Source organism: Nicotiana tomentosiformis, chromosome 10, assembly GCF_000390325.3.
Source record: "Nicotiana tomentosiformis chromosome 10, ASM39032v3, whole genome shotgun sequence".
Classification (NCBI taxonomy): domain Eukaryota; kingdom Viridiplantae; phylum Streptophyta; class Magnoliopsida; order Solanales; family Solanaceae; genus Nicotiana; species Nicotiana tomentosiformis.
Window position 1 is genome coordinate 52,552,312 of NC_090821.1, and position 72,089 is coordinate 52,624,400.

The 72,089-nt window shown below is 37.9% G+C and overlaps 3 protein-coding genes and 2 pseudogenes across 4 annotated transcripts; all 5 read left to right on the plus strand.

Annotated features, from left to right (window-relative positions):
- The first annotated feature begins 17,879 nt into the window (after positions 1-17,879).
- On the plus strand, positions 17,880-20,204 carry LOC138900167 (uncharacterized). Its single transcript, XM_070186882.1, has 3 exons — positions 17,880-17,978; positions 18,027-18,593; positions 18,642-20,204. The coding sequence occupies exons 1-3, from the start codon at positions 17,880-17,882 to the stop codon at positions 20,202-20,204; spliced, it is 2,229 nt and encodes a 742-aa protein (XP_070042983.1).
- Positions 20,205-35,211: 15,007 nt separating this feature from the next.
- LOC104102851 (glutathione S-transferase U17-like) lies at positions 35,212-37,311 on the plus strand. The gene is made up of 2 exons (XM_009610694.4): positions 35,212-35,608; positions 36,755-37,311. Exons 1-2 carry the CDS (start codon positions 35,291-35,293, stop codon positions 37,127-37,129), a joined length of 693 nt encoding a protein of 230 aa, XP_009608989.1. The 5' UTR covers positions 35,212-35,290; the 3' UTR covers positions 37,130-37,311.
- Positions 37,312-37,456: 145 nt separating this feature from the next.
- LOC104102861 (glutathione S-transferase U17-like) lies at positions 37,457-39,434 on the plus strand (annotated as a pseudogene).
- Positions 39,435-43,740: 4,306 nt separating this feature from the next.
- On the plus strand, positions 43,741-45,112 carry LOC104102872 (glutathione S-transferase U17-like; annotated as a pseudogene).
- Positions 45,113-45,190: 78 nt separating this feature from the next.
- LOC117277286 (glutathione S-transferase U17-like) lies at positions 45,191-53,314 on the plus strand. Of its 2 annotated transcripts, XM_070187709.1 has the most exons (3): positions 45,626-45,764; positions 46,163-48,813; positions 52,788-53,314. In XM_070187709.1, exons 2-3 carry the CDS (start codon positions 48,607-48,609, stop codon positions 53,160-53,162), a joined length of 582 nt encoding a protein of 193 aa, XP_070043810.1. In that variant the 5' UTR covers positions 45,626-45,764; positions 46,163-48,606; the 3' UTR covers positions 53,163-53,314. The 2 variants fall into 2 exon arrangements, with proteins under 2 accessions (XP_070043811.1, XP_070043810.1); XM_070187710.1 differs by lacking the exon at positions 46,163-48,813 and having other exon boundaries at positions 45,191-45,764.
- The last annotated feature ends 18,775 nt before the right edge of the window (positions 53,315-72,089 follow it).

Consider the following 72,089-nt stretch of genomic DNA (forward strand, 5'->3'; position numbering starts at 1 on the left):
ATAATCTTTTTTAAAATCTTGCAAATAATTGTATCTAATTCTTCAAGTTTTCGTTATTTGCCAGGAGAACTTTTCCGATTCATTAGATTTCGTTGTGGAAGATGCTTCTGTCTTTTATATTAATGTTATAATAATTATAAATGTTGGAGCAGTAGATTGCATTTGCTTTCCATGTTTGTTGGAGGTTTAACCTTTTGTGGAAAAAGGAATCTCGTGAATAATAGAAAATAAAAATGTTAATTTTAAATTTGGAAAAGTATACAAGGTCTTTATGAAAGGTGTTTTAATTTAGTTTGAAGTAGATTATATTGCTCATTCTTGGCCTCACAGTAATTTTAAACTTAGGAAATAGGAACAAATCATGAATGCGTAAGAATGCTTTAGGCGCGCTCCTAATTAATCAAATCATCGTGATTATGTATACTTTCGCGTGGCATAATTGTGATTTCTAAAATTAAAACTGAAGTATGTGTTCGCGCAACTTTGGCCAAAATAATCTTAATATAATAAAATGCTATTAATTGTGTACACGTACGCATGACATGATTTTGGCACAATAAAAAATGGATTCATACACGCGATTCGTTTCAAAGATAATTCTATATTTTAATAATTAAAAGCGGATAGATAAAACATAAAAACTAATAAATCACAGTTTATCCAAAATTAATAAGCCAAATGTAGTCAATAAAGCGATTGTGCTAGAACCACAGGACTCGGGGAATGCCTTACACCTTCTCCCCGGTCAACAGAATTTTTTACCCGGACTTTATTTTTGTAGACCAATAATAATAGAGTTAAACCTTCATTTGACTAGGGATTCAAATAAAAGGTGACTTGGAACACCCAAAACTAAATTCTAAGTGGCGACTTTGTAAATAAAATAATCCTCACTCAAGTTTGTCACTTTAATTGGAAAAACTCTTTAACCCTCCACAATTCATCCACAATTCATAACATTATCTTTTGGGGTATAAAAGGTGTGTGACAAGAGGCAAATAACTCTTTGTTAGGACAAACATGGCGAGTGGATCCAGAATCAATCCATTATTCCTTGGGATTTCCTACCAAGCTGCATTCAGATAGCATGGTACATAAGTCCTCAATTTTATCATTCTTTTCAACCATGTTTTCTTGACTCTTCTTCTTGTCCTTCTTCGGTGCACGGCATTCCACAACCTTATGTCCAACATTTCCACAGTTGTGGCAATATTTGCTCCCATTATTGTTAAGTTACCACGGCACTTCTTCTCAACAACCTTGTTGTCCTCTTCAATCCGTAGACAATCAATAAGGTCTTCAAGCGTCATCTCATTGTGCTTATATTTCAAGTAATTCTTAAAGTCCTTCCATAGTGGAGGCAACTTTTCAATAAATGCCTCAACTTGAAACGCTTCATTTATGACCATACCTTCAATCGTAAATTGATAATTATTAAAATAATTAATTTCTTGAATAAAAATATTGACTCGATTTATACCTTTCGCCAGGAGGTCATGAACAATCACTTACAGTTCTTAAATTGCTTTATGATAGATTTACCGTCAACCATTTTGAAATCTAGAAATTTGGCGGCCACAAACTTCTTAAGTCCAGCATCTTCAATCTTGTACCTATTTTCAAGAGCATTCCACAACTCTCGTGATGTTTTCATGACGCTATAAACATTGTACAAGCCGTTTTCCAAGCAACTTAAAATATAATTTTTGCATAAGAAATCAGAATGCTTCCATGCCTCCGTGACCACAAATCGCTCATTTTTAGGAGTTTCTTCTCCGAGAATGGGAATGTCCTCGCTGATAAAGCGTTGTAAACTGAGTGTGGTCAGGTAGAAGAACATTTTATACTGCCAACGCTTAAACTACGTAATGATCTGATTCATGCGGCGACATGATACGTAGGCAACCGACAAAAGGTTCGATCAAAATATTTTTCAACGATTCTAAGATGAGGGATCAAAATGAGGTGTGAGGGAAAAAAAAAATGGTGATAATGTTATGAGCGTGGCATATTACGTGTGATTCATATCTATAAAATGCCTAACCCTAACACGTTTGTTGTCTCTTATATAGTAAGCTTAAGGTGGTTGGTTTGTGGTGAAACTGGCAACACATCATTACTTCATCAGATCAAAGGGAACGGTAGTAATGGATAACATCGATGAAATCAAGTTGCTCAGTGACAATCCCCAGGGTCCGTCAGTTGAGCAAGAATCGGAGGAAATAAGAAAATTGAGACAATAACTGTCTGATGTATATAAAGCTTGGGTTTCCGGTCAGCCTCCACCCCAGGGTCCCTCGGAGGGAACTTCCACCGTACTCCGGGCTACTTAACCACCGCTACATGCAGTGAGCGATCACATTCTACCACCAGGGTATGTGCCAAACTATAGCCTACATGTTGCCCCTGGTACCTCTAATATACGACCTCCAGTCGCACCGGTGAGGAACACCCCTCTCGCCGTGTCTGGCGCACTAGTATATACAATCCTGCCACTACCTCCTGTGACGAGGTCAAATAACGAGCCACTACCTCAGGCTTATGATGGCCAATACAACTCTCCAAATATGGCTTTCAGGTTCTCGACTCCATACAATCAGACTCCTCAGTACGAGTCACCAGTGGAAAATGAAAAGCCTGCCAAGACAGGTAAGCCAGATGAGATGACAAGGAAAATGAAAAGTCTTGAACAAAACATAAATAACATACAAGGACTAGGTGGTCACAAAAGTGTTTCGTTCAGTAATCTATACATGTTCCCTCACATCCATTTGTCACCAGGGTTCAAGACCCCAAAATTTGAGAAGTATGATGGACACGATGACCCTATCGCCCACTTGAAAAGGTATTGCAGCCAGCTGAGGGGTGCAGGTGGAAAAGAAGAATTGTTGATGGCTTATTTTAGGGAAAGTCTTGTGGGGGTAGCCTCTGAATAGTTCATTGACCAAGATATCTCTCACTGGCATGTCTGGGATGACATGGCCCAGGCTTTCGTCAAACAATTCCAGTATAACATTGATATTGCACCAGATCGCAATTCCCTGTCCAATATGAAAAAAAAGCTGACGGAAAGCTTTAGGGATTATGCCATCAAGTAGAGGGAGCAAGCGGCTAGAGTTAAGCCACCCATGGATAATCATGAATTGATTACTATTTTTCTAGAGGCTCAAGAGCCTGATTATTTCCAGAATATGATGTCTGCTATGGGTAGACCATTCGCTGAGGCTATCAAAATTGGGGAGATGGTCGAAAATGGTTTGAAAACGGGCTAAATCTTGAGTCAAGCTGCTTTTAAAGCTGCATCACAGGCCGTTCAGAATAGTTCGTGGGGGTTTGATGAACAGAAACGGGAGAGAAGATAGAGCCATGATGGCTTCCAGCTCGAAGGGGGCCTGCATGGCATTCAACCAATCATATATGCTTCCTGAGGTCCAACAACACTATTATCCCCATCAAGATGCTTCTAATGTCGTGGCACTGCATCCTTATGCGGTGATGAACACGCAATCTTACACGCGGCCACAACATTATACACAAAACCGAGCTCCACCTCCCAGAAATGCTTGTTCCTACCAAGCTCCATATAATCCCCAACCAAATGTTCCCCAATACAATCCTCGCCCAAGAGAGCCCCTCAGAAGGAATCAGTTCACTCCTATTGGTGAATCATACTCTAGCTTGTTCCAAAAGTTAGTAGGCTAGGTATGCTGCTGCCAGTGACCCCGAAAAGGCCAAACCTCGACTCCCCCTCGCACCGAGCTGATGCTAGATGTGAATACCACTCCGGAGTAGTGGGACATGATACTGAAGATTGTTGGACTCTTAAAAGAGCAGTGGAAGACCTCATCGAGGTCAAGGAAATAGTTCTTCAGGACGAGGAGGCTCATGATGTGACAAACAATCCCATGCCTGCTCATAACACTGGACCAGTAGTCGGAATGATTTGTGAAAATGAGGAATTTGATCCAGCACTGAAGGCCATTGCAGCCATTGCCGAGACACAAGAAAAGCTAAAAAACGATCGACAAACCTGAAAGTTCCCTATCAGACGAGAGTCTCAGTAGCCGGTCTTGTTATCCTTTCCATGTTCGGATTATTTTAGGGTGTGATCCGGATGTTTAATTTTGTTGTCTTACTTTCTGATGTAAACCCATTAATCTTTAAAATTTTAAAATAATAATAATAAAAAAAATCAAATGAAATTAATATTTCATTGTGTGAGAATGCCTCTTTTCTTAATATTATCACTTTTCTTATTCTCTTTTTTCAGTTCTGTTAAATGCGGATTTTGATGACATGACATACCTGTGGACTTCAGGCCTAAATCCTAAAATGCTGTCAGACATTGAAATAATGAATCAAAAATCAAAATGCAATGAAGATAATTTTAAGGGGAAAAAATAAAGAATAGAAAATGTCAAAAGGTCCATACATTATAATGAGAGTACTGAAGAGAGTGTTGTACTTGGTAAACATCGAAGGAAATATCCCTCAAACAATGTCAACGCAGGTGTAGTCAAAAGGTACTATGTTTGATCCTCTATATAACATTAATGTTCTAAGGTTGGGATGAAGAAGGCTTTCTTTCTCACTATCCAAGTACTATCAACCTTTTGCAAACCCTTTGAGCCGGTTCCCTTTTCTTTGATTACCCTCTTTGGAACTTGGAAGTTATTATTGAAAAAAATGAATGAAAATGTAAAAAGAAAAAAAAGATAAAACAAAACAAAATAGAAGAAAAATAAAAAAAATAAAAAAAGTAGTTACCTTGAACTACGTTCGACTTGATTCCGAAAGGATACGTAGGCAGCCTCTCTCTGGGGTTCAGTCACACCAAAACAAAAATCCAAATTCCCCCAAAAGTGAAACTAGGGCAGATATTATAATGGTTCGGCGATGGTTTCGTCTGAAAGGTTCCAAAGTTGTAATTCAATCCAAATTCTTTTTACCCCAAATCCTGTTCAAGTCCTTCCGATCAATCTACAAAGAGGTTCAAAATGTGAGGATACAGTTACTTGGATCTGATGCAATCAAATGAGAAATAAAATGAGAGGGTCTTATTGGTGAAAACCCTCATGGGCACCGTAAGGCGATGGTAAGCAGAGAAATTAAAATGAGAGAGTCTTGTTAGTGAAAACTCGCAAAGAGCACTATAAGGCGATGATGAGAAGAGAGAGGTCAACTGGTGAAAACCCACAAAGGGCGCCACTGATCGAAAAAATGATCCTCACAACTATTGGCATCGACACAATCCTGGGCAAGGTTTCTCGATTTCGAGACAAAGGTTGTGATGAATTTCTAAGAGTCGGACGGTTTACATAGATCAGGCATCCAGTCCAAAAGACATGTCATGTTCATTGAAGTCTGCATGTACTTCAGATAAGTCCTTTCCTTTCCCCGAAAGGGATACCTCTTGTCTATATTCGTTATTTATTTCATTGTTTGTTGTTCTTTGAATCCCTTTCGGTCTAACTATGTTCCAAAAATTAAGGCAAAGAAGGGATAGCAAGACTAATTTACAGGGCTCTTGTTTGATACAAGCTAATATGCAAAAAAGGCATCCAGACTCGGCAGGGGCATCAAGTCGACCCCGACTGGTCATGGCGGCTGATGCTTAAAAATCAAAAACTCTTGTAAGGAGGAAATCAAATTTCAAAGTGCCTACAAGGCAAAATGAAGTTGAATAGGTTAAATCCCAAGTGGCTAACCGTTTTGGAAAAGTTTGAAAAGCCAAAGGTTCCCCAATACTCTGAAATTGAAAGTTTTGGAGGAAAGAAGTCGAAAGTGAAATGCCACAAAGGCAAAAATAAAGTTGAAAAGGTTAAGTCCCACGCGACCAACCGTCATGTAAAAGTTTGAAAAGTCAAAGGCTCTCCGGGGCCAGAAATACAAGTGGTATTCACGAAACATCTAGTGGCAGGTTAAAATCATCATCAAAAGAAAATGGGCACAAAGCCAAGCTGCCAAAGACATCAAGGCCACAAACCGACCACCACTTTTTAAAACTCACAATTTTTTTTTGTTTGCAGCAGGAACAAAGCAGTGCAGAATGGCGATTCCTAAAGAACGAATGTCACCAAAGGTGAATTTCGCAAAATCTCTATTTTCTTTTATTTTCAGCATGCATCACTATTACAGATTATTTTCGTAGCTTAACCCAGGTAGAACCTTTTTGCCTAGGGGGATTCAGCTCATAGTTCCGGGTAGAAGTACTCTTCGCCCAGGCTGTTTTTCGTAGTTTAACCCAGGTAGAACCTTTTCGCCTAGGGCGATCCATCACATAGTTTCGGGTAGAAGTACTCTTCGCCCAGGCTATTTTTCGTAGCTTAACCGAGGTAGAACCTTTTCGCCTAGGGGGATCCAGCTCATAGTTTCCGGATAGAAGTACTCTTCGCCCAGGCTGATTTTTATAGCTTAACCCAGGTAGAACCTTTTTGCCTATGGGGATCCAGCTCATAGTTTCCTGGTAGAAGTACTCTTCGCTCAGGTTGTTTTACGTAGCTTAACCCAGGTAGAACCTTTTCGCCTAGAGGGGTCCAGCTCATAGTTCCAGGTAGAATTACTCTTCGCTCAGGTTGTTTCGTAGCTTAATCCAAGTAGAACCTTTTCTCCTAGGGGGATCCAGCTCAAAGTTCCGGGTAGAAGTACTCTTTGCCCAGGCTATTTTTCATAGATTAACCCAGGTAGAACCTTTTTGCCTAGGGGGATCCAGCTCATAGTTTCCGGGTAGAAGTACTCTTCGCCCAGGCTGTTTTTTATAGCTTAACCCAGGTAGAACCTTTTCTCCTAGGGAGATCCAACTCATAGTTTCCGGGTAGAAGTACTCTTCGCTCAGATTGTTTTATATAGCTTAACCCAGGTAGAACTTTTTCGCCTAGAGAGATCCAGCTCATAGTTCCGGGTAGAAGTACTCTTCGCTCAGGTTGTTTTATGTAGCTTAACCCAGGTAGAACTTTTTCGCCTAGAGAGATCCAGCTCATAGTTCCGGGTAGAAGTACTCTTCGCTCAGGTTGTTTTGTAGCTTAATCCAGGTAGAACCTTTTCTCCTAGGGGGATCCAGCTCATAGTTTCCGAGTAAAAGTACTCTTCGCTCAGGTTGTTTTACATAGCTTAACCCAGGTAGAACCTTTTTGCCTAGGGGGATCCAGCTCATAAATTCGGTTAGAAGTACTCTTCGCTCAAGTTGTTTTGTAGCTTAACCCAGGTAGAACCTTTTCGCCAAGGGGGATCCAGCTCATAGTTCTGGGTAGAAGTACTCTTCGCCCAGGCTGTTTTTCGTAGCTTAACCCAGGTAGAACCTTTTCGCCTAGGGGGATCCAACTCATAGTTTCTGGGTAGAAGTACTCTTCTCTCAGGTTGTTTTGCGTAGCTTAACCCAGGTAGAACCTTTTCGCCTAGGGGGATCCAACTCATAGTTCCGGGTAGAAGTACTCTTCGCTCAGGTTGTTTTACATAACTTAACCCAGGTAGAACCTTTTCTCCTAGGGGGATTCAGCATTTTTCAGTAATACATAGCGCCAACCCCTAGTTATATTTCATATCAGTAATACAGGGCACCAATCCCTGGTTATATTTCATTTCAGTAATACAAGGCGCCAACCCCTGGTTACATTTTCTTTTCAATAATACAGGGCGCTAACCCCTGGTTACGCTTCCTTTTCAGTAATACTAGGCGCCAACCCCTGGTTACATTTCCTTTTTAGTAATATAGGGCACCAACCCCTGGTTATATTTCCTTTTCAGTAATACAGGACATCAACCCCTGGTTACGTTTCCTTTTCAGTAATACAGGGTGCCAATCCCTGGTTACATTTCCTTTTCAGTAATACAGGGCGCCAACCCCTGGTTACATTTCTTTTTAATAATACAAGGTACCAACCCCTGATTATATTCTTTTTCTATAATACAGGGTACCAACCCTTGGTTACATTTCCTTACCAGTTTAGGGTACACCAATCTCTAGCTATGTTTTCCAACATAGGGTCTCCACTCTCTAGCTATGTTTTCCAACATAGGATCTCCATTCCCTAGTTGATGTGAGCTTAAATGCAGGGTACACCACTCCCTGATCTCCTTACCAGTATAGGGTTCACCAATCCCTAGCTGTGTTTTCCAACATAGGGTACACTACTCCCTAGTTGATTTGATCTTAAATGCAGGGTACACCACTTCCTGATATCATTCCAATATAGGGTATAACATTCCCTGGCCACATTCTTCCAACATAAGGTACACCAAATCCTTAGTTGAGACATTATTTTGACAAGAAGGGTACACCATTCCAAAAAAAAAATAAATCATAATCATGTTTTCCTAGGGTACACCATTTCCGACACTTTAGTTCTTTTAATAAAGAAGTAGTTTAGAATTTTGTTACAATAACTCACAAAATTTTTCTAGTGAAATCTGGGGCAGAAAAATTCCATTCGTTTGTTTATTTTGGTGTCTGAGCAGGTTTTACCTTGAGGCACAGGGTTCGAGATGACCAAAAGAAGAATTTTCAATCTAGAATAAAGAGAAGGAAAAGAAGTGAATCCAAATGCAAAAGTAGATGGAAAGGACATGGACTGCTCAAGACATGACTGAAGTTGCGAGCCGTACATTTTCCGTTTTGATCAGAAGAAGCCGTAGAAGAATGAACTAGCACCTGCAGCTAGCAAGCATCAAGGTTCAGATCAGAGTCTGCGTGAAGAACCAGTCAAGATTCAAGATCAAATTTTAGAAGACTTATGGATATTGAATCTTGTAACTCATAGCTGATAGGCTTGTTTAGTTTCTTTTGATTTTGATGTAATAACTGGACTACAAACCGGAGCCTCGACGAAACCTCACTCGACTCTCCAACTCATCATTCCATCACACTTCTTAAGATACACACGACTTGATTCCCTTATAACTCGGGATATGTAGGTTATCCATAACCAAGACTCGGTCGCACTCTTTTCTCTTATCTCTTCCCCTTTGAATAGTGGTATGGCCAAATATTAGTCATATCGCTCATCTTTTCTTTGCCTGAAAACTCTTCATGTTTCCAAGCAAAGAGGAGCATGTTGTGAGCACCTAATTTTTGACCATACTTGAATTGTTTCCCACTCATCTCACCAATATCTCACTTCTCACTCTATCATTCCCGCTCCCATTTTTCCCACGCGTGTCCTCACTCCACTTTTCCACTCATTCTCCACTCATGTCCCTCACTCCTTGTCCCTACCGCATGTCCCCACTCTTTGTCCCGACCGTATGTCCCCACTCCTTGTCCCCCACTCACAACCTCCCCAATTCCCTAAAAAAGAAGAGACAGACCCTCCCCAGGAAAGGGGACCGGAGCCGCCTCTCCTTTTTTTAGGACTCTCACTCCACCATTAACGGGAAGCTCCAAAAAACGCCCAAAAACCAGCTACAAATCTCGACCTCCTCAACCCAAAAACGCAACTAAAAATAGCCATGAAAATCTCCACCACCTCCAGCCCGTTTCAGCCATGAAAAGCTGTCACTTTCAGCTCTGAAAACGAGCAACCAAAAAGCTTCAAAGACAGTCCATAAATGTCCCTTAAACCACCTGAAAACTGAGCTGAAAAACAACCAAACTCGCCTTAAAGCTGTTGCAAAATAACCATTCAAACCACCTGAAACCGTCCCTGTCTTAACTGTAAACAAGCATCCATTCCGGCGAAAACCAGTCGAGCAACCAAACTCCATCGAAGATCCGGTGAGGCTTCTATGTCGAGGTTCCGGTTCGCAACTTCAGCGTTCTAGTCTGACGGTTGTTGCTCTGTTTGTTCTGATTAAGTTATAAATTTTCAACTTTGTTCATCAATATAAAGGTCAATCTCTAACCTTTCTTTTAATTAATATTGGTTATTATCCCTTTTTAGCTTGAATAAATGTTAAGCATGTATGGATGTTGTTTAATCTTTGAGTTAGCTTTGTATTGATATTGGCGGCGTCTGCTTGTGGATAATCTTTTTTAAAATCTTGCAAATAATTGTATCTAATTCTTCAAGTTTTCGTTATTTGCCAGGAGAACTTTTCCGATTCATTAGATTTCGTTGTGGAAGATGCTTCTGTCTTTTATATTAATGTTATAATAATTGTAAATGTTGGAGCAGTAGATTGCATTTGCTTTCCATGTTTGTTGGATGTTTAACCTTTTGTGGAAAAAGGAATCTCGTGAATAGTAGAAAATAAAAATTTTAATTTTAAATTTGGGAAAGTATACAAGGTCTTTATGAAAGGTGTTTTAATTTAGTTTGAAGTAGATTATATTGCTCATTCTTGGCCTCACAGTAATTTCAAACTTAGGAAAAAGAAACAAATCATGAATGCGTTAGAATGCTTTAGGCGCGCTCCTAATTAATCAAATTATTGTGATTATGTATACGTTCTCGTAGCATAATTGTGATTTCCAAAATTAAAAATGAAGTATGTGTTCGCGCAACTCTGGCCAAAACAATCTTAATATAACTATTAATTGTGTACACGTACGCATAATATAATTTTGGCACAATAAAAAACGAATCCATATACGTGATTCGTTTCAAAAATAATTTTATATTTTAATAATTAAAAGCAAATAGATAAAATATGAAAACCAATAAATCACAGTTTATCCAAAATTAATAAGCCAAATGTAGTCAATAAAGCAACTGTGCTAGAACCACATGACTCGGGGAATGCCTTACACCTTCTCTCCGGTCAATAGAATTTATTACCCGGACTTTATTTTTACAGACCAATAATAATAGAGTCAAACCTTCCTTTGACTAGGCATTCAAATAAAATGTGACTTGGAACCCAAAACTCAATTCCAAGTGGCGACTCTCTAAATAAAATTATCCCTACTCAAGTTTGTCAGTTTAATTGGAAAAACTCTTCCCCTCCCCCCCCCCTCCCCTTACAATTCATAACATTATCTTTTGAGTGTATAAAAGGGGTGTGATTAGAGGCAAATAAATCTTTGTTAGGACATACATGGCGAGTGGATCCAGAATCAATCCACTACTCCTTGGGATTTCTTATCAAGCTGTATTCAGATAGCATGGCACAAAAGTCCTCAATTTCATCATTCTTTTCAACCATGTTTGCTTGACTCTTCTTCTTGTCCTTCTTCGGTGCACGACAGTCCACAACCTTATGTCCAACATTTCCATAGTTATGGCAATTACCTTTGAACTTCTTCTTGCTCGGGTAATTCTTTGGGCCAGACGACTTTTTTTTCTTTCTGTTACTTGTAGACGCTTCCTCAACAATATTTGCTCCCATTATTGTTGAGTTACCACGGGACTTCTTCTCAGCAACCTTGTTTTCCTCTTCAATCCATAGACGAACAATAAGGTCTTCAAGCGACATCTCCTTGCACTTATGTTTCAAGTGATTCTTAAAGTCCTTCCACAGTGGAGGAAACGTTTCAATAAATGCCGCAACTTGAAACGCTTCATTTATGACCATACTTTCAATCATAAATTGATAATTATTAAAATAATCAATATCTTGAATAAAAATATTGACTCGATTTATACCTTCAGTCAGGAGGTCATGAACAATCACTTATAGTTCTTGGACTTGAGTTATGACAGATTTACCGTCAACCATTTTGAAATCCAGAAATTTGGCAGCCAAAAACTTCTTAAGTCCAGCATTTTCAGTCTTGTACCTCTTTTCAAGAGTATTCCACAACTTTTGTGATATTTTCATGACGATATAAACATTGTACAAGCCGTCTTCCAAGCAACTTAAAATATAATTTTTGCATAAGAAGTCAGAATGCATGCCTCCGTGACCACGAATCGCTCATTTTTAGGAATTTCTTCTCCGAGAACTGGAACGTCCTCGCTGATAAAATACTGTAAACTGAGTGTGGTCAGGTAGAAGAATATTTTATACTCCCAACGCTTAAAGTCCACGCAAAAAACTTTTCGGGCTTTTCTGTCGGTGCCATCGCCGGTGCAACAGTTGTGCGACTTGAAGATGCAGTAGCCATTGCAGCAGTAGTCCCAATGGACACAACCGGAATTAGTAAGTCGGTGAAGTTTTTATATCTTCAAACTGAATACAAACAACCGAGTAAAAAATCAAGAATTTTAATCTCGGATTGAGTAGAAAGTCAGAAAGACTTTAATCTCAAACTAGAATAGAAAATCCGAAGATTTTAATCTCCAAAACGGGAGTAGAAAATTGCTAGGATTTTAGTCTCCCAAAACAGAAAGTAAGATAAACATAGAATATAAAAATTTAATTCCTTAAGATTGTTATCAACCTGTGTTCGAAAATAATTTATGCAAAAAATAAAACAAACGGAAGCAGAAACAGAATAGAAACAAAGATAAATGAAAATTCTAAGCCTAATAGAAAACTATGTTTACTTAAGGAATTTAATCCCCTCACTATTGCCCAAGGTTATTGGATTAATCCCTCCTAAGATAGAACAAAATAACTATTCTGTATTACAGGCAATGAAAATTACAGAATTTTGTCGAACTCAACAAGCGGAAGTAAATCACACTAATGCTTATGTTTTTGCTTTGAAAAAATAGTGCAGAAATGCAGAAGTAAGAGGGGAGTGTATGCAGATTTTCAGTGCTCAAAATTGAGGCCAAACCTCTGAATTTATAGCCAAACATGCTGGGTTGAATAGGTGCGAAAGTACCTATTCATATGAGGTACATTTCGGTAGAAGTCAGGTCGTGAATTTTAAACTCAAAATGACCGTTGGGAACCGCGAATTTTAAATTAAAATTCGCAAAAAAATATTAGAAAAGAAATTGTATAACGGAAAACGGAAAATAAATTTGGTCCAAATCAATCAATTGACCGAAGATGATCCACCACTTCTTCTTAACTCTTTAAGCGCTACAAGATGTGCTTCTTTATATAAGCACAAAGATTTTCTTTCCTTTTTTCGATGAGGGTCAAAGTGCATTAGTAAATGAAACAACTTCAAACTTTTCGTTTCTCTCCAAATCTTTTCCCTCCATTTCAACTCTAAATTATTTAATATAATTACTACATTAAGGTAGGCCTATGCTCTTCATAGTTTCCAATATACTCAATATGTAATCCCTTAGAAAAAAAGATCCTTGAAATAAGTGCTAAATCATAAATGTTTTATTATTAAAATACTTCTCAAAAGTTCTTTATGGCTTTTAAATAATTTGGTGTTTTATTCTAGATCCTTCGCCGGTTATAATAATAAATTTAATAATCTTTCTATGATTCTTTAAGCATTTAAATCAATATATTTTGATTTGTGCTTGAATTAGAGTGATGCTTGTATTCCAAATTTATTGTATTCATATTGGTAGCTATTACTGGGTTTTTTTTTTGTACTTATGTTACAACCAAGAGGTATTGAGAGAGATCTCTATAACTTGCTTTCGCCCAATATTATTCACCAAAAACTAAGGTGGTTAATTTATATAGACATTTATAAAACTTGTGCTCTACTTAATACACAACATCTTGGTAAACATTAAATTATTTTTAAAATAGATTCAGGAGGGATTATTATAATCTATTTGAATAAAACATCTCATAATCTATATTTAGATCGTTTGTCTTTAATAGATTAAACTCCCATGGTTTAGGAATATAATTAATTGAGTTCTTAATCAAATTTAATGCTCTTTTATCATTTGATACTGTTTCATTAAGCTGAGAGAAACAAGGAAGAAGATGTAAAGGACCTATGAGAATTTGTTGTGATTTCACGAGATTGAAATGCAATAAAGAATTTGATAGGGATAATAATAAATGATCGTTGTGCATTTCTCAATATTGCCAAACCATGAATATAAAGCTACATTTTTTAATCATCTCATTATATATTTCCTACTTGTTTCACTTGCATAAGGCTGCAAATCTTTTATGAATTTATTCAGAAATAGGATTAAGATTTTATTTAATTAAAATTATACTACTTGCTTGCAGATTGCATTTGACAATGCCATAACTCAAGCAAAACTTGGTTGGACATTTATTGGGTGGCCCACTCTAAATAAAATGGGCTGAGATGATCCAAATTGAAATTGGGGCATTTCCATATATACTCATTTCTGGGCCGACAAGTAAAGTTATACCCGCATTACACGAAAATTTGTAAAGTGTGCCCGCTCGAATCTAAAGTAGTTCAATCTCTTCAATATAACTTCAGAAATCAAATATGAAGTTCCTCTTTCTTTCAAATGCAACTTTAGAATTTTGAATCTTAAGTAGTTCATTCTCTTCAATTTAACTTCAGAAATCAAATCATAAGCTCTTCTATCATTCAAATACAACTTCAAAAATTTGAATCTTAAGTAGTTCAATCTCTTCAATGCAATTTCAGATTTTGAATCTTAAGTTCTGAAATACAAACTTGTTATTTTAACAATCTAACATACGATTCCACGCTCAAATCTACTCCAAATGAGCTAAAATTTAAAAAATAGTTTTCAAACATCATAAAGAACAAACCCTAATCATCAAATTATTAAAATAACAAAAAATTTAATAAATTAATTTTGCAACTAAGAAGAAGAAGAAAACCCTAAGCACAAAGAAGAAAAAAGCAACAACGAAGTAGAAGAGAAATGTCACGACCCGGAATTCCCATCCTCGGGACCGTGATAGCGCCTAATATTTTACTTGCTCGGCAAGCTCACGTTAGAATAGTTTTTAGCCATTTTTAACAATTCAAATTAAGTAATAACCAAGAAACTGAGTAAACTGAAATAGAGTGAGAAAACTATAACAACGGCGATATCTAGATACATTCCCAGAACTGGTGTTACAAGTACACGAGCGACTAGAGTAATACAAATAATGATTTGAATGAAAACATGACTGTCTGAAATGAAATAAACAACTAGGATAAGGTAGAAGGGGACTTCAAGGCTGCAAACGTCGTGCAGCTGTACCTCAAGTCTTCGTCAGACAATTCATAGTAGGCTATATTTATGCAATTTAGACACTACTTACACTCTAATTTAGCCGCACTTTATTGATATTTGAATGCTAAAAGATAACAAAATGCTCTAATTAAGAATTTGATGCTTTGCAGAAGCTACTCCGAGCTAGGAGGGAGTTAACGAGTGCTTTGGAGTCAACATGGAATGTGAAAGGGCAATCGAAGGTTAGCTCGGTCGAAAAGGAGCGAGAAAAGCAAGCGAAACGACCCCTCCAGGTGCGCGGCCGCGGAGTGGGCCGCGAACTGGTCCGCGAACTCAAGGAAGTGAGGCAGTCCAAATCCACGGCCGGATCCGCGGTCGAATCTGCGGCTGCGGACGGGCGGACGAAAGCCAAACACGCAGGGTTAATTATGTAATTTTCTAGGCGACTAATCTAAACCTATATGAAAAAAAAACTCGCCCAGAAGTGGGGGGATCTATTTTTAGAAGATTTTTAGAGGCAAGAACGAGGGAGAGAAGACAGATAAATTCCTAAGAGTTTTTATCTTCTACTTCATACTTCTATTTGTTGATTATGAATTATTTTAGTGATTTATTTTTCATTAGTATGAGTAGCTAAATCTATTATCTAGGGTTGATGGAACCAATTGTTGGATGAAGTCTTGACTCTATTTTGTTATAATTGAGCCGTGTTTGTTCTATGATTGTTCAATTACGTATTGTATTGTAGTTAATTAAAAGGACCCTTGATTAACCGTGTCTATTCACCTTGTGTTGCTTGAGAAAGAACACTTGGTTAGATTGTTGTTGAACAACACCACTTTTGGGGAAGTTAAGAGATTAATTACTTGAATTTAAAAGTGGGGGTTAGAAATAACGAAACTTTGGTAGGATAATTCTGAGTTGCATAAATTGTTAACTAGAGTAGTTCGAGAGAATGCTTCTAGTAAATTATCATAATTGATCGAAAGGTAATTACGGTAGATCGGAACTCATAATCCTCATAGAGTATTACAGCGAGATTATAGCTAAAAGAGTTGAGAATTAATCCGGCAATTGGGAAAATCAATAGCCCTAGATCCTTTTACCCTTGAATTCAATTTTAATCTTGATTATTGCTAATTTTATTGTCATTTTTTCCTTGGCTAAATAAATTCCACTGATTATTCATAAAACTCTTGCATCCAGAAGTTGTCTAAGCTCATCATTAGAATTATTTAAGATTGTAGTAAATAGGTTAGTTCCATGTGGGATTCGACTCCGGACTTGAACCGGGTTATATTTGCAGCGACCGCGTAGTTTTTTTTACAAGGCATAGTTGGGCGTGATCAAATTTTGGCATCGTTGCCGGGGATCTAACGGTGTTATTTATTACAACTTAGAAGAATTACTAGGATTCTTAGTTTAGATCAATTTCTTACGGTGTTTAAAGTTTTCCATTGAAATTCTCATGTTTGACTTCTCCTGTGACTCAGGTGTATGCCTAAAAGCTCTTCGAGGACTGGTGAACTTTTTGAAGGACTCTCAGACCCCGAGAAAGCATTCAGGGCATTAAATCGAGCCAACAAGAAGAACAAACAGTTACAACAAAAATACACACTCGAAATTAAAATGGACAACATGGACGATGTCGACGAAAATAATCGGAATAATTAGGTTGACCCAAACAATGGAGTGGTGGCACCTCTTGTGCCAGAAGCTGCTCTATATGATTGGGTACAACCAACTGCTGATAACTTAGCCACCACCATTGTTGTACCTCAGATACAAGCGGAGACATTCCAGATCACCAACAACATGTTGCATCTGTTGCAAAATAAGGGACTGTTCTCCGGGTCATACATTGAAGACCTACAACAACATCTGAAGAATTTCCTATCAATATGTGTGACCCAAAGACAGCCGAATGTGACTCCTGAAGCCATCAAGCTATTATTGTTTCCATTCTCTGTGACTTGAGAGGCTCAAACTTTGCTGAATTCACTCCCAATAAACTCCATTGCCACTTGGGAAGAATTAGTCAAACAGTTCTTAAACAAGTTTTATCCTCCCAACAAGATTGCAAGGCAGATTGATGAGATATTGCAGTTCAGGCAGAAACCAACTGAGTCCTTGCAAGAAACCTGGGAGAGGTTCAAGGGTATGCTAGTGAAGTGTCCACACCATGATATTCCATATCAGATGTTGGGACAGAGATTCTACATGGGTTTAGCAGATAGTTTGAAGGCCAATATAGATGATTCAGTTGGGGGTGCATTTTTTAGCAAGACATTCCCAGAGTGCAAGATTCGTCTTGGCAAGATGGCTCAAAATTCAGGCTGGATGGCTAGAGGTACGACACTTACACCAATAGTTCATTATGTTTCTCTTGACCTAAACAATTCCCATGCAGAGAACATAGCCACTCTCATGACTCATATGAGCATACTGATAAAGAAAATTGATGAGATTGGTACAAAGCAAGTGCACATTGTTGATACAACGAATGGAAGATTGTGCACTCCTTGCATAAACCAGTCATATGTGTGCTCGTGGAGTGGAGAGAATGACAATCAGGGCATCAGAGAAGACATGAATTATATCAATAATTTTGGAGGTCATAGGCAAGGTGGGCAACAATGGGGACTAGCACCAAACCAGCAGTACAGACCCAACCTGCCACAACACAACCCCAATTCTGGAGGCGCACGACCACAAGGTCAAGTTGTGCCTTATCAAAGGCAACAGGGCTATAATCAGCAGCACCAACAATAATTGGTCTATCAACCACCTCATCAACAACATGACAACAATATGGTAGAAATCAGGGGTATGCTGCAACAACTCATTGGAACAAATGGTAAGATGCAAGAAAAGTTAGCAGCACATGATTCAGCAATCAAAGGCATTGAAACTCAACTGGGACAGTTGTCTATGGCCTTGAATAATCGCCCCCAAGAAACATTGCCTGCAGATACAAATATTAACCCAAAGGAACAGAACCCAAATTAGCTAATGGCAGTGAGTCTAAGGAATGGAAGAGATTTTGACAGAGAGCAAGAAGTTGCTCAATTTAGGAGAGAGGCTACGCCAACTACTCCAGTTACATTAGAGGCAGATGAGTCAGCAGAGCTCACCGAGGTTGTAATTGAATAAGCACAGGTTGACAAGGGTAAGGAGAAGGACGGTGAACAAGTCTCAGAACAGGTGGCACCTCTTGTGCCAGAAGCTTCCAACAAAGAAAAGACATCAAGTAATGGACAGGGATTGACTCCTGCACCATTCCCTCAGAGATTGGCAAAACAAAAGAAAGATGATCAATACAGGAAATTCATGGAAATGCTTCGACAGATTCAATTGAATATTCCACTGATGGATGCTTTGAGGGAAATGCCAGGGTATGCAAAAATAATGAAGGACCTGATGTCGCGGAAATTTGACTTCCAGGACCTGTCCACTGTAACTCTGACACAGACCTGCAGCGCGGTAGTGACAAGACCTATGGCCCAAAAGGTGTCTGATCCAGGTAGCTTCACTATCCCATGCACTATTGGGAGTTATACTTTTGCTAAAGCATTGTGTGACTTGGGAGCCAGCATAAACTTGATGCCATTGGCAATCTATACAAAACTGGGCATTAGCAGAGCTAGACCGACCTCAATGTTGCTGCAACTGGCTGATCGCATAGTCAAAAGACCGACAAGAATTCTTGATGATGTGCTTGTGCAAGTGGAAAAATTTGTTTTTCCTGCAGACTTTGTTATTCTTGATTGTTAGGTGGATGAAGAGATACCCATTATTCTGGGAAGGCCATTCTTAGCCACTGGGAGAGCATTAATTGATTGTGAGATTGGAGAGTTAAAACTGAGGTTAAACAATGAAGAAATAATATTCAACGTTCAACAATCCATGAGGAGACCTAGTGAATTTGCAAAATGCTCACTAGTGGAGGCCGTAGATGTGATACTGCAAGAAGAGGATGAGACCCTTAATGTCAAGGATCCACTAGAAGCCTGCTTGATGAATTTGGAAGAGATGGATGGTGAAGGGTTAGCAGAGTGGGTCATGGCTCTCGAAGGTCAAGGATTCTGGAAAAGGGAACCTCAGTTCGAGCCCATACGCTTAGAAGAGAGAGCATCACCACCTGCAAAACCATCAATAGAGGAGCCACCACAACTGGACTTGAAACCTCTTCCAGCCCACATCAAGTATGCTTTTTTGGGGCCTAATTCTACTTTGCCTGTTATTATATCATCTGGTTTGCTAGTTGTGCAGGTAGAGCAACTATTGAAGTTATTGCAAGAATGTAAGACTGCCATTGGTTGGACCATGGCAGACATAAAGGGTATCAGCCCAGCCTTTTACATGCACAAAATTCTTCTAGAAGAGGGGCACAAACCTTCTAGGGAACATCAACGACGTCTGAACCCAAATATGAAAGAAGTAGTAAAGAAGGAAGTGATCAGGTGGCTGGATGCGGGTATAATCTTCCCCATCTATGATAGCAACTGGGTCAGTCCTGTCCAATGTGTGCCAAAAAAGGGAGGAATGACGGTCGTACAAAATGAGAATAATGATTTGATCTCGACTCGTACAGTCATGGGGTGGAGGATTTGCATGGACTATCGGAAACTGAACATAGCCACTCGAAAGGACCATCTCACATTGTCTTTCATTGACCAAATGTTGGACATGTTAGATGGACGGTCCCACTTCTATTTCTTGGATGGATACTCGGGGTATAACCAGATCTCGATAGCCCCGGAAGACAGAGAGAAAACATCCTTCACTTATCCATATGACATATTTGCCTTTCGGAGAATGCCCTTTGGACTTTGCAATGCACCGGCTACATTCCAGCGGGGCATGTTAGCTATTTTCACTGACATGGTGGAGGATATTATGGAGGTGTTTATGGATAATTTCTTCATGGTGGGGGATTCATTCGAAGATTGTCTTCACAATTTAAGAAGAGTGCTCAAAAGATGTGTGGAGACAAATTTGGTGCTGAATTGGGAAAAGTGCCATTTTATGGTACAAGAAGGAATAGTTTTGGGGCATCGAGTGTCCAATAAGAGAATTGAGGATGACCATGCTAAAGTTGATGTTATTGAGAAATTGCCACCGCCCACTTCGGTCAAGGCAGTGAGAAGTTTCCTTAGGCACGTCGGGTTTTACAAGCGATTCATAAAAGTTTTTTCTAAGATTCCTAACCCTTTATGTAAACTTCTTGAAAAGGATCAACCCTTTGTGTTTTCTAATAATTGCAGGTTGGTATTTGAGGAGCTGAAGAAGAGACTGATAACTGCACCCATCATTGTTGCACCCAACTGGGAGTAACCATTCGAGCTCATGTGCGATGCCAGTGATTATGCTATAGGAGCAATCTTGGGATAGCGAAAAGATAGGATGATGCACCCGATTTACTATGCAAACAGGACGCTCAGCTGTGCACAGCTCAATTACACTGTAACCGAAAAGGAAATATTGGCTGTAGTGTTTGCCTTCGACAAATTCAGGTCGTACATAATTGGCTCAAAAGTTATTGTTTATACTGACCATGCAGCAATTAGGTACTTGATAGCAAAGAAGGATTCAAAGCCACACTTGATTCGCTGGGTTCTTTTGCTACAAGAATTCGATCTGGAAATTTGTGACAGAAAGGGGACGGACAATCAAGTGACAGACCACATCTCAAGATTGGAAGGAGCTAAAAAGAGAATGGAGGTTGAAGACATAACAGAGACATTCCCGGATGAACAGTTACTTGCTGTGACAATGGAGGAGACGCCATGGTATGCTGATATTGCTAACTATTTAGCAAACGGTATTGTACCTTATGAACTCTCCTCAATTCAAAAGAAAAGGTTCTTCCGCGACTGTCGAGCCTTTTATTGGAACGAACCTCTATTGTTTAAAATATGTGTAGATAACATGATCCGGAGGTGTATCCCCGAGAAAGATCAACCTTCTGTTTTGCAGGCTTGCCATGCTTCACCATATGGTGGACACTTTGGAGGAATCCGGACAACAGTAAAAGTATTGGAATCAAGATTGTATTGGCCTACTCTGTTCAACGATGCCCATTCTTGGGTTAAAAGTTGCGATGAATGCCAAAGGACAGGAAACATATCTCGCCGTCACGAGATGCCGATGACCACAATTCAAGAGGTGGAGGTTTTTGACATGTGGAGGATCGACTTTATGGGGCCGATCGTCAGCTCGTATGGTAACAAATATATATTGGCAGCGGTGGGTGTCACTAGTCATGAGAATCTACTACAAACTGTCTAACAATATCAAGGCTAACTCAACCTGGAAAATAAATAAATACAACTAGAAGAAGATAAGAGGGAGAAAAGCAGGGGTTGCGATCGCCAAACAGCTACCTTTCTATCTCCAAGAAAAATTTGCAACCAAAACACTCAATAACCGCTACCGTGTCCAGCTACACCTGAATCTGCACACAAGGTGCAGGGAGTAACGTGAGTACGCCAACTCAGTAAGTAACAACAATAAATAAAGACCGAGTAGTAGTGACGAGCAATAAAGCATATAACATTTATATTGGGAAAATCTCAGTAAAATACCACATGCATTTAAAATCAGGATTTGAATCAGAACATCTCGTTTAACCCAGTTTCAGTAAAAATCATTTAAAGATATTTTTCAATAGTTTTCAGACAGAGGAAAAATGCAAAGGTGAGCAAAAATGATGAAATTATAAACAGCCCCTCGGGCAAAACATCACTCATAAACAACCCCTCGGGCAAACCTCACAGTCACTCGTGCCACTCTAGCATGCCTCACAATCACTCTTGCCACTCGGGCATATCTCACAATCACTCATGCCTCCCAGTCACTCAGCACTCGGCACTCGGTACTCGGCACTCACACTCAGTAGGTACATGCGCTCACTGGGGGTGTGTACAGACTCCGGAGGGGCTCCTTCAGCCCAAGCGCTATAATCTGCACGGACAACTCATGTGATGCACGGACAACTCACGTACTATAATAATAAAGTAAGCTGCAGGCGGGCAGCCCCGATCCACACTCATCCTCACAAATCAGGCCCTCGGCCTCACTCAGTCATAAACATCTAAAGCCACTCGGGTATTTCAGTAAAACAGGGCATTCGGTCCAAAACATTTATATGCATCAAAATAGAATCATAAAATCGAGTTATGCGGTAAACAAGTATAAACATGACTGAGTATAGATTTTCAATCGAAAACAATGAGAGGAGGGCAAGAAGAAAAAAAAAACCCTATGGGTCCAAACAGCACTGTCGAAGGCCCAAACATGGCATTCAACCCAGTTTACAGAAACTCTTTCTAAAACATATAAGTATCATATAGTTTCAACAAAATATGCAACTTTACAGTTGCTACGGGATGGACCAAGTCACAATCTCCAACAGTGCACGCCCACACACCCATCACCTAGCATGTGCGTCACTAAAAATAGTAGAATGATACAAAATTCGGGGTTTCGTTCCCTCAGGATTAGATTTATAATCGTTACTTACCTCAAACCGGTCAAATCTCTACCCCGCAATGCTCTTGCCTCTGGACTCAGCCTCCAAATGCTGCAAATCTATTCACAATCAGTACAATACCATCAATACGTGCTAATGAAATGAATTCCACAAGAAAAGCTACAAAATTAGACCAAAACCCGAAATTGGCTCAAACCTGGCCCCCGGGCCCACGTCTCGAAATCTGACAAAATTTACAAAACTAGCAAGCTCATTTACTCACGAGTCTAACCATACCAAATTCATCAAAATCCTACATCGTTTGGTCCTTCAAATCCTTAAATTACTCTCCAAAAATTCCAAGCCCTAGTTTCCCCAATTTCACCCCTAATTTCTACAATTTCCATGCTTAAACAATTGAAATCCATCATATATTCGAGTATTAAGTTCAAAACCTTACCTCAACGAGTCTTCCCTTGAATCCCTCTTCAAAACCCTCTAAAAGCTCCAAAAACCGAGTTGAAATTGTGAAGAATGGCCAAAATTCGCGAAGGGTTCAATTTATGTCTTTCTGCCCAGCAAAACCGCATCTGCGGTCCAAATAGCGCACCTGCGGCCTCCGCTTCTGCGCCCAAAAGCCCGCATCTGCGGAAGTCAATTAAGGTCCTAAAACCGCACCTGCGATCACCTCTTCCCACTTGCGGTCTCGCAGGTGCGACCCCTCATCCGCTTCTGCGATAAAACCCCAGGCTTCCAAACTCCGCACCTGCGACTAAATTCCACACCTGCAAAACTCGCACCTACGGTTCCCAATCCGCAGGTGCGGCCACACCAGAACAGCAGCACCAACTGTATTTTCCAACTTCAAACTTCCCGTTAACCTTTCGAAATCATCCCGAGGCTATCGGGACCTCAACCAAAAATACCAACAAGTCATATATCAACATACAAACTTAGTCGAACCTTCGAATCACTCAAAACAACATCCAATCATCAAATTACCCTCGGATTCAAGCCTAAGAACTTCTAAATTTTTAAATTCGGCAACCGATGCCGAAAATAACCAAACCACGTACGAATGACCTCAAATATTTCACACACATCAAAAATGACACTACGAACCTATTCCAACTTTCGGAATTCCACTTCGACCCCGATATCAAATTTTTCACTGCCGACCGAAATCGCCAAATTTCCAATTTTGCCAATTCAAGCCTAATTCTACCACGGACCTCCAAATCATATTCTGCACGTACTCCTAAGTTCAGAATCACCTAACGGAGCTAACAGAACCATCAGAATTCAAATCAGAGATCGTTGACATATAGGTCAACATCCGGTTGACTTTTCTAACTTAAGTTTCTACTTAAGAGACTAAGTGTCTCAATTCACTCTGAAACCACTCTGGTCCCAAACCAACTAACCTGATATAACATAATATAGCTGAATGACATAAAAAGAAGTAGAAATAGGGAAAACGGGGCTATAACTCTTGAAATGACCGGCCGGGTCGTTACATATAATTGCCTGAGTGAGTACCTGCTGAAAGAAGGGTACACGAATGATTCAATTTGTCCTTGTGTCTTTATAAAAAGATCTGGATCTAAATTTGTTATAATCTCCATGTATGTTGATGATTTAAATTTCATTGGAACTCCTAGGGAGCTTCCTAAAGCAATAGACTATTTAAAGAAAAAATTTGAAATGAAAGATCTTGGAAAGACAAAATTTTGTCTTGGTCTACAAATTGAGTATATGAAAGATGGAATTTTTGTCGATCAATCAGCATACACTAAAATGATTTTAAAGATATTCTATAGGGATAAAGGACATCCATTGAATACCTCGATGGTTGTGAGATCACTCGATATAAATAAAGATCCATTCCGACCTCATGAAAATAATGAAGAGCTTCTTGGTCCCGAAGTACCATATCTTAGTGCAATTGGTGCACTAATGTATCTTTCTAACTTTACAAGGTCTGACATAACTTTTTCAGTTAATGTCTTAACAAGATATAGCTCTGCTCCTACAAGGAGACGTTGGAATGTAATCAAACACATATTGCGGTATTTAAAAGGGACTATCGATATTGGATTATTTTATGGCAATGATTATAGTTCCGATCTTGTTAGTTATGCCGATGCTGGGTATTTATCTGACCCACAGCTTAATCTCAAACAGGATATATGTTTACATATGAAGGCACTGTCATATCTTGGTGATCGACTAAGAAATCAATTGTGGCTACTTAATCTAATCATGCTGAGATAATTGCTATATTTTATTCCTCTTTCTTAGTATTTTTTCCTTTTTTTTCCTTTTCTGTATAGGGTAGTAAAATCATAGGTACTTTTGTCTGGAATTTAGATTGTGGTTTATATGTGGTATATGGAGGCTATTTGAATTGATTGATTTGGAGGAAGCCATTATTGGGTTTATGAGGATTGGTAGTCTGATTGGGTCTTTGGGTGACTTGGGGGGTACATATGCACACTACCTGTTTGTTGATTTGCCTTAGTGAGTATTGAAGATAAATTGTGACCAATTATGCGAGTGAAGTCTAAGTACCCGCAATTGGGACACATATTTCTCTCCCCACTGATAGTAGTATTTATTGTGTAGGTAACATACAACCTTCGAGGAAGAGACGTGCTACTGGGGCCTCATCAAGTGGTCATGGAGTCCTATCTCGAGGACGGGCACCGACCAGTGCATCTCAGTTTGATCGTACTAGGTTTGTCTCCAGAGCTGCCCAAGACCGTTTCAGTTTGAAGGCCACAAAAAACCTGTACCGGAAAGGGGTATTGACAGGGTGTCCCTCCAGTATGAATGCCCTAATATGTATCGGGAGTTGATCAGGCACAGATTGGACAGCTTTTTCGAAGAGCCGGAGGAGGGTAACTTGATGCTTGTTTGGGAGTTCTATGTCAACTGTCCCGAACATGAGGATACAATATGCACTGTGCGACACATGAGGGTGGATGCCTCGTTAGAAGCCATCAAGAGAGTGTATCGATTGCCTGAATTCAATGGGGAGGAGGATTTCTATGATACTTACAGGAGAGAACCCATCACATGGAACAGGTTTTTTAGAAATATCTGTGCACCAGACAAAGAGGTAGTGTGGGTTGTGCCGGGATTGAAGCTACACTCTTCCTCACTCACTTTTGAAGGAAAATACTGGTTGTACATCATCAACAGTCGCTTACTGCCATCCCACAACACCACGGAGGTAAATGGTCCGAGAGCTGCCTTGATATGGTGCTTCGTGAATGGCCACAACTTCGATGTGGCCAAGGTTCTTCAGTCTGAGATGTTCGTCCATTCAATACATAAGAGGTATGGGTTCTTTTTTCCCCTCTCTGATCACTGGATTGTGCCGGACAGCAAGGGTACCTGAGAACCCAAATGCGGATGGCATGGTAAAGAAAGAAACAAAGTTTCAGGCAGACAAAGTGACCATCGGGAAAGACCAGGTGGCACCAAGGGCAACTCATAGTGACGATTCTAATGCATAGGAAGAGGACGACGAAGGGCAGGAAGAGGTTGAACCTGCCTCACCCCTACAGGAACAAGCTGCAGTGACTGAAGGACCATCCCAGGGAAGACGGAGCACGCGAATGACAGCCCTAGAACAAGACATGACAGGACTGCGCACTTCCGTAATTAGGGACCAGAGTTGATGCTCTGGCAACCCAAAATGCGAAGTCAGAAAAGAAAATCATGGGCTGGCTGCGTGCACTGGGGAGAGCATGTCATCTCGACCCTGGCACTGTCTCCGATCAAGACTGATCCACCAGGGAAGTTCCATTACCTCACATTACTTTACTTTGTATGGCGTGGGGACATGCCATCTTTTTAAGTGTGGGGTGGAGGATATTTTGTTGTATGTAGAGAGTTTCGTAGTTTATTTATATAAATCAATTTCGACTTGGCCCAACGATGGATATCATTCGATGGATTTCTTGAGGGACTAAAGTCGAAAGAAAAAAAAAAGATTTTCTTTTATAGTAGTGTATCAATTTCCCCTTGGTTTTTCTTCAAACCACGATTCTTTTCCAAGGGTTTGTTTGAACCGGGTGTAGTTAGCTTTTTATTTTTTAGTTAGCAACTTAAGGGCTATGGGCATAGTTAAAATAGGAAGCCTTGTTTGATTTCGTAATGCCTTGAATATAGCGGTTACTTTAGTGTGACGCTTAAGCTCATTTGTTAACTCTTGTAAGAAGGCCTTAAAATGTGTGTTCTTAATTTGGCTGAAGTACCCTGATCTGAGTGTTTGATGATCTAATCTGGAATGAGTCATGTGCCATGTGTGTGGAAGGTTTGTTATATTTTGTGCATGACATTTAACGCCTAGAACTTACCCCGTGTGTCTGCAAAGCGAAATGGTAGTCTTGTTTAGTCTGGCAAGTGATATAGGCATTTCTTTATTGAACCATATATATACATACTCCACCCACCTATTTGCTATGTACCATAGTTAACCCCGTTGAGCCTGTAATATTGTTTCCTTGGCAACCACATTACAAGCCCTATCCCTTGTTTGAATTAACCATCTTTTTGAATCCTTTACCTCTCGTAAGCACTGGAAATACTATAAATTTACAAAGGATAAAGTGTGGGGTAGTTGATGGAGCTTTTGAGTGGAACTAGGAAATAAGGAGTGAGCCTACATTATATCCAAATAAAGTCCTACTTGATCCTAGACTGAGTGAGCTCAATTAGTAGAGTCGTACACTACGGGCAAGCCTATAGTGCGTTTTCTGTGGCACAAGAATGTCATTTCTGAGGGTGAGTGAATTCTATTCCTTCTAAAGTTCCTCAGTATGTGTGAATTTTACTAATTGTGAAATGAGTCTCTTTTGTTGTGAGTAGGCACTTGATTCATGAAGGAGAGGTAAGTCTGGACCTTTGATATAGAGTAAGTAAGTCGGTTAGGAACATTGCGTGGCTAGAGGGAGTCAACTCTTGAGGTGTAGATGTTGCACTAATGTATAAATTGAAATATTCTTGGTGTGACGAGTAGGGAAGTCGCTCAGTGAAGTTAGGCCTCTTAGATTGTGGTTTGATTGCTCGGGGACGAGCAGTGGTTTAAGTGTGGGGTATTGATAGTAGGCTATATTTATGCAATTTAGACACTACTTACACTCTAATTTAGCCGCACTTTATTGATATTTGAATGCTAAAAGATAAAAAAAAATGCTCTAATTAAGAATTTGATGCTTTGCAGTAGCTACTCCTAGCTAGGAGGGAGTTAACGACTATTTTGGAGTCAACATGGAATGTGAAAGGGCAATCGAAGGTTAACCCGATCGAAAAGGAGCGAGAAAAGCCAGCGAAACGACCCCTCCAGGTGCGCGGCCGCGGAGTGGGCCGCGAACTGGTCCGCGAACTCAAGGAAGTGAGGCAGTCCAAATCTGCAGTCGAATCCACGGCCGCGGACGGGCGGACGAAAGCCAAACACGCAGAGTTAATTATGTAATTTCCTAGGCGACTAACCTAAACCTATATGAAACCAAAACTCGCCCAGGAGTGCGGGGAGTTATTTTTAGAAGATTTTTAGAGGCAAGAATGAGGGAGAGAATACGGATAAATTCCTAAGAGTTTTCATCTTCTTCTTCGTACTTCTATTTGTTGATTATGAATTATTTTAGTGATTTATTTTCCATTAGTATGAGTAGCTAAATCTATTATCTAGGGTTGATGGAACCAATTATTGGATGAAGTCTGGACTCTATTTTGTTATAATTGAGCCGTATTTGTTCTATGATTGTTCAATTACGTATTGTATTATGGTTAATTGAAAGGGCCCTCGATTAATCGTGTTTATTCACCTTGTGTTGCTTGAGAAAGAACACTTGGTTAGATTGTTGTTGAACAACACCACTTTTGAGAAAGTTAAGAGAATAATTACTTGAATTTAAAAGTGGGGTTAGAAATAACGAAACTTTGGTGGGATAATTCTGAGTTGCGTAAATTGTTAACTAGAGTAGTTCGAGAGAATGCTTCTAGTAAATTATTGTAATTGATCGAAAGGTAATTACGGTAGCCCGGAACTCATAATCCTCATAGAGTATTACGGCGAGATTATAGCTAAAAGAGTTGAGAATTAATCCGGCAATTGGGGAAATCAATAGCCCTAGATCCTTTTACCCTTGAATTCAATTTTAGTCTTAATTATTCCTAATTTTATTATCATTTTTTTCTTGGCTAAATAAATTCCACTGATTATTCATAAAACTCTTGCATCCGGAAGTTGTCTGAGCTCATCATTAGCATTATTTAAGGTTGTAGTAAATAGGTTAGTTCCCTGTGGGATTCGACTCCGGACTTGAACCGGATTATATTTGCAGCGACCGCGTTGTCCTTTTTACAAGGCATAGTTGGGCGTGATCAGCAATCAATCCGAGCAATCTACTGATCGCAGCTAGGACGGACTCCAAAATCTGCACAAGAAGTGCAGAGTGTACTATGAGTACAACCGACCCCATGTACTATGTAAGTGCCGAGTCTAACCTCAACGAAATAGTGACGAGGCTAAAGCGGGTCGCTTACAATAACTTGTACTCAGTATAATAATAATAACAGAAAAAGTAAGGCAGTTAACTTATGAAATAAACTCGATCCTCGAAATCAGTAAAAACCATAAACATTAGTCCTCGGAATCTCGTATGAAAACATTGAAAACTAACACAATGCAACAGTGAATACATAACACACAATCAGTTGCGGCATACAATCCGATCACACTGTACAAACACAATCCTTTCTTATTTCACCATATCAATATCAAGAATAATATGTAAAATCCGTTGCAGCGTGCAACCCGATCCCGCTATATAATCAGAATCAATATCATAATCCTCTCTTATTTCACCATATCAGAATCACATATAAAATTCGTTGCGGCGTGCAACCCGATCCCACCGTATAATCAGAATCAGTATCATAATCCTCCCTTAATTCACCATATCAAAATCACATATACAATATGTTGCGTCGTGTAACCCGATCTCACCATATCAATATCAATCATCCCTTATTCTACCCGTTGTGACGTGCAACCCCATCCATAAAACAAAATTATTAAATATAATCAAATCAACAACTCAATTCACAAGAATCTTTACGAGTAAAGAATATGAAAGCAAAGTCATAAAGGAACCCCGCACCAAAACAAGGAATGCTACAATTAATACGAGGCAACAAGACAAGCTTAGCCAATTATATGACAATTAAAGTATACAAGTAAGACAGGTAAGGAAAGTAGCAATTAATCATGGAGTCATGAAAGAAACGAACATTTCAATATAAGAGTAAATTGATAACAAGTAACAAGTTACGACATAGAAAGCAATTAAGACATGTAACAGTTAAGACATGGAATGAGATAATTAATGAAATACGGGAAAGCATAAAAATAACTACTTTGACGACGTATATACACTTGTCACCTCGCATATATGCCGCTACATATGTAAATCACATAACACATAGCTCAAGGGTTTCTAATTCCCTCAAATCAAGATTAAACCCAACACTTACCTCGCTCCGCAAGCAAATCAAAGCTCAACTTGGGCCTTTCCTCTAAAATTCGCCTCCAAACCAACCGAATCTAACCAAAATCGACTTAATATCAACAAACAATGCTAGAGAAATTAATTACAATACATAAAGTTAAGATATTTACACTTTTTCCAAAAGTCAAACCCGGGCTCGCTTGGTCAAAACCCGAAATTCGGATTAACTCCAATTACCCATTTACCCTTGAGCCCGATTATGCAATTAGTTTCGAAATCCGACCTCAATTTGAGGTCTAAATCTCAATTTTACAAAAACTCCTGATTCTTCCCAATTCCCAAATTTTTCTACCATGAAAGAGCATAGATTAAGGTTAGAAATTAATGGTTGTTGATGGAAATGGAAGCAAACGAGTTAAAGTATACTAACCTATGAAATGGTGATAAAATTTCTCTTCAAAATCACCTTTAGGCCGAGCTCTAATGAGAAGATGGTGAAAAATAGGTGAAATCTCAATTTTTGGAAGTTTTAAAATCTGGGCATCGGGTGTTCTTCGCGTTCGCGAAGCACCTGACATGTTCGCGAAGAGCACAAGCAAAAAGGCCATCGCGATCGCGGTCACCTCTTCGCGTTCATGAAGGCTTAGCCTCCCTTGCCTTCGCGTTCGTATAAAGTGACCTGCCTAACTCCCCCAGAACCCCACAAACCTTCGCGTTCACGAAGGGTAAGTCCCCCAAAACTTCGCGTTCGCGACCTATTCCCCGTGTTCGCGTAGGGTAAATCCACCCCCAGTCCATGTTACTTTTTGCGATTGCGAGAGTAGCTTCGCAATCGCGAAAAAGGATGCACCAGACATCAGCAGACCTCAAAAACCAGCATTCTTCTAAGTTCAAAATCATCCATAGCCTATCCAAAACTCACCCGAGCCCCTCGGGCTCCAAACCAAACATGCACACAAGTGTAATAACATCATACAAACTCGCTCGCACAATCAAAATACCAAAATAATACCTAGAACCACGAATCAGACATTAAAATAAATGATATTTTCAAAGAGACTTAAGAACATGCAATTTCATAACCGGGCGTCTGAATCAGACAAGTCATAAATACTAAAATGAACCTATACCAAGTTCCGAAACCGGAATCCGAACCCGATAGCAACAAAGTCAACCTAAGATCAAACCTAAAAATTCTTTAAACCTTCAATTTACTATTTTTTAACAAATTATGTTAAATCAAGTTAGGGACTTTCGAATTCGATTCCAGGCATACACTCGAGTCCCAAATCACGATACGGACCCATCGGGACCGTCAAAATATTTATCCGGATCCATTTACACAAAACATCGACCGTAGTCAACTCAAATAAATTTTAAGGCAAGATTTCACATTTATATCAATTTTTTACATAAGTTTTTTATTGAAAAAAGAAATGGACTGCGCACGCAAATCGAGAAAGGCTAAACAGAGCTATTCGAGGTCTCGAAACACATAAATAAAGGATAAAACTATAAATGACCTATCAGGTCATCACAAGAAAAATGTATGTATGTGAAGTTACCTAAAAATTAGATATCAATTAAAAAAATTTAAAAAGTGGGTACAAATTCAATGGGTGGCGCAAAACTGAGCGCCACATGCAAATTTTACATTGAAATTAATTAGGCCATGAATGGTAGTCTTTCACGGTTCCTTGTGTGATCGGAGAAAACTTACTCACACCCATATTTGCACCAAACAAATAAACGCAAGATACATAATTTAATTTAAGTGTTTTGCTACTTAATCATGATTAGATATATATTCTCACTTAGGGGTCGTTTGGTATGAGGTATAAGTATAAATAGTGATGGGATAAAAATTTAACACCACCTTAATACTTTGTTTGGTTAGTAAACCTGTGATAAGTTATCCCGGGATTAAAATTAATACCAGAATAACTTATACCTTGTAGGGAATGGGGTGATTAGTGCCGGGTTAACTTATATCTTCTTCTTAAAAATTATGCAGATATTATTTTTAATATAACATACCAAGATAAAACTGATCCTAGTATAACTTATCCCAACATAACATATATTCAAACCAAATGACCCCTTAGAGTTTTGATTCTTTTGGTTTAGTTGATTGGTTTGACGTGAACACTAAAAATGAATAAGTATTTTCGTGTGGCCGTGCCAAACTCTTTCGTTTTATGTTCTTTTGATATATCCAAGATTCAATTTTATTGAGCACAATATATCTATTTTATGAAAGTTAATTTATCTATTCTTTTGAGCAAGATGCGACTGGAATAAATTATTCTTCAGAAAATTATTAAATGTATTAATTCCAATATAGTTTTAAATATAGAATTACAAACTGTCATCAACTTAACTGTGATATATTCAGGTCCCACTTCTTCTAGAAAAAAATCACAGGGGAAGAAGTTTTAACGCTAACGTGGTCAGTTCTTGGCCATGAAGCTTAACAACCTCCATTTTTCTACAATCCATTTGCTTGTATTCCTTCCATCCCAGATGTGGCGGTATTTAATTCGCTACCAAATTAAAAAAATAAAAACTTTTAAATATAGTTTAAAATAAAGTATAAATTATTTCTAAAAGAAAGGTAATAATTTTTTGGGGGACCGACTAATAAAAAAAATATCACATAAATTACGACGGAGAAAATATCTTTTTCTTATATAGTTGTGGTTCCGTATATCTCGACTATTTTATTAAGTACATATGCTATTTTCAAACTGAGGCAAATTTAAAATTTTAATTTAATGGGTTTACTTTAGATTTTTTTAATCAATGAACCTATTATACTTTTAAAATTAGGTTTATAATGTAAGTCTTTTAAAAGTTTATTGACTTTTTACATACGTATTATTTATATTATGTATCAAAAAATATTGAGTACAATTGAACATACCTTTACATTATATCCACCTCTGCTTTCTAGTATCCCGTAACTTTACTTATTAAAACTTTGACAAATGAAAAAAATTATTTAGGAATAATAATTTTCTCTCTATTGATCACTAAGAATACAACTCTCCTGATAAATTTCGTCGCCAAAAATTTAGGCTAACGAAAAAGTCACTTAACATTTTTATCATTATTAAAATTCGAATAATGATAATAATCTCGCTGGCCAAATAGGAAATAGACTATTTAGTTAGGATCCAACTCCTCTCCATTTTCATGTCTCCATTTGCCTAAGTTCTCACATCGATGAGTGACATGTGTCTTATTTTAATATCAATGATTTAAATCTAATTAATTAAAGCAAGCTCTTAACCATAGTTAGATAATAGATTCTCCCATATATTACTCCCAAACAAATTGGCAAGCCCACAATTGTAGCTACAAATTTCCTTCTTTTCCGTAAATGTTTTTCCAAATACTTGGCAGTAATCTCACAATTCTGGAGCAGGTTTTCTTCAACAAAATAAATTGCATGTCTGCATAATTGGAAAAAGGAAAAATACATAGTATAAATTAATCACAATCTAATGCTAACAAATTATTTAAAAAGCATATATCATCAATTATTATACGCTTTCTTTTCCCTTGATCCTTGTACGGTGGTTGCGCCACTAACCGTGGTGGTAGATGACAAGAACCAATGAATATATCTCTTTTAACTTTAACGACATATACGAAAAGAAAGTTACTAATTGTTGCGCTCATTAAATTCGTATAAGTGCTTTAGATGTCAATTGTTTATATTCCTTTTTCCAGAAACATTGGAGAGATTTAAATATTTATTTGTGAGAAGCTGAAAAAATGCAAGTTTAGCATACTGTTTCTCTAAATTTAAAATGAGTCCGTGAGACTAAAATAATAAGCATTTGGAAAATGAAGGAAAATAAAATAGTGATCTCCAATACGACAGCCAAATATTTGGAAAAGCATTTACAAAAATATGGAAATTTGTTGCTACCAATTGTGAGATTACCAAATCTTTTGGAAGAAATTAATGAGAAAATTTATTATCTAACTATGGTTAAGAGTTTGCTTTAATTAATTAGATTTAAACTATTAATATTAAGATGAGACACATGTTACTCATCCAAGTGAGAACTTGGGTAAATGGAGACATTAGGAAAAGTAGTAAAGTACTGTCGGTAATTTTGAATGGTCAGACAGAATATAACAATAAATAGAGAAACAATATTGCACTTAATTTCGAGAAACTATAAAGGGCTCTCCTAACTTTTACGGTTTTACCTCCTACTGCACCTCTTAATATTGTTCTAATTACCCACACACAGTACCAACTTCACAATCAACTATTCACACCATACTTTACGGCTTGTTTGGATGCATGTTAACATAGGCGGATCTACCTTAGCTCAAGCTGTGTCACGTGACACCGTTTGATCGAAATTTTTTACTAAATAAGATTATATAATTAAAATCCATTAGGAAAAGGTAGATAACTTTATTAGAGTGGCATCATTTAACAAGCATAGTTGTGTAGCTCAATGGATCAAGAGTCACATTTGCATATTTTATTCAACAAAAATTTATATGACTTGAACTATAAGTTGGCTACTTTTTTTTTTTATCTTCTTTCTCAGCATTGAAATTGATTAAGAACAATTTGTAGAATCGTGTGAATGGCTAATTTGTGTGATTACTTAGTGTTCTATATATCAAAAAGTATAGTATTATTTCTAATGAGGTTATGTTAAATACATTTCAAATAATAAAAATTCATATCTTGTAATATACTTGAGTTGTGTTTTATAAAAATAATTCAAATTATATTTTTTTAATATGTTGTTATAGTGAATTATTATTTATTTACTGTTTAAAATCGTGACACAGCTTATGAAAAATATTGCGTACGCCACTGGTTGTTATGTATCGTTTCCTAATGTATCGTCTAGTATTATACTATATCATTTTGATGTATATAATGTTTGGATATATTGTATTGTTTGTCATTATTTCAGGATGTCATATACCAACAATATAAAGAATAAACTTATAATATTATAAAGAAAAAGTAAGATACGAGATATAATTGTTATATAAATAGGAAGGGTGAACGATAAAATAGAATTATTTAGTAATAAGGAAGGACAAGATGAGAGAAAAAAATAAGTTAACAACGCGACCACACCAAATCGATCGTTCCATAAAATGACACTTTTCATTGTTACGTAACGACATATTTAACAATATAATAAAATTTAAGTAACAATTAAAATAAACATTATATTTAAAGTAACAGTACAACACAAAAATAACAAATAACAACCATCCAAACAAGCTAAAGACTTTAATTTCTCATCTTCCCTTTGCCATTGCCCCCACCACTATTTATATCTCCCACACTTAAGAAACACCCTGTACCTTACCTTCTTTATTTCCTCTCATTCAACTGAATCTCTTCTGTTACTGATATTTTGCTTTGATATATCATGGCTGGAAATGATGTGAAAGTATTAGGAGCATGGCCTAGTCCATATGTTATGAGGCCCCGTATTGCTCTTAACATCAAATCTGTGGCCTATGATATTTTGGAGGAACAATTTGGTTCTAAAAGTGAACTTCTCCTTAAATCAAACCCAGTTTACAAGAAAATCCCAGTTCTAATTCATGACGGAAAGCCCATTTCTGAATCTCTCATTATTGTTCAGTATATTGATGAAGTTTGGAATTCTGGTCCCTCTATTCTCCCTTCTGATCCTTATGATCGTGCTATTGCTCGCTTTTGGGCCACTTATATCGACGATAAGGTGTGCTCAATTTTCCATCTTTATGTGTGTGTAATAGTTGTGACTGTTGAACAATTAACATGATAATAACATCTATAATGTATCTTGTGGACTCTTAGGTTGTTAATCACGACTCTTGAGCAATTAACATGATAATGACTTCCAAAAATGCAGTAAATATTTTGTATATCCATTTTAGCCTGTCATAATTACTTTTAGGTGTGTTCAGCGAGGATAATGTTTTTTATGTGAACTATTTTATACTGGAAACTATTCTTGAGAGTCATCTCTATCTGTTTTTTTAACAAAGTAAGAGTTAGGATTCTGTAGAGGAAAATATCTCCTGTGCATAAATGCCTGTCATTTTTCTCTTTCAATGGAATCTCTTTTCTTAGAGAAGAAAAGTAACCAAACACTAGAAAATAATTTAACTACAAGAAAAAAAAAATTCTCTATGCCAAATTATTTTCATTTTCAGTAATTAATATCTCTTCATCTGAAAACTAATATCGAGACACAGACACACAAGACTAAAGCCAGCTATACTCTTATTAAATTGTTTGCTTTCTGTCTCTATGGTGTAATGGAGAGAGAAAATGTGAAAAGAGAAATAAAAAATATATATACCTTTGTGGATCACACTTATATCGTACTTGTAATCTTGTCACAGCTCATTTCTAACTGTCAAAAATGCATTAGTAATCACAGTATAATGAGAAAAAGCAGTAAAAACTAGTCGCATCAAATATGTTAGTGGTTTATGTACCACTTGGTACATTTTGAAAAAGAGAAAAAAAACGATGAACACTTGCAGTAGTATGCTTTGCATTTCATTTAGATAAGCAAAATATTGGATTCCTTGTGGGGTTCACGTTTTCTTTATCAGTTGCAATTGTATTTTGGGGCGGAACTACAGGTATTGGAAGGGGTTCAATTGAATCCCCTATATTGGGTAATTGTACTGCACAAATATGGTAAAAAATAATCTCTTTTTTACATATATATATTGTTGAATTCGTTTGACATGTGGAAGTTTGTAGTGCAGTAACAAGGTGGCTTAATAATTGCTTTAGGTGGTAGGTTCAATTCTCAAATTGACATTTTTGTAATTTGGAAATCTCCTTAGAATTCTTGAGTGTAGTACTCACATTTTAATTGATGCTGCAGTGGTTTCCAGCGATGCGTGGCATAGCGGCAGCCCAAGGGGAGGATGCACAAAAGGCAGCAATGGAACCGGTGGTGGAAGGCCTGGTGTTATTGGAAGATGCCTTCAAGAGTTGCAGCAAAGGCAAGAAGTTCTTTGGTGGAAACAAAATCGGATACTTGGACATTGCCCTTGGCTGCTTCTTGGGTTGGATGAGGGTGACTGAGAAAATGAACAACATAAAGCTGCTTGATGAAGCCAAGACTCCAGGTTTATACAAATGGGCTGAAGATTTTTGTGCAGATAGTGCTGTCAAAGATGTCATGCCTGCAACTGATAAGCTTGCTGAGGCTGCTAAGGTCATTCTGGCCAAAAGTAGAGCCCAAGCATCTAGCTAAAATTGTATGGTTGTCTTCTTTCAAGATTTGTTTAGACTTTCAGGTGTTGATAGCTATTTTCAATCTCTAGCTAAGATGACATATGAGAACAACATTTGGTCTTTGAAAGAGTCTAAAATATGTAATAAATTAACTATTCAGAAATGAGTACGTGAAGCCAAGAACTAGTATGTGTTGATTAATTCTAAATGGTGCCTATTTGATGTTTGTTTCAGTTTTTGAAACTGAAAAATGGTGTATACCGAACTGAATTCAGGAACTGACTGACAATAACAGCGCAGAAATGTATGGAAAATCCTGATGGGGTGCCTTAAGCAGCAGAGAACATTAACTTGGTTTCATCTCACATTTTAAGCTAGGAGAATGAATTAACTCTTGTGATGCTGATTTCATTATGTCTGTAGAATGCTTGTTTTTATCCAACTATAATAGAAGATTCCGATACCACTCATCTTGTGATTCGCTAATGTTGTGAGAAACTATAGGCCAAAATTGAAAAAGTGGCTAGATTCATGACACATATAGAGATACAGCTTGCCATCTTTATGATTACTTTGTCTGCAATAGTGCTTAATATTGTTTTTGCCGGCAAAGAGAATCTTGTTGAGTCCTACATTGTTTATCTGAAGAGGTCGACATTGTAGATTCCAATGCTGTCTATGACCATTAGACCATCATAAAACGAGTGCTTAATTCTGTGTTAAATTGCTTTTCTTTCTAGTTCATTAGTTGGCTATGGCAACCAGCAATGTAAAGCTTCTAGGAAGAAACGGATGTCCTTTTGTGAATCGGGTTCAAATGGCTCTTAGCTTGAAGTCCATCGACCATGAATTCATTGAAGAGTATCCGTTCAAGAAAAGTGAGCTTCTTCTCAAATCAAACCCTGTTAGTAAGAAAGTCCCAGTTCTCTTCCATGCTGAAAAGCCTATCTGTGAGTCTCTCCTCATCGTGCAATACATCAATGAAGCTTGGCCTAATAACCCCTCCATCCTTCCTTCGGATCCTTATGAACGTTCCATTGCCCGGTTTTGGGCAGCCTATATTGATGAAAAAGTAAGTATTTATTCTACAAACATCCTATTTTACTTATTTTTCTTTTTGATTTTTGCTATTTGAGTCCAAGTAGAGGTTTTTATCTTCATAACTTTCCTGCTGAAGCTACAAAAGATTTTGATGTGAAGTTGCAAGCAGGTCCTTATTTGAGTTCAGATGTATAGTTTTTTCCTGATCATGTTGATAATTATCTTGTCATCTAAATCAAGAAAGTTGTATGCAGTGGTTTCCTTTAACAGCAGAGTATAGGAAGGCTGAAGGAGAAGAAGCAAAGGCAGCGGCGAGAGACAAATTGGTTGAAAGGACATTGCTGCTAGAGGAAGCTTTCATCAATTGTAGCACAGGCAAATCTTTCTTTGGTGGAGATAACATTGGTTACCTTGACATTGTTCTTGGAGTTTATTGGGATGGCTTAAAGCTGAAGAGATTATGACTTCCACAAAAATATTTGATGAAACCAAGATTCCTCAATTAGTGGCATGGACTGAAAGATTTTTTGCAGACAAAGCAGTGAAGGATTTCATCCCAGAATCTGAGAAACTTGCAGAAGGTTTCAAGAAGTTCGAGATACTAAAAGCTGCCTCAACACAAATTAAGGGTACTTTAAATGGAGTAGTATGTGTAGAAACTTGATCCTGCTTCTATGCTAAGTTGCTCCGACATGGCAGTTTAGGTGCCGCACCCGTGTCGACACGACACTAGTATGGGTGTGGGTATGGGATCCGTACCGGATCTGGTCAAACGATTTTGGATACTTTGACCACGACGGACGAAAAAATTTGAGACGATATACAATTTAATTCCCAAAATCAAAACCAAAATTAGGATAAATTTGAATAAAATAGCATACCTTATCTAGGAGAATAAAAAAGAAATTCACACTTTACAAGCTATACATAAGTATTCTCCAACATTTATCATAATTTAGAAATATTTTTTATATTTTTATTTTTTGAATTATTTTTAGCCGGATCTTTGCACCCGTATCCGTACTAGGATCCGTATCCACAAATCTTAGAATTTATATCTCAAAGGATCCGACCTCTAGATCCGCACCCATGTCGGACAGCTACACCTATGTCCGAGCGACTTAGCTTCTATGAATGTACTTGAATAACACAGCCAATTCAAAAGGCTTTACAAGATCTAATTCGACAAATTGGAAATGATCGCTATTCCTATGCATTACTGAATAAGATTGTGTTTTATTCCTTAGAACTGACATGTGTAGAACAACTTGATCAAGCCCGAGAACAATATCTTGGTAATTTTATAGTTACAAAGTACAAACACCAAAGCATTATGCAGATAGCAATAACATAAATATTTGATTATCATAGGATAAGATTAAAAGAGAAGTACTAAAACACTAACTTTGTTAGGATCGGGAACCCGGGTAGTGCGGAATTTAGCCAAACAACGGTATAATAACAATAGCAAAGACAATGGAAGTTGATAACAACGGCAATTAAAGCATATAAAGAAGACACAAATATAACGTGGTTCGGTCAAAGTGACCTACGTTCATTAGCGGAGAGGAGCAATTTCACTATACCAATAAGAGTACAAAAGAGAGTACAAAATTAGAGTAAACACTCTAATTAATCCCAAATACCCTAAGAGTATAACCTCTCAAGATCACTCCAAAGAAAGGGTTTACACAAGTGTTTCCCAACACTAACTATCATACAAAACACTCTTAATAAAGGAGGAAAGGAAGAAACAAGAAATGAAGACTTAAGTCTTGTTGGTGTGTCTAAAATGAACTAATGGCCTTCCCTTTTATAGGCAAAAAAGTCTTAGCATCTTAGATGTAAAGGAAGAAATACAACTTGTACAAATGATATCCACGACACAATGCAATATTTTTGGGTCCCAAAGAATATTGCCAACAAAGTCTACACTTTGCAAAGATGTTTATGGTTATGTGAGATGAACTCAATTAGCCAAAATATTGGCCATAATTACAAATCTCCACCTTGGCCTAATTTTGGTTGATATAGTAAGTTTGCTCCACTTCTCCGCTAAAGCCCCAATGGGCATATGTCAAAATTTAATGCCATCAAATCAGACAAGTTGCCTGATACCGAAACTGTAGTAGGACCTATAACAGTGGAGCCCAATAAAATATACAACGAACCAGATATGTGTGCTTTCATGATCACGAGAGTACCTTGAAAAGTTTTTAGAACTCCACCTTCACCAGTGAATTTGCACCCAAGGGATTCTAAAGTGTCCAAGAGATGAGATTTTTCTTCAACTCAGGAACATATCTAACATCGGCGAGAGTTCTCACCACACCATCGTGCATTCTGATCCGAATTGTATCTTTACCAATAACGTTACAAGTAACATAGTTACCCAGTTGGACAACTCTGCCTGCAACTGAATCATATGTAGAAAACAAGTCCCTGCTATGACACATATGATATGAACAACCGGAATCTAAAATCCACTCATTGTCTAATCTGAAACTAGTTTCATTTGCTAAAAATATAGTTCCTTCAATCTCATCAGTTGCTATACTAGATTCGGCGATGTCAGTATTTTTGTGCTCATTTTTTCTTTCTTTATGTTTTTCTTTATTTTTTAGTTTATAGCATTCAGAGATAATGTGACATTTCTTATGACAATAACGACACTCTAAATTATTGTATCTGGATATGGAGTCGGATTTTCCCCTAACAAACAAGTCAACTTCCGCTTGAGTTCCACTAGCTTCCCCAGTAATATCACTATCTATCTGCTCTTTTGATTTTAAGATATATTTAATATCCTTATAAGAGATATTATCCTTTGCATAAAGCATAGTATCTCTTTGGCTGTGGTTTTTACAGAAACTTCACGTAAAACCTCATTTGAGAGATTTAAGATGATACCTGATTTTGCCTTTTTATCTATGATGGCAAACTCATCGTTCGTCATTTTATCCGGCTTCTTCTCCTTTCCTTGCAACGCCAAGTCTAAGCCATCCTGAATTAGGTTAACTTCCATCTTTAATTGTCACATTTCGAAGTTTGCACTTCAGTCAAATTTCTCAACATAAAACTTTGTTAGAGTCATTTTGGCTATTTAAACTAACCCGGTGGCTCTGATACCAATTTGTTAGGATCGGAAACCCGGGTAGTGTGTAATTTAGCCAAACAACGGTATAATGACAATAACAAAGATAATGAAAGTTGATAACAACGGCAATTAAAGCATATAAAGAAGACACAAATTTAATATGGTTCGGTCAAATTATCTACGTTCATTAGCGCAGAGGAGCAATTTTACTATATCAATAAGAGTACAAAAGAGAGTACAAAATTAGAGTAAACACTCTAATTAATCTCAAATACCCTAAGAGAATAACCAAACAAGATCACTCCAAAGAAGGGGTTCACACAAGTGCTTCCCAACACTAATTTTCATACAAAACACTCTTACTAAAGGAGGAAAGTAAAAACAAGAAATGAAGACTCAAGTCTTGTTGGTGTGTCTAAAATGAAGTAATGGCCTTCCCTTTTATAGGCAAAAAAGTCGTGGCCTCTTAGGTGTAAAAAAAGATATACAACTTGTGCAAATGATGTTCACCATACAATGCAATATTTTTGGGTCTCAAAGAATACTAAAAACAAAGTTTACACTTATGATTATGGGAGATGGACTTCATTAGCCAAAATATTAGCCATAATTACAAACTTCGTGGTGGCATTATGCTTGGAACTGTAGGAGAAGAGAACAACAACAAAAAAAGATGAGAGAAAAACTAAACTGGTGTTACATAAGGATGTAGTTTTGGAGTTTTATAGGCTATAACACGCCTTTACGAAGAAAAAGATGCCAAAAAACTTCTTGGTTATTTTAAGTCAAATTAAAAACCTCGTACCACATGTTGTTCTCAACTACATTGTTTATTTGGCAACAAGGATAAACTGGCATATTTTGCAAGATAGCACTTATGATCAAGAAGCATCAAATACCGAAGAAATTCAAAATAAGAGTGCTCAACTCTCTGCTCATTAGCAATGGCAGCAAATAATGTAAAGCTTCTGGGATTATATGAAAGTCCTTTCATGAACCCGGTCAAATAGCCCTCAAAATGAAGTCTTTTGAGTAGGAGTATTTTCATGAGGATTTGATTACAAAAAGTGAGCTCCTCCTCAAATTCAACCCTGTTTACGAGGAAATCTCAGTCCTAATCCACGATTAAAAGCCTATATGTGAATCCCTTGTCATCCTTCAGTACATCTATGAAGCTTGGCCGAATGGTCCCTCTATTATCACTTCTGATCCTTATGATGGTGCCATAGCGGGGTTTTGGGCAGCCTAAATAAGGACTTGTTTCATATCACATCACATGTTACAGAACTTGACATGTTGTTTGGACTAGTACATAAGTTAGTGTCTATCGAAGTTTCCTCTTGTTTTCCCCTTTCATCTTCTTGAAATCATTGTTTATATTGGAATTTTCCTTAGAAGGAAAGGAGGCAAAGGGGAACACTGCTAGAGAAACTAACTGAAGAGGATTTGCTGCTGGAGGAAGTTTTTATCAAGATCAGCAAAGCTAAACCTTTTTTTTATGTGGAGATAGCATTGGTTACCTTGACATTATTCTAGGGAGTTTCCTGTGTTGGGTGAAAGCAGAAGACATAATGGCTGAAATGAAGATACTAGACAAAACCAAGATGCCTAGCCTAGTAGAATGGTATGAGGAATTTTGCTCAGACAATGTTGTAGAGGATATCAATCCAGACCTGAGAAACTTGTGGAAATTTATTGGAAGTATCAGGAGAAGAATTAAGAAAGCTACTTCAAGTGTGTCTGAGAAAAGTGAGTTGCTCCTAGAAAGACATAATGTAATCGTAGTCCTTTATAGGCCCCATTTGCAATAGAAGCAGTTTTAAAATATACTTACCAAAAAATGGCTGTACAAATGGTAAAATTCCTAGGAAGGCTTCAATTGAATAATGTATCATAGTCTTTCTTAACCCCCACTTGCTACAGTTTAAAATATGTGAAAAATGGCTCATCTTCTGCAACTTGTGAAAAATGCATCTATGATGTTTTACAACATCTGTGAAATGTAGTACTCTATTTCTCCAACAAGATAAAACTAACTTAACAGACTGAAAAGTTAAACAAACCCCACGCCCTCCTCACATTTTGGCAGCATCTATGACCGTTAGCTAAATCAATTTGAGATATTATTTGGATTATCTAATGGACGATTCTGATTCCATAAAAAATCTTAAGTGTAGTATTGAATATTGTAGCCATTTGAAGTATCTTTATGTATCAGGTTGTGGAGATGTTGAGACCACGAGAAGAATAATGCGTATGATCCAAGCAAAGTCACTAGTCCAATAAGAATTTTAACATGAAGTTTGGTACCCTCGATTCCTTCTCTCTTTCTCTTGGTGATTAGTCGTTTCTTATCTTGCATAGTTTATCATATGAAGGCAGAGGAATCAGAAGAGGCAGCAATATAGAAAGCGGCTGAAGAAGTTTTTTGAGTTTATGGCCTATAAGATCCCTTTACAAAGAATAAGATGCCAAAAATGTTGTTGGTATTTTACATCAATATGAAAACCTTGTACCACATGTTGTGCCAACCTACATTGTTTATTTGGTAGCAAGGACAAACCGGCATAATTTACTGGAAAGCACTTAGGTGCAAAAGGCATCAAATGCTGACTGATATCTGTTATAAGAGTGATGTATTCTGCTCATTAGTCATTCCTTCAATATTAGTTGTCGAGGAAGTTAGCCATGGCAGCAGGTAATGTAAAGCTACTAGGAGTATGGGCAAGCCCTTTCGTGAACCGGGTTGAAATAGCCCTCAAAATAAAGTCTATTGATCCTGTGTTTATACAAGAAACTTTGTTACCCAAAAGTGAGCTGCTCCTCAAATCCAACCCTGTTTACAAGAAAATCCCAGTCTTATTCCATGATGAAAAGCCTATCTGTGAGTCCCTTGTCATCATTCAGTACATCGATGAAGCTTGGCCGAGTGCTCCCTCCATTCTTCCTTCTGATCCCTATGGTCGTGCTATAGCACGGTTTTGGGCAGCCTATATTGATGAAAAGGTAAGACTTATTTTATACTTATTAGATACCACATCCTAAATTTAAAACTTCTTAATTTGTTTGGACTCGTATTTAAACTCTATGATATTTCACGAATAATCACCGACTTTTACTAACTATAACAGTAACGTCACTGAACTATTTCTTGTCACATTAAAGTAGCTGAACTTTACCAAACTTGAAATGTCGATTGGACTAATAGTTAGTTCATCAAAGTTTGTTCTTGGTTTTCCCCTTTCCGTTTCTTGAAAATCAATTTGTGTACTGGAATTCTCAATTAAATCCTAAGATTATGGTTGCAGTGGTTTCCATTGGCACTGGAGTTTAGGAAAGCGGAAGGAAAGGAAGCAAAGGAAGCAGTGCTGGAGAAAATATCTGAAGGGAATAAGCTGCTGGAGGAAGCTTATATCAAGATCAGCAAAGGTAAACCTTTCTTTGGTGGCGATAGCATTGATTACCTTGACATTGTTCTTGGGAGTTTACTAGGATGGGTAAAAGGCACAAGAGATAATGGATGAAATGAAGATACTAGATGAAACCAAGATGCCTAGCCTAGCAGAATGGGGTGAGAGATTTTGCTCAGACAAAATTGTAAAGGATTTCATTCCAGAGCCTGAGAAACTTGCCGAAGTTTATCGGAAGTATTATAATTTGAAGAAAGTTACTTCAAATAAATAATGTTGCTGATTTCTTTGCCTGTGCCTATTAAGTAAAGGGTGTCTTAGGTCCCCTCCGTTGGAAGGGATGATTTGGTCCTAGATCTTGTTTAAAATATTTGAGAATAAAAGAAGTTTGATCTTATTAATGAATGAAACAAACACTCCTTGTTTGACATTCCTACATATTAATAAACGATATGTCTTGTAGTTAGAATCGTTTCGTTGTATGTTATATCTGATGAAACCATATGCCATAGGCCAGCAATGCTGTGTGACCTTGTCAAAGTCATCTTAGTACTAAACAGTCCAAATCAATTGCTTCCTTGTTTGAAAACAAAAAAACAAAGTCATCTTAGTATTCTACTTATGCTAAGTTATTCGAATATGCCAAGTTAAACAAGTATTTGGCATTAGTTATACCAACCTCAGCGCAAATTGCTATGTTGCCAAAGCATATAAATACTTGATTAGCAGTTAGCTTCATTTCATATAAAACCACCAAGTAAATAAGTAATTATCAAGAACATTTACTCATGGCAGCAAGTAATGTTTAGGTTCTAGGTATACAGGCAAGTCCAATTGTAAGTAGAGTTCTAATTGCCCTTAATGTTAAGTCTGTGGCCTATGAGTTTATTCAAGAGGATATGTCCAATAAAAGTGACCTTCTCCTTATATCCAACCCTGTTCATAAGAAAATCCCAGTTCTCATTCACGGCGACAAGCCTATCTCTGAGTCCCTAGTCATCGTCCAATACATCGATGAGACATGGACTAATGGCCCCACCATTCTACCTTCCGATCCCCATGACCGAGCCATTTCCAGGTTTTGGGCTGCCTACATTGATGAAAAGGTATTGGTTTCATTTACTACTGTTGCATTTCGTTGAGAATCTTTTCTTCAAAAAAAAAGTGTTGTATTTAGAGTACTTAGTTCGATCTAACAAAAGTTAACTTTTTGACAATTCTGTGAATACGCAAAGTTGCTAACATCCAATCGCAATCACAAACTAAAGAGAAAGTAAAACCTTGTCATCTGTTGATAATTGGCTGATAATGCTAAGAATCGAGTTAACTGTCCGGAAAGTTGAGTCCTCTTTGGCAATATATAAGATCACCGAGGACTCGACAACACAAAAAACTACAGATCTATGATTGATGAGACCATAAATATATATATATATGAGGGCCTTACCTTGATTACATTGTTTACCTTGACACTGATATTGGGAGTTTACTGTGTTGGATGAAGGCAGAAGAGATAATGGCTAAAAAGAAGATACTAGACGAAACGAAGACGCCTAGCCTGGTTGAATGGTATGACAGTGATTTTGCTCAGACAAGGCTGTAAAGGATTTTACTTCAGAACCTGAAAAACTTGTGGAAATTTATGGGAAGTATCAGGAGATGAAAAAGCTACTTCAAACTAATAATTTTGCTGATTTCTTTGCCTGTGCTTATTAAGTAAAGCATGTCTTAGGCCCCTCAATAGGCATGGAGAATTTGGTCTAGATCTTGTTTAAAAGAATTGGGAATAAAAGAAGTTTGTTCTTATTAGTGAGCTAAACAAACTATCCTTGTTTGAATTCCAAGATGTTGATCTGCACTATACATATAATATGCTGCATATAGCTTTGATGATTTAAGAACTAAAATTACACTAAATTCTTCCCACTATAAAGGGAAATACCATCTGTTTAGTCCACTATCTAATAGCTTCAGTGAGGAACTATGCTTCCAATTGGACCACATATTTACTTTTGCCAGTACTTAACAGATTAAGATGCAGAGAATAATGCATCCTTATTTCTGCTTTACCACAACAGGGAACCAAGTATTATGGACTATAATATTCCTAGAAAGACTTCAATGAAATAATGTGATCATATACTTTCTTTAATTCCCATTTGCAATAGTTACATTTATTAAATATGTAAAGAATGGCTCATCTTCTGCACTTGCAAGTAGATTATACTTAAACTATCACCATGCTAGGTAGATCAATTGCCTGCAATGTTGTGTGACCATTTCAAACTAATAATTTCTAATATTTGTTTCTATAGAAAAGCTCCATTTGCCATATGCCTGCAATGTTGTGTGACCATTTCAAAGTCATCTTAGTATTTTCTGAAACCAGTTCCAATCTATTGCTTTCTTGTTTCACAACAAATATCAATGTCATCTTAGTATTCTACGTATGCTAAGTTATTAGTATATGCCAAGTTAAAAGATCAGTAATACATAAACAGACCATCAAACTTTGCCTCAGCTAGCAAGTATGCCCTCCAAATTTGAGTGTGCACAAGCAGATACCTCAACTTGTATGAAGTTGAACACGTAAATACAAATGCTGACGTGGCGCTGACATGGCACATAAATTTGGGAGGTGTCTAGACGATCATTTTGTAAGTTAGAATATTCAACTGACAAAGTGGAGGCAAGTTGAGGTGCCTGTTGAATTTTTTGTTTTAAGATAAAATAGTCTTAAAATGAGGATGAATGGGAAATGGAGGGAAAATGAAATTTTTGAGTAAAATTTTAAGTTTTCCTCTCTTGACAATGAGACATTGTCCCATATTGGAAGAGGAAGAGATTTTTGGTGGGTATATATATAATTGCTCTTCTTGTAGCTCTTAAAGAGTTAAGAAGAAAGCAAGCCTCGCGCCGTCGTCGTCGCTCGGTCGGCTCGGTTTGGGCTTCGGCTTCGGCTACGGCTTCGGATTGATTAATTTTTTGGACCAAATTTATTTGTTAATAGTAAATATTAACGTAAGACTATCCGCATTTGTAACGGATATTTTCCAATTTGACCATTTGGCAACCGCCTAATGCTCTTCCCACCATGAATGTGCTTGCTCCACAAACAAGTTAATGCTTGCTCCACCATGGAGGGTGGACGTTTGGTCTTCTTCAATACTGGCTACTATATATATGTGCAGCATATGTTGAAGAAAGACACTCAACACACAACACACAATTCGCTCAACAAATTTGGTTATACATTGCACTCCTTCCTCTCAGCATTTCCATACGATTTTCTGAGTTTCTACTCCTTCGTTCTGCATTGTTTTTAACTTCAAACAAAGCAACTGTAAGTGTGATTTGCTACCGAACTTTGTGTTCGCTGAAACACTGGGGTTTGAAGTACCGCTACACCAGTGTGTTATTCGTTCTATCCTGGGAGGAAATAATCCATTACCTTGGGTACTAGGAGGGGATTAAATTCCTTAAGGAAACACTGTGAATTCAGTGGGCTCGAATTAATTACTGTTTCATTACGCTAACTTATATTTTGCAGAATTATTATTTACAAATACAACAATATTGGCGGGAATAACAGTGCCTACTTGTGCACACCCAAGGTTGGAGGGCATACTTGCCAGCAGAAGCAAAGTTTGAGGATTTATTTCTGTATTATGCCCATTACCGATACACTATGTTATCACTATATGCCAAGTTAAATATTAGTTAACATTGAAAACACCACCATCAACGTAAATCGCAATGTTGCCTGTGCATATAAGTCTTTGATTAGCTGTATGTTTCATTAACATTTGCAGCCACCAAGTAAATTATCAAGAATAATTTAGTCATGGCAGCAACTACTGTTAAGGTACACAGGCAAGTCCATTTGCAAATCGAGTTCAAATTGCCCTCAATATTAAGTCTGTGGACTATGAGTTTATTCAAGAGGACATGTCCAATAAAAGTGAGCTTCTTCTTAAATCCAACCCTGTTCATAAGAAAATCCCAGTCCTAATCCACGGCGACAAGCATATCTCTGAGTCACTAGTCATCGTCCAATACATCGATGAGACATGGACTAATGGCCCCTCCATTCTACCTTCTGATCCACACGACCGTGTTGTTGCTAGATTTTGGGCTGCGTACGTTGATGACAAGGTATTTGTTTCATCTACTATTACTTTTTTTATCAAAAATAAATCTTTCTGTACTTTAATTTAGTGACATACGCCAAAAACAATTCCTAAGTAGTGTCAACATTTAGTAATACACTATAACGACGTCATTATCACTTTAGTTTTTATGAAGGGCCTTTTGCCCATTGATTTAGAGCCCGTTTGGATTAGCTGATTTGAAGTAGCTGATAAGCATTATATGTTGAAAAGCACTTTTAAGTGCTGAAACTGATTTAATAAATAAACAGTTATGTGTTTGGATACAAGTGCTAAAATTGATAATAAGTTGTTGCATTATTTGATAAAAAAGTGTTGATAAACTCTTTTTCTGTTAAAATGACTTAAATAACCTTAAAAGTGTTTACATCTATAAGGGCGTAATTTCTTCAAAATTTTAGATTCCAAATCGATCCAAATACAAAATATTCTATTTGTCATTTTATTCTAAACACAACTGTGCTTAGATAAGATAACTTTTATGATAAATATAATTTATTTTATGATAAGCATATAATAATAAGTTATAATAATTAATAAATTGATAAAAGTGTCTCAGTAAAAAATAAACCTAAATAGGACAAAATATTTGAAGAGAAACAAACACTGTCTTTATCACTACAACACTTAGAAATCAACACACCAAAAAATTGATGTAATGTCCCAACCGATCATTTTGACTTTTAGAACCCTGTTCCCCTAAATAAAACTCCCCATATGTGCTTTTATTAATTTATGACTTGCGGGGATGGTTGGTTAGGGATTTGGAAGTGTTCGGGTTGAAATCGAAACACTTGGTTCCTTAGTTTGTCTTTAAAAGCCCAAGTTTGACTTCGGTCAACATTTTGAGAAAACGACTCTGAAATCAGGATTTGACGGTTCCAGTAGGTTCGTATGATGATTTTGGACTAGGGCATATGTTCGAATCCGGTTTCAGACAACCCGGAAGTGTTTCGACGCTTAATAGTAAAAATCAAGTATTTGAAGGTTTAATGTTCTTTAAATTTGGTCTGGAGTAGGTTTTGGAGTAATTGAAATCCGTTTAGAATTCTGAGCATGAGAATAGCTTCGTATGGTGATTTAAGACTTGTACGCAAAATTTGATATCATTCCGAGTAGTATAAGTATATTTCGGCGCGTTCGGAGTAAGTTTGAAGAATTTGAAATTTCTAAGTTGAATCAATTTGGTTTGAGGTGTGATTCTTAGTTTTGATGTTGTTTTACACATTCCGAGGATTCGAGCGAGTCTGTTTTATGATTTCAAACTTGTTGGTATAGTTCGGACTGGGCCAAATGACCCTGGAGCAACAGCTGAAGCTTCCAGCTTCTGCTGCAACCGCACCTGCGCTTGGCCAGCCGCAGGTGCGTGAAAAGCACCGCAGAAGCGGACTGGGCATAGATGTGCAGGTACAACCGCAGAAGCGCATCGCATATGCGATGTATAAGCCGCAGAAGCGGACGGGGCCGACTTAGGGAGAAGCCGCATCTGTGACGCATCTTCCGCAGATGCGAAAGGGCTGTTTAGCGGAACCCTTAAAGAACGGGAAAAACAGCCATTTTTTCCCCTTTATCTCCATTCTTGTGCGATTTTGGAGCTTTTTTAGAGAGGATTTCAACTAGCAACTTGAAGGCAAGTAAATTCTACACACTTTGAGTTAAATACATAGATTATGGGTAGATTATAACCTATAAATTTAGAAAATCAAGGGGTTAGATGAAAAACCTAGATTTTTCACGAAAATGGTTATGGACTTGGATGAAAATTGTATATTTGAGTTCTTGAGATTATGGATAACGATTTTCTCCGAAAATTTTCAAAATCCGGGCACGTGCACCCGGGATGAGTTTTGAGAATTTTACCATTTTGGGTTGGGTAATTAATTTAATAGTCTAATTTTAAATTATTGAGCATGTATTAATTATTTTATATAACTTTTGGATAGTTTCGGATTTTTCAGCACCGAATTGAGATTTTCCGCGACATTGTGATCGGGAAGTGGGCTTTGAGACAAGGTAAGTCTCTTGTCTAACCTTGTAAGAGAGAATTTACCCCATAGGTGAATTTAAATTAATAGTTTTTGCTAATTATGGGGGTTGCGTACGCACGAGATGACGAGAGTTTGTGCGTAGCTACTAATTATGCTATGTTCGGGTAGTTTAGGACTTAAATCATGAATTACTTGTGATAATTGCATCTTTATTTAATTAAGTTAGTGAAATTATATTGTAAATTGTTAGAGAAAATAGTAAAAGATCGAAACTTCATATACTTGAATTTTGTGTAAATTATTTAATTGTTAATAGAAATTGAACATCCTATGTGTTAATATTATAATAACTTCTCATTCCGGAGGTTCATAAGAAAATGTCCTCCTTTTTTGTGGAGCGGGCCGAACGCCTCGGCAGTATAGATGCATCTATGGATCGTGTCGTACGTCCCTCGGCAGTGTACACGACACTCTAGATCAGGTCGTACGACCTCGGCAAAAATCATACCTAATAATAATTATCACACGATACCTTGATATTTTAATTGATGCTTGTGAAAATAATTGATAAATTAGAAATTATTGAAATGTAAGGAATTAATTATTTCTGCTTGTTAAGAAAATTATTGTTGTTCACCTAAAAATCATGTTTAATTAAATATATTCTATTGTAATATTATTGACCCATAGTGAGTGTCAAAGTCGACTTCTCGTCACTAATTCTTCGAGATTAGGCTTGATACTTACTGGGTACACGTTGTTTACGTACTCATGCTGAGCTTGCTGCACTTTTTATGCAGGACCTGAGACAGGTACTATCGTAGGATCTATCGGCGCATACCCACGTTATCCAGAGGCTTAGTGGTGAGCTGTTTTTCTGAGCCGTTCTGCAGCAACTAGTGCCTTTTCTTGTATTTGCATTCTATCTATTTTATTTCAGACGGTATTTAGAATTTTGTATAATCTACTAGATGTTCATACACTTGTAACACCAGGTCTTGGCACACACTAGTAGAACTTTTGGATTTAATTTTTTTTTCTTGGTTTTTAATTTACTAGATCTTTTCATATTGTCTTAATTCTTGCAAGTAAGAAGAGTTTAATTACTCGGTTAATTTTTAAAGAATTGAATATGTGTTTAAATCACTAGTTGGCTTGCCTATCTGTGATGTTGGGCGTTATCACGATCTACAGGTGAAATTGGGTCGTGACATTTGATATGTCCTCATTTATTACATACAGTTCAAAGATTAATACACAATCACATAGATATAAATATGCAAAGGAATAGAGAATTTGCTTATCTTAAATAGTCAATGAGCATTGCAAACTTGAAGAGGCGGGGGAGGGGGAGGAGGGTTAGGTTGAAATAGTACTTGAGGCGGTGAGTATCGATGTAAGAGTTTTGTTCTAAAAAAGAATATTTTAAGGATAAAATAGTAAAAATTCTGGTCAAACTTAAAATGCTTATAAGCTAAAAATTTATAAGTTGGGGGTGACCAGCTTATGACTTTTGGCTTATTTTTAACTTATAAGCACTTTTAACTTTACCAAACATGTAAATAAGCCGAAAAGTATTTATAAGCTAGTTTGATCAGCTTATAAGCTTAGCCAAACACTTTCTTAGTTGAATCTTATCCTAGAAGAGGTATGGGGTCGATTCTGCATAATCATATCTTTCTTTTAACAAAAGCGAAAAATTTGAAAATACACATATACAAGTTGAGGTTTGAACCCCTGACCTCTATAATGGGCACATGATGCGCTTGACCAATGGACTAAGAAGCAATAAATTGTCAAATGGTATCATTCTATATTGCCACTACTAATTTGCTTTGCATATTGTTTAATTTATTGTGTATTTAGCAAAAATGTATGATGAAGTGGTGTTGGATGTCACCCCTTCGCGCATCTGCCCCTGCTTGGACTATTTCATATAGACTAACACAAGTTAATGAATACTAACTTGCAGTGGTTACCTTTGATGTCGGATCTTGGAAAAGCACAAGGAGAGGAGGCAAAGGCAGAAGTGCAAGAGAAGCTAAAAGAAGCACTGGTGCCTTTAGAAGAGGCATTTGTTAAGTGTAGTAAGGAGAAAGCTTTCTTTGGTGGAGAAAATATTGGTTACATAGACATTGCTTTGGTGTGCATTTTGGGTTGGACAAAGGCAATAAAGATAATGTTAGGAGTGAAAATATTTGATGTAACAAAGACCCCTGGCTTGCTTAAATGGGCTGATAGATTCTTGGCAAACAAAGCTGTTAAAGATGTCATTTTGGAGCCAGAGAAACTTGTTGAAATCCTTAAGTTACATTTGGCCAAAAGAGAAGCTGCTAATGCAAACTAAAGCATGGGTTTTGTTATTTGTTCGTTTTCTTTTTGGGTAATAAAGATTGTCTAATGAAGCATCTTAGCTATTATGCTATAGACAATTTTTTTGCAGTAGAAGCAAACAACTTTCTAGCTGCTTCTTGCCTTTGATTCCTTCACCCCACCCCCACCCCCACCCCCACCCCCTCCACTTTTGTACCTATTGTTGGACATTCAAGAAAGAACTTGTTTAGTTGGCTTCACAAAGACCAAGACTATAAAGCTAAATATGCGTAACTTCAGCAGAAACTCATTGTTTTTGACTTAGAACCCTATAAATATGTAAAAGAAAAATGTATACATATAAAAATCTCTGAACTTGCGAAGGTGCTATTTCAGTTGAACTCATTGCTTATGACTTGAACCAAGTAAATATGTTTTAAAAGATTTAAAATTTATACACATAATAATAATAATAATAATAATAATAATAATAATAATAATAATAATAATAATAATATACTCATTTTGAACTTGAGACAATAAAATTACAGCTTACTGATTGATAAGACCATAAATCTATGGAGCCTACCATATATACCGTTTTTTTAGGTACCTATGATTGTTATATTGCGAGCTACAATTATATCCTTGTCACGATCCAAAATCACCACCAGTCGTAATAGCGCCTAATCCCACTTACTAGGGTAAGCCAATCATAACATTTGCAGACAATAATAGCAATTATATAATTAATGAAACTGAAAGTCGAATAAGCAAGGATAATACTAAATCATTACACAAATCCCCAGAAACTGGTAACACTAGGTCATAAGCTTTACAATATGAATACAAGTCTGCTAGTAGAAAATAATGTCTGAAACAACAACAGTAATAAAAGATAAGAAGAGATGACAGGAACTCCGATCAGAAAGCAGCTCTACCTCGGTCTCAACACCTCAGCTCACAATGCTCAACTGATCCAACTCATGAATATGCAAAATTAAGTGCAGAGTATAGTATGAGTACAACCAATGTATAAGTATCATGACTAATCTCGGCGAGGTAGTGGCGAGAATTGCCAATGATACTCACTTGGCAACCTGCTCAATTCGTAGATATGCAAGTACGGAGCAACGGTACCGAAACTAAACATGAAATACAGGTACGACCAATCAATGCACATAGAGAAAATGTGTGCAAGTGTTGTAGCGCATAAAGAATATATGTGTGCAGCATATAGAGAAGATATGCGTCTCACACCAATGAATCATTAACATTTTCATATAGAGAATATATGTGTAAATAATCAAATCAAGGTGCACAGATTAACATATAGAGAAGATATGTACTGTGATTCCGTTTTTCAATCAAGCAGCATATATAGAAGATATGCATAAAGAGGCATGTATACATTCCATAACTAGCATATAGAAAAGATATGCGATAAAATCATGTATACATCCAAGGTGTTTGCATATAGAGAAGATACGCAAAAATCAAACACTAGTTAGTTTTCTTATACCGTGTGTACGTCATCAAGAGACAAACATAAGAGGATGACTCTAGGGGATATATACTTATCCACACGTTGCAAGGACAACTCACGTACCATAATATAACAACTACACGGACAGCTCACGTATTATCAATCCAGTCCATCACACATAAAGCATATACAAGAACACATGTATACGAACAATGGATATCAAATCACATACCCATGGACTGATGAAAAGTACCATGCTAAGGTGTATGGATGTGCAAAGTGTGCTACTATAGCTCAGATTAGGTGGATACGCCATAAAATAACTATTATCATGCTTGAACAGGAAATCAACCTACACATGATCTCTATCATGATTCAAAAAGTTCACGAGGTCATACAAACATAAAAGCATGATAACAAGAAGCATAGTATCCAAACAAGGCATAACATAGCCTAAAGACTAACCCGGACATGGATAAAATCTCGATGCATGCATACATGCTCATCGCCCCGCATGTACATCACCCTCGCATGCAGCCATCATCAACAAATCAAGCAACTAGATCCTCAACCAAAGTTGGACAAGATACTTACCTCAAACGAGCAAAATTCAATAATCCAAAAATGCCTTCCCTCGTGAATCGACCTCCGAACGGCTCAAATCTAGTCAAATAACTCACTGTGATGTCAAATAACTTTATTCCAAATCTTATCGTTCTTGGTATGCCCACATATCCATCTCAACATCCTTGTTTCTAATACTTTTATCTTCTGAACATGAGAATTCTTGACTGACCAACACTCAGTCACATACAATATAGTTGGTCTAACCACCATTGATTTCCTCATCCGCATGAGAGACAGACACATTGTGCACTCAAGATGATGAATGCCACCACAGAGATAAAAGAAAGATATTAGAGCTAGACAACTGCAACAAATAAGTATGAGCTCTTCGACGCGCGAATAGCTCGGTTGAATTTTGTTCTTGTTCTATTTCAGAAAGGATAAAGTTAGGCATGACAAATAGTGTGGGTCGGTGCGATCGTGGGTAAATCGCATAAACACACGAAAATTTCAAACCACTTGCGCTGCCCCATATAACAAAATTTGCTATTTTCAATCCGCCCCACATAAATTCATCCCGCCCCACAAAGTTTTTTTCTCCACTTAAAAGTATTTTTCTTCTTTTTTCTACTTTATTGTTTAAAAATTTACCATAAGAAAGGAAATATTATTTTGGTACAAACTAAATTATAATGTGGGTGTTTGACCAAAAAATGTATACTTTTGATTAAACTAATTAATATTGTATGAAGAATGGCTAAACCTAGTTAATAATAATAACTTCAGATCTATAATCGATTAACACCAATAACGCAAGAGTAGTGTTGAGAGAAGATTAAATGTGATGTACATTCAATATTTCAAGATCATTAATAATGGGGGAATATCAAGCAATAAATAACGATAAATGGCATTAAAGTAAATAGGGAGAATGATTCACCCAATATTGAATGAGGTGGATGATTCTTCTATCTAACAATGATGAATGATAGACAAATAGTAGAATGTTGGGATCCTTCTCGGATCTAATAAAAAAGTGTGGAATAGTACACAATCGAATCTCTTTAGAAAGTTAGTGATTGTCTTTTATCTAGAGAGAAAGTCTATTTTTTAAAGAATGTTCTTATTAGAGAATATTGCATATCTCTCTCCCTCTATCTCTTTTTCTATTTATATGGGACATTCCCCAGTCAACCCTAAAAGTACAGACACAAAGAATATTCTCCTGAATATTCTATTACAAAAACTAGTCGTTAACACTGCCTTTGATACTCGACATCGGCTGTTATTGACTACTCGGCTACGAGCCCCGTTATCTACTAATCGACCTCGACCATATCGCTTTCCACGATACTGCTTCATGCTAAATCCCACTGAGGCAGATTTTGACCCATACAGTGGGTCTTCTATTCAAGAGATGAGCAGACTTTGTCTTCGGTGGAAAACAAATTTGAGGATAAAATTGAACTTTAGAAAAACTTAGTTTTAACCTATTTTTATTTAGGGAAAAGGTCCAAAAATTCCCATCTACTATGGTATATTGTTTACTTCTGCCACCCGTTATACTTTCTGTCCAATCTAGCCCCTACCGTTAATCAAGTTTTAAAAAGTACCCTTAACCCTAATGTTTTGACACTGTGGCAGCTGACCCCCTCAATTTTATCCATGCCAGCTGCCATGTCATCGACCCCACCAAATTAAAACCCCACAGACCCATTACATTCTCTGTCACCCACCTGTGATCCGTGACCCGTTTGCCCACTAAATAAATAAGTTAGACCCGTCTAAATTGACGAAGAGGGTCATTTGGTCTGCATACGTTCGATAGAAACGAGAGAGAAGAGTGTGGAAGGTTCAAAAGAAAATTCTCTATTTTCAGTGTTTAATGTTGTCCAAGGTAAGATTTTCCCCCAAAATCGGTGCTAACAAATAACTAACCCGCAATGAATAGGGAAGTCTGAACTTTTCTGCTAGTTTCATATGCTTGTTGTTCATAAATGAAGCATTTTTGTCTTAGGGTTCGCATTTCTTTTCTGATAAAGTTAGGGTTTTTAGATTATGCTTCGTGGTTTAGGGATTTCACTGTTATGTGCGCAGATATGTGATTTGTCGTTTACGGTTTTACTTTGTCTGTGTTTTTGTGGTTGTTTGTGTTTGCATGTGACTTTCAACTTTATACCCTAATTATTTGTCTGTTTCTGTTGGTCGGTTAGGTATATTGGTGGAATTGATGATATTTAGTTTATTATTACTTTGTTTTAGAAGAACTTTCTCTCGTTTAGGATTTCAAGTATGTGTGGTCCCTTTTGTTTTTTAAAAGAAGGGTCGCATATGGTTGGTTTTTTAACTGAAAAAGGATTTGAAGTATTTGTTAATAACTGACTTGTTGTTATTTGGTCCCCTGTTTCACCTGTATTTACTTTGAAGATGATGCTTATGTGGGTCTCTTACAGTTTTGTGCTTATTTTATTGAGGTGGGACTCTAAGTTTGATACTTTATTATGTGGTCCCCCATATGCATGCTTGTGTCCGTTTCTTTATCATAGTACCTCATTCAATTTTGTTTCTTTATTTATCTACCTCTGTACCTTTTCCTTATTTCTTTTATTTATCCCTTCTTTTGTTTATTCAGGCTTTCCCTTATATGTTTATTTATTATTTCTGTACCTCTTGTCTTTGTTACTTCTTTATGCATTTACTATGGTAGGATGTAATAACTTTATTCATGGTTACTATGCAGCCTTTTATAGATGGTGCTAGTTGACTTAATTTTTCATCATGGTGGAGAATGGACTAGTAAGCCATGTCTGTTGTATAAAGAGAAGTATGTGCATATCAATAAATATTATGACTCAGACTTGCTCTCTTATGCTGATTTAGTTGATGAATATGATAGCCAGTTTGGGTATATAGGGGTGCAACAACTAATAGTAAAGGGTCTTGCTGGTAAATACTATGAAATAGATAGGGATGTAGGGATTAGGACTTTATTGGACTTTGTTAGTGAACAGTGTAATGTTATTAATTTGTTTGTTGTAGAAGAGTGTGAACCAACAATTGATGTACCTAATATAGTCACTCACAGTGAGTCACACACAGTAGAAGTTGAAGCTGCTACTGATTGTAGTGATAATAAAAGTGAGAAAAATGATTCTGATTTTACTGATGGATTGGAGCAATTTTTTTACAAAAGAAGAGGGACATCAATGATAAGTTAACTGGCTATAAAGAGTTAGATAGGTCAATGACATTTAAATATATACCTGAAGCTAGGAAAATGATCAACATGTATTCTCTTGCAAATAGATATGACTTGCAGCAAGTTAAAACTGACTCATCAAGGCTTAGGTACATCTGTGTTGGTGACTGTCCCTTTGTTTGTCATATATCTAACGATTCTTCAGGGGGTGGGGTTAAATTCAAGACTTTAGAGCCTGAGCACACATGTGAACCTGCATTTGAAAATCAAAGAGTTGATGCAAATACAATAGCTACTTACTTTTAAAAGGGCTTGCAAGATAATCCCAAAATTAAGGTTAAAGAGATGAGGGAAAGCTTGAAGGCTGCATTTAATGTAAATGTTAGTGAATCTAAGTGCAAAAGGGCAAAGAAAATAATTTTGGAGAAACTTGAAGGTAGTTTTTCAGATGAATATAATAAGCTTGTTGCTTATGCCAATGAACTGAAACTTAGCAATCCTGGGAGTGATGTGATAATTAACTTATCAAAAGATGCTCTGGAAGAAGGCAAAAGGAGATTTTTAAGGATGTATATTTGTTTTCAAGCAATGAAGTCTGGGTTTAAGAGTGGTTTGAGACCTTTCATTGGATTGGATGGAACATTTTTAAAAGGGAAAGCTAAAGGTCAGCTCTTGGTAGATGTTGGTAAAGATTCTGCCAATCATTTTTATTCATTGGCTTGGGATATGAGGTCATGTTAATGGCAGTGCAGACAATGGATATGAGGTGACTAAAAGTAGTGGCAGGCACATTGTGAATCTGAGGTTAAAAAAATGTACCTGTAGGGCATGGGATCTTGGTGGCATTCCATGTCCTCATGCAATCTGTGCATTATTGCACAAGAAAGTGGACCCTCTAAGTCATATTCATTGGTACCTTACCAAAGAGGCTTATCTCCTAACTTATTCACATAAGTTACAACCAATAAAAGGAGAAAAGTTCTGAAAAATTGACCCTTCATAATACATGGCTCCACCTCCTTTGGTAAATATGGCTGGGAGACCAAAGGTTAAGAGAACAAGAGAAAAAATGAGAAAATTAATAGGCAAGGGCAATGGTCTTAGTCAAAGAAAGGAAGGGTAATGACATGTAACAACTATGGTGAACCTGGACACAATGCTAGAGGATGTGCAAAGGTAATCAATACTATAACTTTTTCTATCATTCTTTTTCTTTCAACATCTAATAAAAGCTTTCTTTCTTACTAACAGTATTCTAAAGGAAAATAGCCCATTGGAGGCAAGAAGAAGGGAAAGCAGACAAAAAGGAAGAGAACTTTACTTGATGAAGCTACTGATGATGAACAGCCCAGATCTCCCTCTCCTGCATCAGTGCCACAAGAAGCCATTGATGAGGAAATTCCTTTGCCAACCTCTCAGCCAAGTCAGCCTACTCAAACAAGTCAATCCAACAACTTATTATTTATGCCAACCCCTTCAGTGCAGAGGAAAGAACTGTCACGACCCAAAAACCTAACATGTCGTGATGGCGCTGATCGTAGTACTAGGCAAGCTGACTCATTCCAAAACAAACCGAGAGTTCAAATCAAAATAAAAGTACGAAAAAGAAAAGTCTGATATCGGGGTGTCACTAGTCATGAGCATCTACTATAATTTGTCTAACAATATCAAGGCTAACTCGGCTTGGAAAATAGCTAAATACAACTAAAGGAAGATAAGAGGGAGAAGAGCAGGGGCTGCGATAGCCAAGCAACTACCTTGCTATCCCCGAGAAAATCTACAACCAGAATAATCAACAACCACTACCATGCCCAGCTACACCTGGATCTGCACACAAGGTGCAGGGAGTAACGTGAGTACGCCAACTCAGTAAGTAACAACAATAAATAAAGACTGAGCAGTAGTGACGAGCAATAAAGCATATAACGTTCATATCAGGAAACCTTAGTAAAATACCACATGCTTTTAAAATCAGGATTTTTAAATTAAAACATCTCGTTTAAACCCAGTTTCAGTAAAATCAATTAAAGATATTTTTCAACAGTTTTCAAACAGAGAAAAAACGCAAAGGTGAGCAAAAATGATAAAATCATAAACAGCCCCTCGAAAAAACGTCACAGTCACTCGTGCCACTCGGGCATACCTCACAATCACTCTTGCCACTCGGGCATACCTCACAATCACTCTTGCCACTCGGGAATACCTCACAATCACTCTTGCCACTCGGGCATACCTCATAATCACTCATGCCTCCCAGTCACTCAGCACTCGGCACTCGGCACTCGGCACTCGCACTCAGTAGGTACATGCGCTCACTGGGGGTGTGTACAGACTCCGGAGGGGCTCCTTCATTCCAAGCGCTATATCAAGCCAAATCATGGCATAAATCACTCAGGCCCTTGTCCTATATCAAACATATTGCGGCGTGCAGCCCGATCCCATAAATATCCATACAAATCAGGCCCCCGGCCTCACTCAGTCATAAACCTCTCAAGCCACTCGGGCATTTCAGTAAAAACAGGGTGCTCAGCCCAAATTAACATTTATGTGCATCAAAATCGAGTAATAAAAACTGAGTTATGCAGTAAACAGGTATAATCATGAATGAGTATAGATTGTCAATCGAAAACAATGAGAGGATAGTAAGAAAAGGCCCCTAAGGGTCCAAACAGCACTGGCACATGGCCCAAACATGGCATTCAACCCAATTTACAGAATCTCTTTCTAAAACACATAAGTATCATATAGTTTCAACCAAATATACAACTTTACACTTGCTACGGGACGGACCAAGTCACAATCCCCAATAGTGCATGCCCACACGCTTGTCACCTAGCATGTGCGTCACTTAAAAATAGTAGAATGATACAAAATCTGGGGTTTCATACCCTCGGGACTAGATTTACAATCGTTACTTACCTCAAACCGGTCAAATCTCTACCCCACAATGCTCTTGCCTCTCGACACGGCCTCCAAATGTTCCGAATCTTTTCACAATTAGTACAATGCCATCAATATATGCTAATGGAACGAATTCCACAAGAAAAACTATCAAATTAGCCCAAAACCCAAAATTGGCTCAAACCCGGCCATCGGGCCCACATCTCGAAATCCGACAAAATTTACAGAACTAGAAAGTCCATTCACTCACGAGTTTGTACATACAAAATTTATCCAAATCCGACATCATTTGGTCCCTAAAATTCTTAAATTAAACTCTTAAAAACTCAATCCCTAACCCCCTACTTTTACTCCAAAATCCTACTAATTAATGATGAACAAGGCCATAGATTCACGAAATTTATACCATTATGGTTAGAATCACTTACCGCAACTCTGCTCCTTGAAGACCTTCGAAAAATCGCCTCCCTCCCGAGTTTCTCAAATCCAAAAATGGAAAAATGAAGGCAAAACACACGAGCTGGGGCTTTTCTGCCCTGCACAATCGCACATGCGGCCAGCACAATCACACCTATGTCCGCTCCTACGGTCGAATCCTCACACCTGCGAGAACCACTTAAGCCCTCAATTCTGCACCTGCGACCCTAGGTTCCGCACCTGCGGGCGCGCACCTGCGTAACACTTCCGTTTCTGCGAAACCGGCCCAACTCTTCCTTTCCGCATCTGCGCTCAAGGCCTCGCACCTGCGGGCTCGCAAATGCGGCCAATTCTCCGCACCTGCGTTCCCAGCCTTGGCCTTCCATTTCAGCATCTGCGGCTTCCCCAAATGCACCAGCGACCTCGCACCTGCGGCTCTTCCTTTCGCAGGTGCGGAAATAGCAGAAGCAACAGCTTCAACTGCATTTTCCAACTTCGACAAATACGCTAACCACCCGGAATCACCCCGAGACCCTCGGGACCTCAACCAAAAATACCAACAAGTCATATATCAACATACAAACTTAGTCGAATCTTTGAATCACTCAAAACAATATCGAAACACCAAATTACCCTCGGATTCAATCCTAAGAACTTCTAAAACTTCCAAATTCGACAACTGATGCCGAAACTAACCAAACCATATCTGAATGACCTCAAATTTTGCACACACGTCACAAATGACACTATGAACCTACTCCAACTTCCGGAATTCCATTCTGACCCCAATATAAAATTATTTTCCACTGCCGACCAAAAATCGCCAAATTTTCAATTTCGCCAATTCAACCCTAATTCCACTTCGGACCTCCAAATCACATTCCGAATGCGATGCTAAGTCCAAAATCACCTAACAAATCTAATGGAACCATCAGAATTCCAATCCGGGGTCAAATGCTAAAAAGTCAAATTTGGTCAACTCTCCCAATTTAAAGCTTTAATAATGAAATTCTTTCTTCCAATTCGGTTCCGAAATACCTGCAAACCAAAACCGACGATTCACACAAGTCAAAGTACATCATACGGAGCTACTCATGCTCTCAAATAACCGAGCGAAGTGCAACTGTTCAAAACGACCCGTCAGGTCGTTATATCCTCCCCCACTTAAATATACGTTCGTCCTCGAACGTGTCGAGAGTTGTTCCAAAAGTCATCAAATCGCTATGTAACTTTCCCATGCACATACCCGGGGGTGATCCCACGTCACCCTATCCTATACAAGTCTGATAGCACAGCATAACTGAAATTTCTCAATTCAACCTAGCCCACAAGCTTTCGAATCAAATTTCTGACATCCGAAATTTCATATAAGATTAGAAGTTCGCATCTACATACCGTACAAATCTGAACAAGTTGTACCAAAAGATGTAACTATAACTGAAATACTCAAATTCAAACACCGCATAGCTCGAATGCTCGAAGCAATGATTTCTAATCACAGTATCGACCCAAATCAACCCAGTGCCGGTAATAAACCTCATATAAGACAAAACCTCGTTCTAAAACCTTCGTACACTGCCGATGATGAAAGAAACATACTGAATTCATAACCATTTATTAGACCAACAGGTCATGGAGCTCACGTTCCTTCTGCAAGAACTATAGCCAATTTCAAAGCCGACTTCCGATATTATCCTCCCAATTATACCACAATCAAATCTAATAGCATCCATTCTAGGCCCAATGACCTCGTCTCATCCAACACGACCACTCTAGTGACATGACACATCAATACAATCTAAAGCCATAACCCGTGCAATCCGTGCACCAGATAGAAACATTCCAAAAGTACTCAATCGTAACAATGACCCAAACAGGAGAACCATTATGCAAGCTCGACGGGTACCACCCCAACGCAATGTTAGGAACCCATCACACACTGCAGAACCATAACACGTGAATCTTACACAAAGGATCATATTTCCACATAACTCTGTTGCAATACGCGACCCTATCCAATACTGGTCCATATGAAACACCTCAAGCCACCCTGCTAAAATCAATAACCATGCGCAATTCGACCTCAAGTACCCAAAGTGCATTACCATAACCACGGAGAGGCAAACGACACCATGCCACACAAAACCCAAAAGAACATGACTAATATGCCATCAACCAAGCAATATCCAATATTATTCTCGTTTAAATTCCGCTATAAGGCCACAATAGAACCGCACCATATGTGCATATAACCAACAAATCACAAATCCTCGTAGCATAGAAAAGTAACTCACAAATCATTTCAAAACACGAATAAGCTTCACATCAACCGAATGGCACATCCTTCAACAATAGCAGTATGGAGCCAATCAATCCTGCTCGGTGTAGAATACACATCCTAATTGGGCCTACCAATGGGCCCCAAACCCCAAATCAACTATGGTCAGCCACCAATAGATAAATAACCTCTGAAAGTCCATAATGACTGAATCATAACACATTCTATCATCTGGCTAGCTCCGGCCACAACTTCACAGTCCACAACCATGAAACAATTTGCTCCTGAGAACTCCCAATCTCCAATTCCATAGAACACATGAATCACCATATTTGATTCCACCTCCACCGCTCGAATGCCTAACACCTCTCTCATACACAATCATCCCACGAGAAATACTTTAAAAAAATCTTTCGTGCCACCTGGATAAAATTTGAATATCAACAGTCGATCAACCGGGAGAGTGTCGCAATACCAGCGAAGTACCCATAAATCAAAACACACTGCACGTTCCGTACACCGATAGCAAATATCCGGTTCAAAATATGGTAGAAACCATCATGAACACTTTGAAATCCATTTGCACATAACCAAGCTATCTGAACTAAATTCATCTAACTCCACCAAGCCACACAGGTTGCCAATCCGAGAACATTGCCACGAAACACCTGTAGATACTAGCCACGTCATAAGTACCCAAAGAACCGATCATACCCATCACTGTGCTAACCAACCTACTACCGAGTTGTCCTATTTCTCCAAGTCCTTTCCAAATTTCCTTCAAATTGCTACTTTTTCCTTGTTAGAACACTACTATCCTTAACTAAAACTTGCCCCACGAACTCTAGCATATAATCACACCGCCTTAAGGATTATAAGCCGTTGAATTCACTTTTTATGTATCCCATAGGTACCACAACCAAAAATGCTTACTCCGAAGAGACTTTATGTGAACCTAAAACTGTTTCCTTTACCTTCTTGATACTGAAATGCATAATTCAAAATTATATAAAATGCCACGGGTCTCGACACTGTTCAATGCAACTCCCAGTTTTCTAACCATATATATAAATCTTGAAAATTTCAAATCGCTACATATAAATCTTGAATCCATTAGAACCATTCTAGCCATATATATAAATCCTGAAAATTCTAAATCGCTACATATAAATCTTGAATCCATTAGAACCATTTTTGAGAGTCATCCACTCTACTCAAATCTCGAATTAACCAACCAAACGGACCGAAATGAACTGTGCCCCATTAGCACACCAACACCCACGGGAAATAAAGAGTATCCCACACTCCTACTCATTCGAGCAAATTCCCTCTCCATGTACACTACATTCTTCGTGAATAACCGCTCAATTATTTTATGGTCCTCTTATAACCATAGAGTGTAATACAACTTGTGTCCAGAAATTCCTTTACCCGAGTCATCCTCGATCTCGACCTCTGCAAGTCATAACTGATTCCCCCACTTAGCCTCAAGCTGTAATTATATAAAATTAGAACCCGCAAGGATTTCTCCTTCTCAATTGCCAAGATCTCGCACTGTTAACCCGTCAGACTTCTCGAAGTCTTTTGTTAAGTTTCTCATAAATATTCTGAATCGCCAGCCACAATCATACACGCCGAAATCCATAAATTCTCCTGAGTTCATGCTCGCCCACCATTTGTATAAGTCTGCACTTTCCCTATTGACATCAATTGTACGTCCAACAATACCTTCCGAACTCAAGTCATATTGCACCTGACATGATAATCAGATCTTCACGCCTCTCTTCATTTCAAACACACTCCTTTCTGCCCTATTCAATCTTCCTTTTGTACAATAACCATCACTCCAATTAGAGTCTACAGGCCAAATCATATACTAACATGATTCCAAACCATTCTACACTTCCTCAAGGCACACGACTACCTTACCAGTGAATTCATATGCTAATATGCCACTCTTACTTTGGTTAAATCATCTCCTTTAAGAAACTTCTCAACCTATACTTCTCCTACTTGACCCGCTAGTACTTCAACCACCGCGAAACGCTTCCTGTCATGTCTTCTCTCATTCCTTGCTGTCCAATTGCCGCATCAACTCGAAATACATCTCTGTCGTTCCAGAACCAATAGAATGCTACCGACTCTAAGTCTCTTCGAAGATTATCTTTCTCGAGCCATCAACATCAAAATACCCATTCGCAACCACCATTACTACCCAACCACTTACTTTTCTTGAGTCCAACTCATTGACAGGCATGAGAATTTAATTTGCCCCAAAATTTAACAACGTGAAATATCCTTCAAAACATTCATATCGTCTTAACACCTCCCAAAGTTACGTCATACTCACCACAAAGTCATTCCATAGCTCATCGAGCCATAAATTCCACTCGTAGAGACATTATCGGACATATGTGTCCAAATGTATAGGTTACAACTGAACCTACCGAGCCTAAGTTGCGGTCTAACCATAGACTCAAGTCCTCCAGACCGGCCCACCACCACAAACACGTAATACATATATCAACCTTGTTCATAGAATCACAAGCCGACGATGCACAACCGATACCGAGCGCTCATGTGCACATACGAATGCGTGGAAGGAATTCAAGGAGTTATGTTCCAAGCTGAATCAATTCTGCACGATAGAATACAAGAAAATGAAATTTTTCCTAAGGATTCTGCAACCTCTCGAAGATAAGTATAGAAGTCTCCGTACCGATCCGCAAAACTATAATAAACCCGCTCATGACTCCTGAGACCTATGTAACCTAGGCTCTAATACCAATCTGTCATGCCCCAAAAACCTAACATGTCGTGATGGTGCCTATCGTGGTACTAGGCAAGCCGACTCATTCCAAAACAAATCGGGAGTTCAAATCAAAACAAAAGTGCGGAAAAGAAAAGCCCGACATCGGGGTGTCACTACTCATGAGCATCTACTACAATTTGTCTAACAATATCGAGGCTAACTCAGCCTGGAAAGTAGCTAAATACACCTAAAAAGAAGATAAGAGGGAGAAGAGCAGGGGCTGCGATCGCCAAGCAGCTACCTTGCTATCCCCGAGAAAATCTGTAACCAGAATAATCAATAACCACTACCGTGCCCAGCTACACCTGGATCTGCACATAAGGTGCAGAGAGTAACGTGAGTACGCCAACTCAGTAAGTAACCACAATAAATAAAGACTGAGCAGTAGTGATGGGCAATAAAGCATATAACGTTCATATCAGGAAATCTCAGTAAAATACCACATGCTTTTAAAATTAGGATTTGAATCAAAACATCTCGTTTAAACCCAGTTCCAGTAAAATCATTTAAAGATATTTTTCAACAGTTTTCAAACAGAGGAAAAATGCAAAGATAAGCAAAAAAGATGATATCATAAACAGCCCCTCGGGGAAACCTCACAGTCACTCGTGCCACTCGGGCATACCTCACAATCACTCTTGCCACTCGGGAATACCTCACAATCACTCTTGCCACTCGGGCATACCTCACAATCACTCATGCCTCCCAGTCACTCAGCACTCGGCACTCGATACTCGCACTCAATAGGTACCTGCGCTCACTGGGGGTGTGTACAGACTCCGGAGGGGCTCCTTCATCCCAAGCGCTATATCAAGCCAAATCATGGCATAAATCGCTCAGACCCTCGACCTATATCAAACATGTTGAGGCATGCAGCACGATCCCATAAATATCCACACAAATCAGGCCCCCGGACTCACTCAGTCATAAACCTCTCAAGTCACTCTGGCATTTCAATAAAACCAGGGTGCTCAACCCAAAACAACATTTATGTGCATCAAAATCGAGTAATAAAAACTGAGTTATGCGGTAAATAGGTATAATCATGACTGAGTATAGATTTTCAATCGAAAAAAATGAGAGGATAGTAAGAAAAGGCCCCTATGGGTCCAAACAGCACTGGCACAAGTCTCAAACATGGCATTCAGCCCAATTTACAGAATCTCTTTCTAAAACACATAAGTATCATATAGTTTCAACCAAATATACAACTTTACAGTTGCTACGGGATGGACCAAGTCACAATCCCCAACAGTGCACGCCACACGCCTATCACCTAGCATGTACGTCACTTAAAAATAGTAGAATGATACAAAATCCGGGGTTTCATACCCTCGAGACTAGATTTACAATCGTTACTTAACTCAAACCGGTCAAATCTCTGCCCCGCAATGCTTTTGCCTCTCGACGCGGCCTCCAAATGCTCCAAATCTATTCACAATTAGTACAACACCATCAATATACGCTAATGGAATGAATTCCACAAGAAAACTATCAAATTAGCCCAAAACCCAAAATTGGCTCAAACCCGGCCATTGGGCCCACATCTCGAAATCTAACAAAATTTACAAAACTAGAAAGTCCACTCACTCACGAGTTCGTACATACAAAATTTATCCAAATATGACATCATTTGGTCTCTCAAATCCTTAAATTAAACTCTTAAAAATCTCAATCCCTAACCCCCTACTTTCACTCCAAAATCCTACTAATTAATGATGAACAAGGCCATAGATTCACGAAATTTATACCATTATGGGTTAGAATCACTTACCCCAACGCTGCTCCTCGAAGACCTTCGAAAAATCGCCTCCCTCCCGAGTTTCTCAAATCCAAAAATGAAAAAATGAAGGCAAAACACACGAGCTGGGGCTTTTCTGCCCAGCACAATCGCACATGCGGCCATATGTCCGCTCCTGCGGAACCGCACCTGCGGTCGAATCCTCATACCTGCGAGAACCACGTAAGCCCTCAATTCCGCACCTGCGGGCGTGCACCTGCGGGACACTTCTGCTTCTGCGGAACCGGCCCAACTCTTCCTTTCTGCATCTACGCTCAAGGCCTCGCACCTGCGGGCTCGTAGATGGCCAATTCTCCGCACCTGCGTTACCAGCCTTGGCCTTTCATTTACACATATGCGGCTTCCCCAAATGCACCAGGGATTGCACATGCAGCTCTTCATTCCGCAGGTGCGGAAATAGCAGAAGCAGCAGCTTCAGCTGCATTTTCCAACTTCGACAAATCCGCTAACCACCCGAAATTACCCCGAGACCCTCGGGACCTCAACCAAAAATACCAACAAGTCATATATCAACATACAAACTTAGTCAAACCTTCGAATCACTCAAAACAACATCGAAACACCAAATTACCCTCGGATTCAAGCCTAAGAACTTCTAAAACTTCCAAATTCGACAACCGATGCCGAAACCAACCAAACCACATCTGAATGACCTCATATTTTGTACACACATCACAAATGATACTACGAACCTATTCCAACTTCCGGAATTCCATTCTGACCCCGATATCAAATTTGTTTCCACTGCCGACAAAAAATCATCAAATTTCCAATTTCGCCAATTCAAGCCTAATTGCACTCCGGACCTCCAAATCATATTTCGGATGCACTTCTAAGTCCAAAATTACCTAATGAAGCTAATGGAACCATAAGAATTCCAATCCGAGTTCAAATGCTAAAAAGTTAAATTTGGTCAGCTCTCCCAATTTAAAGCTTCAACAATGAAATTCTTTCTTCCAATTCGGTTCCGAAATACCTACAAACCAAAACTGATGATTCACACAAGTCAAAGTATATCTTACTGAGCTACGCATGCCCTCAAACAACCGAGCGAAGTACAACTGTTCAAAACGACCGGTCGGGTCGTTACAAGAACCAAGTTGCAGTGCCTTCCTAGACTTCGACTACCCAGACCTTGATACAAAGCCTGAAATAGCTATAAGTCCAAGAAGTATCTCTGAGGCAAAGATTAGGCTACAATTGAGGCAACTACAAAGTACAACAATTGGATCAAGGGCAATTGGATTTGTTGGTGATGCTAGTGATATGAGTGGGCCATCAAATCTTCCATTCTCACCAAAGAAGCTGCAATGGAAGGGGAAAAAATACTATTACTGGTAACCATCTTAACAAACAAAAATTGGCCAAGTTGAAAGCAAAAAAGGGTAATGGGAAGAAGCAGACTTAATGCAATCTGGTGTTCTGGAATGTGGAGTTATTGAACTCCATTACGATTGTATATTTTTGGTTGTGATGTAATTACTGTTAGCCAAGTAAACTTGTTATTTTTGATTGTGTGACTGTTTAGTTAGTGACCTGTTCACTCGGATATCATGTTATCACTTGGTTGTGTAAGTTTTTGGGGTGATAATGTGACATCTCCTTGTTTGGGGTTTAATGTAGTTTGACTGTTTAGTTGGGGAAACTTAGATGTCATGTTGTCACTTGGTTGTGATATTGTTTTGGGGTGTTAATGTGACATCCCCTTGTGATGAAGAAACTATTAGTTTATGAATTTAAGTGTTCGTTTTATTGTTATTCATTGTTCAACTATTAGTTTATGAATGGTTTAAGTGTTCGTTTATGAATGGTTTAAGTGTTCGTTTCATTGTTATAGATGTTATCCAACCCCTTCATTGTCCAAGATTTAGGAATCTGCAGGTTCATCACCATTAAAAACTGTCCAGATTTTGACAGAGATAATGCCTTCAACACATACAATTTGTGTGTTTTTGTAATTGCTATGTTCATGAGCCCATAACATCAACTAATAATATAGCAGGTTCATCACAATTGGTGCCCTCGAATACATACACAAAATACATAAATATTGGAATTACATTAACTAAGATTACATTAACTAATGTAAACAGTTCAAAACAACATACATAACACCTTCTCTTCTAATTTCAAACGAGAAGAAAACTGAAAACAAAACATATTCACTAAAAAATCACAACAATAGACATCAACAAGATTCACCAACATTCACTTTATCATCGACATCGCAACAAATCCAACAAAATGTGCCCATGTAATCATAAGCATCATCCTCGTCTTCAAAACCTTCTCTTCCAATTTCATTACTTTTGCAGCTTCACCTTGGTGTAGAGCCTCCATGGCAATTAATTCTTCTTTCAATTTATCCCTATCATTTTAATCGCCTCCCAAGATAATGTTAGATCTTTAGTTGTAACCAAATTACTGTTCAACGAGATTTCATCTTCCCATTCAAAATAACCACAAGAACGATTATGTCGAAGACAAAAAAATTAGAGAAGAAACTAAGATCTTTATTATTATACTATAATTTAGAGCAAACTGATAATAATTTAGAACTTTTGTTAGAGAATCACTAATCTTAGGCTTCGGACATTTATAAAATCGCCTTCCAGGGTTTAATGGAGTCGTTGAAGTGAAGTGGTTTGCAATGATGCCACAACGACACCTTTTTTGGAAAGAACAACTTCCTTGCGACATTGAAGGCTGAGGAAAATAGGATTGGGGTCGTGTGAGCCCTAATTCTTTGAAGACGGGAATGTAATGGTCTGTGGGGTTTTAATTTGGTGGGGTCGATGACATGGCAGCTGACATGGATGAAATTGAGTGGGTCAGCTGCCACAGCGTCAAAACGTTAGGGTTAGGGGTAATTTTTAAAACTTGATTAACAGTAAGAGCTAGATTGGACAAAAAATATAACGGGTGGCAGAAGTAAATAATATACCACAGTAGAGGAGCAATTTTGGACCTTATCCCTTTTATTTATGCCATTTAATGATAAAATTTTAAAAAATATGATCAACATCAGAGAAGAAGATAATTCGAATATTCTTTGCTCCCTTCATTCTGTCATAAGTGCATTAATTTGAATCATTGTGAAAAATGGAGAAGAGTTGAAAATTCAAATTATTAACTAATGAGGAAACTTGTGGTAAGATATCAATTTTGTGTTATTTTCTTAACTAAAAATAGGGAGGAAACTCTACGAGCAAAAGTGGTTTGCTGAATCCATCAATATGTCTGAATTTGGTTTGAGATTTTAAAACCATACTTCAATTATGATTGTTGACTTATAATAATTTTTAAATTAGCTAAAAATATATAATTTAAAAACTGTAATGTAATGTTTAAAACTTTTTTTTCTCAAATGTAAGAATTTAATCAAATGGGTCGTTCGAGAGCCCAAACAAGTCAGCAGCAAAATTCCCTCCATCAACAGTAAAATTTCAGCAAATTGTTTCAAACCCACAACTCGCTCCGTCCCGCTTTAGATTATTAAA

Coding starts and splice junctions, on each gene's coding strand:
- LOC117277286 (XM_070187710.1), top strand. CDS start 45,558: ATGTCCAATAAAAGTGACCTTCTCCTTATATCCAACCCTGTTCATAAG. Junction 45,765..52,787: donor CTGCCTACATTGATGAAAAG/GTATTGGTTTCA, acceptor ACTAACTTGCAG/TGGTTACCTTTGATGTCGGA.
- LOC104102851 (XM_009610694.4), top strand. CDS start 35,291: ATGGCTGGAAATGATGTGAAAGTATTAGGAGCATGGCCTAGTCCATAT. Junction 35,609..36,754: donor CCACTTATATCGACGATAAG/GTGTGCTCAATT, acceptor TTGATGCTGCAG/TGGTTTCCAGCGATGCGTGG.
- LOC138900167 (XM_070186882.1), top strand. CDS start 17,880: ATGGCAGTGAGTCTAAGGAATGGAAGAGATTTTGACAGAGAGCAAGAA. Junction 17,979..18,026: donor CTACTCCAGTTACATTAGAG/GCAGATGAGTCA, acceptor GAATAAGCACAG/GTTGACAAGGGTAAGGAGAA. Junction 18,594..18,641: donor TTGATGATGTGCTTGTGCAA/GTGGAAAAATTT, acceptor CTTGATTGTTAG/GTGGATGAAGAGATACCCAT.